The sequence below is a fragment of the Argiope bruennichi genome, chromosome 4 (assembly GCF_947563725.1).
Source record: "Argiope bruennichi chromosome 4, qqArgBrue1.1, whole genome shotgun sequence".
Lineage (NCBI taxonomy): Eukaryota > Metazoa > Arthropoda > Arachnida > Araneae > Araneidae > Argiope > Argiope bruennichi.
Window position 1 is genome coordinate 58,313,747 of NC_079154.1, and position 72,089 is coordinate 58,385,835.

At 26.5% G+C, this 72,089-nt stretch overlaps 5 protein-coding genes and 1 long non-coding RNA gene across 6 annotated transcripts; 1 reads left to right on the forward strand and 5 right to left on the reverse strand.

Moving 5' to 3' along the window:
* Positions 1-3,904: 3,904 nt before the first annotated feature.
* Positions 3,905-10,590, reverse strand: LOC129966068 (putative deoxyribonuclease TATDN2). The gene is made up of 7 exons (XM_056080432.1): positions 10,444-10,590; positions 9,654-9,807; positions 8,738-9,239; positions 8,066-8,235; positions 7,283-7,412; positions 6,278-6,490; positions 3,905-5,831 (listed from the first exon to the last, which is right to left on the reverse strand). Exons 1-7 carry the CDS (start codon positions 10,577-10,579, stop codon positions 5,691-5,693), a joined length of 1,446 nt encoding a protein of 481 aa, XP_055936407.1. The 5' UTR covers positions 10,580-10,590; the 3' UTR covers positions 3,905-5,690.
* Positions 10,591-10,939: 349 nt separating this feature from the next.
* Positions 10,940-13,939, reverse strand: LOC129966861 (uncharacterized). The gene is made up of 3 exons (XR_008784303.1): positions 13,618-13,939; positions 12,644-12,685; positions 10,940-11,013 (listed from the first exon to the last, which is right to left on the reverse strand). It is a non-coding gene; the product is annotated as an uncharacterized LOC129966861 (long non-coding RNA).
* A 13,827-nt stretch (positions 13,940-27,766) lies between these two features.
* Positions 27,767-36,957, reverse strand: LOC129966016 (uncharacterized). Its single transcript, XM_056080349.1, has 9 exons — positions 36,743-36,957; positions 35,780-35,821; positions 33,519-34,088; positions 32,729-32,882; positions 31,815-32,316; positions 31,143-31,312; positions 30,360-30,489; positions 29,356-29,568; positions 27,767-28,912 (listed from the first exon to the last, which is right to left on the reverse strand). The coding sequence occupies exons 1-9, from the start codon at positions 36,789-36,791 to the stop codon at positions 28,772-28,774; spliced, it is 1,971 nt and encodes a 656-aa protein (XP_055936324.1). The 5' UTR covers positions 36,792-36,957; the 3' UTR covers positions 27,767-28,771.
* A 20,022-nt stretch (positions 36,958-56,979) lies between these two features.
* LOC129966274 (cuticle protein 10.9-like) lies at positions 56,980-57,384 on the reverse strand. Its single transcript, XM_056080689.1, has one exon. It carries the CDS (start codon positions 57,382-57,384, stop codon positions 56,980-56,982), a length of 405 nt encoding a protein of 134 aa, XP_055936664.1.
* Positions 57,385-61,824: 4,440 nt separating this feature from the next.
* On the reverse strand, positions 61,825-62,665 carry LOC129967016 (cuticle protein 10.9-like). The gene has a single exon (XM_056081647.1). The coding sequence runs from the start codon at positions 62,545-62,547 to the stop codon at positions 62,116-62,118; it is 432 nt and encodes a 143-aa protein (XP_055937622.1). The 5' UTR covers positions 62,548-62,665; the 3' UTR covers positions 61,825-62,115.
* Positions 62,666-67,667: 5,002 nt separating this feature from the next.
* On the forward strand, positions 67,668-68,619 carry LOC129966783 (cuticle protein 10.9-like). Its single transcript, XM_056081345.1, has one exon. It carries the CDS (start codon positions 67,684-67,686, stop codon positions 68,155-68,157), a length of 474 nt encoding a protein of 157 aa, XP_055937320.1. The 5' UTR covers positions 67,668-67,683; the 3' UTR covers positions 68,158-68,619.
* The last annotated feature ends 3,470 nt before the right edge of the window (positions 68,620-72,089 follow it).

A 72,089-nucleotide genomic window follows, 5' to 3' on the forward strand; every position in this document is an offset into this window, starting at 1 on the left:
ATTATCTCTAAACTTGCAATCCACACTAATACTGCAATATTTGACCGGTTATTTAAGATTTAATTCAACGAACCTTCCTAGATTTTCATTGTTTATGCTGCAGGTGCTACATTAAATTACGAGTCCATTAAATTATTTCTATGTCATCTGCTAAAAGACTTTTAAAATATTGATAACATAGCGAGAAGTCCAAAAGCGGTAATATGAGATTTGAAATGATAAAATATAAATAAATATTTTATTTATGTTTTTACGAGGAAAATCATTTACGAGGGAAATGAATGTATTGAAGCAAGTATTATATGTTGAAAGAACGTCTAAATAAGGCAAGTATTATATGTTGTAATACGGATTGCAACACCATTCAACCCAATATACATATAAGTGAAATGCTGTGGAATAATTACCGACAGGCAGAAATTAATGATTCTATTGACTGTTATTTTTGAAATACATTAAGCTAATGAGTTACTTATATTTATGATTTGAAACTGAGAAAAGTATTAAACAAAGCTGTATGCGTATAAATTAAATTTTAATCCTTACAAATTTTAATCCTTACAACTACAAATGAAAGAAAAAGGACATTTTTTTAAGCTTATTAAAGGAGACTATACTTTTATTTATTTGATTTTAGGAGACTATATTAATTATTTGTTAAAGGAGACTGTAAATTTATTTATTTATAAGTTTTTGTTTTACAAACCACATAAAAGGTTTCAGGAGAAACACAAACAGTTGTAATCAAGAGATACACAAATGCAAAATTAAGAAGTTACTAAACATTAATTTCAAACTGATTAGGATAAAATGTCAAAGTGCTTGTTTCCTTTCACTTTTCGTAAAAATTAAAAATCAGCGCATTTTTAAAATAACACTGAATAAATAAATAAAAGAATCGAATCAATTCCAAAAGAAGAAGAATCATTATTTTTTTCGAAGAAACTGATACTTACAATGCTATTTTGAATGGAATAAGATCCGCCTTTTGTAGAAATTATATGTGCTAAATACGCAGATCATTTTTCTAAGAGAGGACAACGCGGACTTCTATCTTTTTGTCTTCCCTTTCTTCTTCCTTAATCAAAATTATAATCGTATCCTTTTGGCCGTCAAACGATATCCCTTATTTCGATAACGAAGGTTTTATCTCAGTTAACATTTAAAGCCTCAGAGGTGTTTTTTAATTCTCTCCTTTCTGATTTTGCTATAAACGACTACTTTAGAGGAATTATTTTCGGTTCTTATTTCTAAAACTTTTAAAGCTACATTTAGAATTAGCAATTGCGCTATTTAATGTAGAAATGATATTGCCAATATAGACTTCACTTGTCAATATAGACTTATCATAATATTTTCACTTTCACCTAGATCATAAATAGATAAAATTCGGTACAATGATTTAACGTCCATAATGTCAAATTTTGAGCCAAATTCAACTTCGGGTTGGTTGCCTAATTTTTCAGAAACATGTAAACACGATAATTCAAACAGTTTGAATTTTCCATGATACATCAAAGTTTTTAAAGAAATTTCGCCGATACTTCTACGTTTAAAAAAAAAAAAAAAAAAAAAAAAAAACGTGGAATTTCCAATGTTTCTCCTATCCTCAAAATGATGTTGTTTTAATTTATTTTCCGCATTTATTGCACACTATGTTCATAACTGTATTTGAAAAAATTGTTTTCATCTTTTTAACTTAGAATACCTCATAATTTAACAGAAAGATATCAAGGAAAAAAAATTAATTATAGCAAAATAGTTAATTAAAATAAATTCTTTTAAAATTATATTAATGTGTCGATATTTTACATTCATATTAAAATAATTTAGAATATTAATGCTCAAAATTTATGCTTTCATAATCGTAGTGCGATCGATTTGAATTTCGAAAAAATAGATTCTTATTTCATATATATATACATAAAGAGAGAGACAGAGAATGGTTCTATTATATAATATCTTTTTAAATAAAAGCGACGCATTAAAGTTCAAAATTATAACAATAACAGAAGCTGGGTCTTAGTTAGGGTGCTTTATCCCATAGATAGCAAAGACAAAACCATTTTCACTAATTATGTCAATATGTTAATTTAGCCATTATTATTTAACCTAAACTGTTTTGGTTTAACGCCAAACCCAGATTCAATTGCGAATCTTTCTTGAGATGATAAGTGAAATAATTACATGTCATCAAATTATTATTGCAATAGTAAAAATAATGCAGGAAAATTGAGTAAAGTACATTACTTTAGAAAGTAAAGTAAGGCAAAGAATAAACTGGTTAGTAGACACAGAAGAGCTAACACAATTTGAATCAACAATTTAGTTTAGATCACAAGAGTTGTTCTTCAGAACTGTAGGAAATTCTGAAAAAGCACTAACGTGGCTACATATCCGAAATGCCAATCCCTCGGAAGTAGAAATATTCCCCAACCTGGTGCATATGCAGAAATGTGGATAACCTCTGTTTCGACAATCAATGATTGATTTTCATCAAATGACAATGTTTCATTCTACTTAGGAAAAAATACTAGCGAATTGTCATTTTCGACAGCAATTAATGATTTATCAAAAAATTCCAGTTTTAAAATTAATTCCATCCCTCTCCTTCAAGTTACGGAATTCCTTGACGATTCCCGGATTTCCTGTTCAGCTGACAACCCTGTACATATATATATATATTAAATTTTATAACATCTACCGGAAGTATGTTATCTTTAAATATATTATCTGCAGTCCTAAACAATGACTACATCTGTATGTCTAAGGAAACAGTCATACCGACACCAGTAAAAGATTTAACAGTATGTACTAGTGGAGGGCAAATCCTTAATTACAACCAATTATGTTTCACAGCACAGTTGTTACACCTTCTAAACGCATTTTAATGAAGGATTTTTAAAGTTATTTGGGTAGAAACCGATTGGATTTAATTGAGATTCTGTAGCATAAATAGACTTTATAATAGGCAACTTTTCAAAGTTTGGACATTTTGATATCAATTTTAACAAGAGATCTCTGTTACAACATGGAAGAGATGAAGTTAGTATTTTTCAAGAAATGATTTCTGAATCCACACAGACAAAAAGAAATTTTGTAAAGCATTTCAAAATAATATAATTTCATAAAAATAAGACATATTCTTGATTTCGCCTTTAAAAAAATGAATCTATTCACACCAAAAGGTAACAATTATAATACTAAAAATTTATTTATGTCCGGAGTATTCGAATAAATTTCAAGATACACCAGAATAAAGTAATAATGTTATTGATGACATATATTATAATTTAAATCGACAAAAACTCTCTTTAAAACTTTTTTTTTAAATGTAAACATTCACAACCATGACTCGATGGAATGCGATATGCAGGCATACCATGGACACCTAATGTAATATAACTGCTGAAGGTGTTCTAAAGCTTCTCATGTAAGCTAAAACTAAGAGGAAACCAATTTAAATGGATAAAAGCAATTTATTAAAAAGAAACATACTAAATTACAGAAAAAATTAGTTTTATTTGAATACATTTAAAAGTTTGTAAAATATAAATTACAGTTGAGAAAAAAACAAGTTCACTAAAATTCATCACATCGAATACATAAGAAAAGGGCACAATACATTTATATATATATTGCATACACATATATAAATTTTAGCAGAATAAATGCAGTTATGAAAATAAAATTATTCTTCCATACTAATACAATTACAGGTTTATAAAACTTCTTGATCCTGAGAAATATATATCATGCAATAAAAAAATTATTTTTTATATTTAATGGGAAACAATATTGAATCAGAATACATAAAATCAAATTATTATTCATATACATTACATGATGTAAATTTTATAGATATAACATACAAAACAATCAATTGAGAATGATCAACATGAAATGATATATATGAACAAGAACACTTGTAGAGATTTAAATTAAATTTCAATTAAAATGGAAGACCTCAGAAACATCTTCATCATGGGTCTTAGAAGAAAGAAATCATAAGATCACATTCAAAGTAAGTCAATTAAAAAATTTAATTTTACTTTGTAAGTTTAGTGCAAAACTGCCTTTATAAAAGGATCATTATCAATAATTAGCAAGATATTTTCATGGTACACACTGATAACTTATTTTCATACAATTCTACAATTCCAGCATCTTATTTTATTTTAAAAATTAATCTATATGATTAAAATAATGCAATAAGCATTGTTTTGTATCACAGAAAAGGCTATTCTAGACATGGAAACTTTAAAATACTTCCATACGACTCATCTATAATGTAAACTATTTAAAATGATTATAAAAGTTATAAGAAATATGTCTAGGTTGAATTAAGAAAAACGAGTTAATACATAAAATGAACTGCCAAATGCTCTTCCAATTGTATTTTAAACAGTATAAAGCTGAATATTTTAGAAGACAGATTTTTGAAAAGTTATCATTTAAATGCTACTTAAAGCATAAACTATGAAAGCTATAGGAAATATGTCCAGGTTGAGTTAAAAAGTAAAGTCGACAAAATTAATGTTAATATTCAATCACGTTAAGAATAATGTTTTTATTTCATAAAATATGTTTAATATTTTTATTTTATAAAATATTCAAAAAGCAAATTAATAAAAAGGGGATTACTTTTTATTTCAGTGATAAAATTGGTCACAATCTAATAAGAACTAACTTATAAAATAGAATTCAAAAATCAAAGAATAGCCTTACATAAAACTGTATGCAGATTTGGATAATGTAATAAAACAAACCACAGCAGTGGACTTCCTATTTCCCGTAGAGTATATCAATGACATTACAGGAAGGAACAATATGAGGAAAGTAGGGAATCATTTTTAAACATTGTATTTCATTTAAAATTCATCAAACTATTTACATACTTTAGATTATTAGTGCTTTCTTACTGAAATCAATTGTAAATTTAACAATAAATTTAGTGTTAAATAAAAGAATCACAATTTTTTTATTATTAAACTAAATGTTAAAAATATCTTGCCAGAATAATTTGGGTTGCAAATTTAATAGCATATTATAAATTTTTGTTTAATTTGAATTTCAAATTAAAGAACATTTTATTTATAACAAATTTGTACACGCAAGTTGTGTACTACTTAAAAAAATAAAAAGTGACACCACAGGAACACTTGATGGTAGAAAATAAAAAATCATGTATAAAATGTAAAAAATTTAGTGCCAACTAATTTCCAGAACTAATAAAGGCATATTAAACAAAAAACTTTACAGCAATCACAATTATAAATGATTTTGTCATTTCACTCAGAAGTGGACTGTTCAGAGATCCTGTTTTCAGGTATAAACAGAAGATTCTGACATTTCACAGTAGTTCAACTTGCACTCCCAAAAATTACACCCACCATAGTGCTAACTGTAAGCCAAATGCTTGAATAGTCAATTTAGGAGATTCATTGACAAAAAATAAATCTCTTGTGTAATATACACACACAAATTTCTTATTTCATAACAAAATAAATGCTCAGTAGCTTGAAAGTGGTAGAAAATATCAACTGAAGCAAAAAACACTTCTCTGTACGGTTTACAGCAATCCAGTTTGCTCTTGAGGATTCCATCCTGAGAAAAATATCACGAGTAACCTCATGACAGTAGATGATGTAAGCATCCTTAGACTCGATTATCACAGTAGAATGAAGCTTTTATGTTATGTTGTAGACAATTCGTGTGTTGGTAGATGTCCAGTGTAGAACTGTATCCACAGAAATCTTTCTAAGTGCAGCAATGTGAGCTGCAACATGTATGGCCATACCAGGATGGGAAGAATTAGTACCTTTGGGAACCTACGCAAAAGAAATATTAATTAAAAAATAAATAGAGTATTAAAAATTGACTCATAGCAAATCAAAACATTTTGTAAAAGTTATAATAGTTAACCTTCTAGTTATAAATAAATTTGTACCTTAATCCAATAGTTCTTAGATCATTTTAAAGTTGAATAATTTCATGTTATTAAGAAATGAAAATGTTTTTTGAGCTACATTTTTGCTGGGATAAAACTTAAAATTTCTAATGCAAAAACTGCCTAAAAAAATATTAATATAAATTTGCTCATAGCAAATAAATTTAAGGTTTTTAGTTTTGGAGCAAAACATTTTGAAAGACACTGTACACTAAAATGAAATATTCAGCAGTCAGAAATACTGTTTAAAGTATATATTTTAAAGCTATATATTTAGATATATATATGACATTATGTGGAAGGGGAAAAAAAAAAAAAAACACTTACCACTGAAGGTACAAAATAAGGTGCATCTGTTTCTAGTAACAGACGTTCTAAAGGCAACTGCCGAACTACTTCATGAGTTGGAGTAGCAGAAGGGAATGTCACCAAGTTTGTGATTCCAATGAAAACATTAGGAAATTCTTGTATCCACTTTTGAGCCCTTTTCCAGCTACCAGTGAAGCAATGCAAGTGGAAAATCGTGTCTCTAGGTAGTATCTAAAAGAAAAAAAATATATGCATATAAAAATGTGATTCAATATGCCAATGATGCATGAACTACATTTAGGAAATATTTTTATAATCATTTAATAAAGACTCACAGTCCTAAAAAAAATTAAATCCCAAATGCCATTCAGGCATTGAGACAAAAATGCAGCTGCAATTCAACAAACATTATATATAAAACTATAACTGCTTCTCTCTAAAGTCAGTGGGCTTGTCTATTTCAAGTGCCATTAGAAACAACAACTACTAATGCTTCTTAAACTATATTCCGATATTCACTTTTAATGAATGAAAAAATATTCAGTTCAAAATAATTAACAAGGAGGAAGGAAACTTTTCCTCCTCTGTTGTCTAATTACATTCATGAAAATCCAGAAAACGGATATAAGTTAATAAATTTAAACTGAATGCTCTTCATTGTCATAAAAATAGGTAAAAATTCAATAAATCATATTACACAAGAATTATTGCAATCAACGTAATTGAAATTCTTATAACCTTTTAAAATAACGTATGTTGAAATGCCTTGTTGGCGATGTTAAAATACTCAAATCTTTTATAAAATTAACACTATGGAAACAAATCCTTCTTCTTAGTATTAAATTTTTAAATACAAGGATTTCAAACTTGAAATAAAGTTTCAATGTATCTTACAAGATCAAGATACCAATTAAAACATATTTGGTGAAATAATCATTATATTGATAATTAGTAAATAATGAGTTAAATAAAGGTTAAGATTACCTATACATGATGAGAGTTATTTATAACATTTTTACTTACTTCATGCATAATTTTAATAGTATCAGCATCAGCATCCCGACAATGGATTACCAGCCGCAGTTTCCTTTCTTGGGCAATTCTTAATTGCCTTCTAAATGCATGATGTTGTTCTAACTTTGAACACTGATTTCTAAAGAAGGAAAGACAAAAATTACTTATTAATCTTAAAATTCAATTAAACAAACTATAAACAAAACAGATTAACTCTCTCTCTTATTTTATAGGGAGATTTCAGATAAATAAAATTTAAAGGCCTGCTGAATCAAGCCGTAACCCTAGATCAGTCACAAAAATTTAGTAGTAAAATAAGACAAAATATCTACCAAACACAGATGCAGTTTCTTAACAAACTCTGCAACAAATTTTCTTTCGGTGGAAACGAATTAAAAAATTTCTGTAAGCATAATGACAAGAAAATCTAAAGATCTTATATTAGAAATGAAGACAGAGAGGATCTTTAATAGCATGAAGTAATTAAATGCAACTTTATTATCACCAAAATAAAAATCAGTAATGAAGTATGAATATTAATACAGAAAACAAAGGTCTCATATTATTAAATGGTATTCAGATACACTTTTATACGTCTGGCAGAACTAATGAACTTATTTCTTGAACCATTTGTATCATTAATTATAATCAATTTTTAATTATCCATAGAATAGCTATAATAGTCATCATAGCAGCAATTGGTTCTCTCTGCTATGAATGAACAGTGAAATTTTGATATGGAATGTGATGAATTTGTAAAAAAATAAAAAGTGATTTAAACCTCTAACTTACCCCTTTGAATAATCCAATCCAATTTCGCCTAAGGCTTTAACTTTTGGATGGTTCAGAGCATTTAACAAATCTTCTTCTGTTTTGCCATCATAAAATTTTGCTGATTTTGGGTGACAACCAAAAGCTCCCCAAACATTATCTTGCTCAAGATGTTTTTGCCACATTTGTTTCTGTAAAGAAGAAATGTATGTTTAATGTAACCTTTATATAAACACAGTTTTTATTTTAGTTTGAAAGGGAAGAAGGATCCATTAGTATTTTTTCAAACAAGAATATGGTTGTCTAAACAATCTGACATGAAAACAAGAAAAACATTTTTGAATTAAATCATAAATATCCTTTGTAAAAATCATACATGCATACTAATTAGCCTTAAATCTATTAAAATTTAAGAAAAGATTTGAAAATGGACAACGTACATCTCAGTCACCAATAAAAGAATTGTTTTTAAAGAAAAAATTTCCTTTTTCATTAAATCTGAATAGAACTGAAGTACAAACTTATATAACAATTTTTGAAAAATGTTGAGTACTAAAAAAAGCGTTCAAAAGATAACAATCTTTTCAACCTTGTTTCAGATTGTTTTTAAGACAATTTTTTAGATGTATATTAAGATATTTAAAAAGTTAAGCTGATAAAAAAATAAAAATAAACTTTCAATAAAATCCTTACCTTAGCAAATGTCAATGGCTTGCAGAAGACTGCTATACAACCCTTATAGCTTTGCGGATAACTATCTTTATGCTGAGCCATATAATCAGCATATGTACCTTGAAACTTCTCACGAGCCAACAATAAATCAATATGACAATGAGAATCAAAGAAGCCTGTTGTGGATTTCAGAACCATCAAAGAAGCAACATCATAGCTTGCCAACTTAGCTACATTATTTTTATTCTTGTCCATATGATTATTATGAAATGTCTCACAACAGTCTACATTACTACTTCCAGATTTTGAATTTTTTGGCCCTGTTTCTTTTTCTTGATATGACTTCTCATACAAATATTGCTTTGTATTTTTATCAATAACTCCAGTACTTTGATCAGTTTTGAATCCAGATTGTAATTTGCCACGGAATAAAGAATTCACCCCAGAAGATTTTTCATTCTTTGAAAAATTTCTTCCAAGCATTAATTCTAATTTTATTCCATCTTGTTGATGCATGATAGGCCTAGAGAAAAGAAAAGAAAAAAATTATAATTAGACAAATGTCAATGAATGGAAATAGTGACTTCCGTACATCACTCGTAATATTTTAACACACAAAATAGAGGGAAAAGCTAATTGTAAAGCCTTTTATTTTTTTAAAAAAGTCAACTCAAATAATGTAAATAAAATAATAATAGAAATAATCATAATAATTTGAATTTATATAAATTACAAAGAAGAAAAATTATTACTGGTTTGATTGATTTCATATTAAAAATTAAAAAAAAAGTTAAAATATGCATTTAATTCAACTGTCCCATTTTTATTTATGCAGTAGAGAAAACATGTTGCAACAATAATGTTAAAACAGAAATTTATGAATAGATATATACATTTCATTGCGATTAAGATAATATTTAAACATGTAAATATTTACCTATCATGTTTTTCGAATTTACATTTTTCATTAGTAAGAGGAGCATCTTTCAAAGAACTATTTGCAGATGAAAGTGAATTTCTAGATGACAATGGTGAAATATTGAAAGCTCCAAGATCTGATGGATTATACATTGCAACTGGAGATATTTCCCCTGAAAAAGTAAAAACACTTTTAAATTCAAAATAAGCAGCAGACAACAAGTAGTAATTAAAATAAACCACAATAAATATTTTTTTAAAAAAGAGCTATGTTCGCATAACCGCAAGAAAAATAATATGAAGGAAAGCTGGGAGCACACACAAATATTTTAATAATAAACATGACCATTACTGAAAAAAGAAATCTATAAATTCAGAAAATTTGAGATTAAAGTTTATATTAAAACCACACTATATCATTGATTGAAATAACATTCAACTATCTAAATTTATATATGCAATAGATATCTTATAAATACAATTTTTCAACTATATGATTTCGAATACCTAAAGGCAAATCTTTCAGAATTTGCAAAGATAACAAGTACTACAAATGTACCGAAAACTGCTCTGCATAGAAAAATATAAGGAATCTATATGATTTCACAATAAATTTCAGAAATAAGCATTTATGTACTGCCAAGAGAAAAAAAAAAGTCACTTATTATTAACTCTTAATGGTAAACACTGTATTTGAAAATAGATCCATAAAATCAGAAATTTCAATTTTGTTAACCAAACATCCTTTCATTGAACCAATTTTGTAGAAAAACATCAAAATTTAAAACTAAGAAAAACAAATATCTTACCAGATGAATCGGTCATGTTTGGAGGAGAAAGGCTAAGACTGGAGGAATATTGATCAGGAAAATCAGACTTTAGTTGCTGCAATGCCATTAGACGGTTCTTTATAATCCAAGCATCAGTGTCATCACTAGGAACCATATTTAAAGTTTCTTGAATTGAATCCATGTGAGTATTCCTTACCCAGAAATGCAGATCAGATAAAGAGGTTTCAGTAACATGATTGGTTGGTAAATTATACTCATTGTTGTTCTTCATTGGGCAAGGATTTTGAAAATTTGTAGCCATTGCGTCTGCAGGATTGGGAATATGCATACTAGGTAGATGAGATAATGATGCAGCTTGATTTTGAACTGTGTTCAAACTTTCCCGATCAAATGCACTTTTTGTTAAAAATGGGATGGCTTCACTATCAGGACTGCGTGACGAACTACTCTCATTCATATCTATCAGGAGAGGATTTTCACAACTTGCAGCCATAACTTCAGTGGATTTCGGTTTGTGTGTATTAGGTCTATAAGCAGATGCAGTTTTATTCTCAGTTATCTTACATTTTCCCTTGCATGCTACAGGATCTGTAAATTAAAGACTTATTAATATACAAATTTGATCGATAGTATTACTTAAGTATTGTGAAAAAATTACTAAAATAATAACACTACAATAATTAAACATAAATTAATTTGACTTTTTCTACATACTGTACAATTTTATTTCAAGCCCTGACTTTCACAAATCATCTGTTGAAAGAAATTTATACGGATTTGAAAGAATTCGATTTAATCTAAATTTTCTAAATCTGTTAAGTGAACAAGCTCAAATTCTCATCCCATTTTTCTTACAATATATAAAATTTGCACAAAATGCAGAAATGTGTTTAATACTAATTAACACCAATGAAAAAACACATTCTAAGAACAATTCCATTAAATACTGCAAAAGAAAATATATAAAAAGGATTCCAGATTATTTTTCTTAACATACAGGGGAAAAAAAATCAAAAATACAATTTTAATATTTTTCTTGTTTATACATAGATACAAAATTTTTTTTCGCTTCATGACTACTTATAGAAGAAATCATGAAATTATAATTCATATTCATTATAAATTCATTCACTTTACAAATGACATCATTTAAATCGTGCAAATTTAGAAATTATGTGTCAATAAAATTTTTCTTTTCTATTCAATTTACATAACATTAAAAAAAAAAAAACAACTTTAAAAAAAAAAATCTGAACTTCCTCTTGCATATCAGTTTTTTATTCATCACAAAAGTAGTGGGATATCTTTCCATATGTCCATAGAATTAATGAACAATAAAATAAATCTTAATATGTTATAGATGTTTCAATGATAGTATTACATTTAGTTGAAAATTTATTAGCAAATGCTGCACTCGTTAAATGAAATAGTCTTGAATTTTGCTAGCCAAACAATTATCATATATGTTTAATCTTAATAATATCCATTGCACATATTAATTTTAATAATAACTCTTCTGGCTAAGTATTTTAACAATCCAATTGATCACAGATCGAAACAATAAATAGAAACAAATACAGCAGTAGATTGAAATGAATCATGCATTAAATTTAAAATAGCAAAAATTCTAAAAACTTTTAATCAATCACAGAACTAATAAAATTTGACAAAATTTATATAAGTTTCTCATTATCATCTTGATACAGATGCTTTTGTGAAATACGTTTGCTTTTTGTCCAATAGTCTATTTCATAGAAAGGTATGAGATAGATGCACCCTCCCCCCCATTATTATTATTATCAGAGACGAATCATATCAATCAAGAGTATGCCAACTTAATTAGCTAGGAATCGATGGCTATGTTTCTTTGATTAAATCTACATATATATATATATATATATACATTTTTTTAAGCATCATCTAAACATATCATGATTAGATTTTATTAAGGAAGACAATTGGAATTTTTCAGAAATGATAACTGCCAGAATTATGAGGGATTTAAAGAGGGCAAAGTTCTAAATTTGATATGATATTTTCCCCTTTCACGGTTTTGAAAAGGATTGACTCATGTTTTTAAATCTATCCTATATCAAAAATTGTATCGGTGATATCATTTTAACAAGTCTAAGAATACACAACCTAACTCAATATAAAAAAAGAATAGTAAACAAATAATGAAGATTTACCAGAAAAAAAGAATGTTTTAAAATCTTACCATTTTGGGACAAAGACGAAGAGCGAAGTGCAGATTGGAGGGCTAGAAGACAAATATACAAGTCAAAATTAGTTTTAAAATTTAGATAAAGCACATTTAAATAAAATTTTAATACATAATATAACAAGACAACTCAAGCAGATAAAATCTTAACTGTATAATAGATTAGATTAAAAAAATTGTAATTGAAAATATGTCAAAAAATTTGATCATTTTAAGGACAAACAAATCGCAACAATATTGCAGAATGCCTAAAGGTTTATGAAAAGAGTAAAATAATTCATCTTAATGGATTTTCATTTTTTTTTTAATCTTTCAAAAATTGAGAACTTTAAAATAATTTTAAAGACAGTAGGTAAAAATTTGAAATAAATAAGATAAAAGAAAAATTAATCATCATAAAAATATTATACCCATGCCTCGACATAATATTTCACTTTGAAAAGTAAAAACTAACCTTTTTGAAACTAGCACAGTTAAACATAATAGAATATAAAACTTCCCTGAATGATCAGCATCAAATAACATATGTTTTTTATTTTACTAAAAATTCAATACACAATAATTCTAATCTACTAATAAATTTTAATCTAATAATAAAATAAATTTTATAAATCTGATAATAAATTTTAATGTTACAAGACATAAAAAAATAATAATCCAATATTTCATTTCCATTATCACATTAAAAAAACTTCAATTCTATTTATAAAGAGTTTATAAATTATTAAATTCCTATTTTGCAAAAAAAAAAAAAAAAAAAAAAAAAAAAGCAATTGCTACACAGAAAGCAAGCAATTCAAGTCTTCCTTTTTTTAATTTGCGTTAATGTCGTAAGTACAACACTAAATTGGAATTTGATCAAAATACCAACACTTCATAAACAACAAAAAATGAAATAAATAAGATTATTTATTAATGCTTATTCATTAATCTACTATGGCAGTATTTTAATAAAATGATTTATTATTTACCTTTGTTGAAAATCCTCCGTTGTCCGACTGATTCAAGTGCCTGCTTCATTTTTATTGCAATCCAGACGAAAGCGATTTCAAAACAAGCGGGTGAGAAAATACTAACACAAGAATAAAACAACCAACACTATGTGAAAACAGCGTAAGAGTGTGCCAAGCGTCTTCCAAGCGTGGTAAGTCATTGCTTTTCTCTCGCCAAATTGGCTCAGGAATCAACCAATAAGCTTTGACAGAAGAATTTCCAGTCACCACTAATTGATGAATATTCAGAGAGGGTTGCAAAAGACAGCCGCCAGGTTACCATGTTAGGCTGTTTATTACATTAACGTTTCGTTAAAAATATATCAAATTAAAAAAAAAAGCTAATATTTTGAATTTAAACAAAAATAATTTGCAAATTGACAGTAAATCCGCTATTGATTTTAAATGTTTTATTATAAACTTGAAATTTAATACAAACAAAATATGTTCATATTTTGAAGAAATTAAAAAACTATTTGCTATTTTAATATACAGCAGGTTAAACTTCTTGTTTGTATATTATTAAATTCTTTACATAAATTTCAAATTATATCCTTCGAAGAATTCACATTCTTTGCTTCCCTATCAAACAAAATTCTAGAAAAATTGATGTTCAAAGATTTTCCATTGATTTTTTTGAAGTCCAAATATTTTCGAAAAATTTTCTTGTAACTATTAGGGTTATAGGAAGGGGGAAAGAACAGTGGCATGTTTTCTAACATATACATTCTAATAATTTAAATAAAAGTCTTGACAATTTCCACACAACTTATCTTAAAGTCGTTTTAAACAGCTGCCAAGTTTCTAATTGGAAGTTTTAATTACCCAACATGTGCCAGTCCTAAAATCTTCATTTAATATTAAAAACTTAAATGTAAAAAGCGACTTAAAAATAAGACTGAATTTGTTTAAATTTGAGGTATATTGAATAACAAAGGTATAGAGAATTGTTTTTCTATAACCAAGTAACAACTCTAACAATGCATATCATCAAAGGAATCATTGTCATAAAAATAATCAGCATACTATGAAATTAACAATGATACATTCATTTATGATACAAGCATTAAAATTGTGTTGTCTAATAAATTAGTGTTGTTAGCCATAAAACTGTGCGTGTGTAAATTCGTTTAATCCACGTGTTCTTGGATTCGTGGCCACGTGTTCTAAGCAAAACCAATTATTTATATTTCTGTTTTAACTGAAAAAAATGTTTTATTCGCGTATTTATTTTTAGATTCTATTTCAAACAATTTCTCTAATTATGCATAATTCACTAAGTTTTCCGAAATGAATTTTTTTTGGTTTTGTTTCTATATTTAAAAAAATCCATCCTTGCCTATTCTTTCCAATCTATGAAGAGCAATAAAAAACACTATTTAAAATTAACTTCATATTTTAGAATACTTTTATTCATGTTCAGTCATGTGAATATCTTGTAATAAGTGTAGTTTTGAATAAGCATCATGTAAAAGAAATTAATTTCAGCTGAATTATGATAAAAATTGAACATACTTATATAGAAATTTACCAAAATGCCAAATAGGTAAATCAAATTCTTTTTGTTTACTTAGAAGTTTGTTATATCAAGTTTGGACACAATAAAGTTTCCCAAAATTTCACTATTTAAATTTCTAAAAATTATATTGGCAGAGCATATAAATAATTGAAAGTTGTGTCTAATACAAGACCAGAAAATTGAGCCAAAACATTTTATTTTTCTGGCTTAGTGCAAAAATATTTTTAAATGTTATAAAAAGAATTCTAATTACAGTTTTAATAATATAGTATCTTGAATAAGTGATTTCATTTGCATTTTCATAATTACTGAATTTCATCATTTTTCTCCCCGATATTACTTAGTAGAGATTTCGAATACGTATCTGATTATTTAATGAATGGACAACTAGTTCTGTTAAATTGATTACGTTTTAAAATTTCTTAAATTAATAGTTTGTGGTTGTTTTTATTGTTGATTTGATTCAATCTATGCTTTAATAAATTCATTCAAAGATGCATTTGTATCCAATCAGACTATAAGTAACAGTATTTTGTTCAAGTATGCTTTTCCACCATCAACTAACAAACTACAAGAATCTGTTAATTATTAAATAGGAACCAAAATATTAACTACTTTAAGTAGTAATATTTAAATGTAATTATCAATTTATGCATTTGTGGAAATTTAAACACTATATCCATGTTTTCAAAATAATAATAATAATAATAATAATAATTTTGTTATAGCCATTTAATTTTTCAAAAATTTCTTTCTTGGTATAGGATTGTCAAACTGCTTGTTATTTTGATAATGAAAATGTGGTAAAAACAGTTGCAAGATTTTATTCAAAACTAAGTTTTATTTTTCAAGTTTTTGAACACTTATAAATTTTTGATGATATTAAGGAAAAAAATATTTTTTTGAATTGGATTTTATTTTTACAGTATGACAAGTGAAAAAAAAAAAAAAAGATTACTATGATTTGAAGAGATTGTCTGAGATTTGAAACTATACAGCGTAGCTGGTAACTACAATTTCAAAAATAATACAATCTCAATCAATAATAATAATAATAAATTTTTTTCCAAGAAATTTCTTTTGTCTTCCATCTACGTTTTTTATAAGATTTAATAAATCACATCAAACAGTTTATACTTAACTCCTCTATTACTTACTATTTAGAGAAACAATAGATAATGGAATAATCTATGAACTTCTATTTTATTTTCCTTGGAAATAGTGAGAGTTAGCTACGAGAAATTTCCCATCTAAATTATGTCACATATGGAAGATTAAAGAATATTTTAAGGAAAGACATGCCCACACTTTATTACAAAGAATGGATCCACTGAATGTTTACTATGAGTATTTATATAATTTAATACTTTTAAAACTTAAAGTGAATCAATTCCTAACAAATATATATAGGATCAGTTTTCCTTAAATTTTTTAGGATAAAGTCTCGTTATCTAATAATAATAATGGATCTATAAGTCCAAAACACGATTTATTTATTTAATATTTTTCAAAAAGGTTTGCTGACAAATGTGCGAGGAGATAACATAATTAAAATTTAATACTGGTACATTTCTATTCAATAGAGAGGTCAGCTGACCGGGAATCCTCAGAAAATTCCGAGAGGTTGGAAAAAAAATCAGGGAAATTTATTATAAACCAGGAAATTTTTTGATAAATTTTATTAAACATAATTCGCTGGTATTTTTTCTTAGGCAGAATGAAACATAGATTTTCGCAACTAATGAAAATCAAATTTTTACTGATAGTCTAAAATAGACTATGGAGGAGAAAGATTAACTACCATATCTAATTTATTGGATACATGTTTAAATATATAACATTTTCGCCTAAAGTTTTTGTTGGCTTGTTTTCGGAACGTCAACTTATCGAAGTAATTAGCGAAAAGGGTTTTGCGCACTATGGAAAAAGACAGCCTAACTAAAAGCCAAGATCCTGTTACTGTTATGATTTTAAGTTTTAATGGGGCTCTTATATTTAAAATAATACATATGGAACCCCTTTCTTTCTTTGAACGTCAAATCGATCTCACCATGTGTTATGAGAGAGAAAATATGAATTTTGGGTATTAATATTCAAAACTGGTTGTAAAATATTGACGCATTATTATAATTCCAAAATAATGTATTTTAATCAAATAAGTATTTTATATTAATTACTTTTTCCTCTCTTTTCGGGGACCTTTTTGTTGAATTATGAAATATAGGACGTTATTGCTATTAATTTCATAAACAAGTTTTGTGTGTATTTTTAAACATTATTTATAGGGATTCACTAAATTCTTCATATGGATGTCATTGCTAATATTTTCTTTTCACATTTTCTTTAAAATTTTATGTTTATCTAAAATTCCCCATACATTCAACAATTTACTTTATAAATTAAAAATAATAAAAAACACGAGATATTCATTTGTTTTAATACATGATATGTACAAATATCTCTTGTTATTTTTCCAAAAATTTATTGATCAAGAAAGAAGCGTTTTTCTTATATGGTTTGATGTATATGAAACTGTTTGACACAAAAACTTATAAAATTAATCCATACTATCGTTTTTTTAAATTTATACTTCTAAAAACTTGTTCATTTTATGCAATAAAAAAAAAGATATATTTTTCGAGCTAAACATTGATCTAGTGAGCGAGCGATTTTTTATTATTATTACAGTTATTGCACAAAATATCACCCAATTTTTGTTCTGATTGTTATGTTGACAAACAGTATCAATAAGGGAGACCCCACTAGAAGAAAACAAAACATTTCATTTTTAAGCACTCCCCATTGTGTATAAATTTTTGGACTGCATTTTTCGTGAGTAAATATAACAAACATTTCTGAGATATGACTGGCTGTCTAAAAGCTCGGTTAGATGGGCATATTCCAATATTCGGCTACTTTTGGTTAATATATTTGCAAAAAATAAAGGGGGAGGCGGGTTTTACATAATTGAAGCTTATCCGAAATTCAATAAATGAAAATTATCATTTTTTTCTGAGAATTAAGTTTTATTTTAAATTCATTTTAGTTAAAAGAGTAGAACATTTTTTCAAATGCAGCTAAGAACATACTGTACAAAAATTAGAGAATAAAATAAAACGACATCGTTTTGTTGATATTAGAAGTATCCCCAATAATGTCAGGAAAATTTAAACAGCAGCAATGCTGGCCACCCTGAGTCCTTGAATATAACTAATGAGTCCTTGAATATAACAGAAATTATATGATTATATAATTTATAGCAAATGTGGCTTAGAATTATTACAATAAAAGCATACACACTTTAAATAGGATAAAAATAAGCACAGTAATAACTTTGCAATATTGTAATTTTATGAAACACTGGAAGCGAATCATTACTTCTGAATAAACCCCCAGAATGAAGAATTCTGAAATAATTCATTGATGGTTTTATTAGTAACTTGTGTGAAGCAGTATTGTTATATAAATTTTAGAATGATATTCGTAAACCATTTTTTCTGCTTCAAGTAACACTAGAAGTCTAATTTTGAAAAATTGAATTCCTTTCAAAGTTTATCTTTAGGAAGCTATTGTACTTAAAAGGCTTTCTTATTTCTGGATTTTAAAAATTTTTCATTCAGGGTCCTGTCTTTATCACTTTTCATTCAAGTTTTTTTTTCAGATATGTGCAATCTGATCACATTAACGCAGCCATTAGAAAATATCAAAAAAACCTTGCATGTGTTGCACGTGGAGCAGTCAGACAAAGAGAACTAATTAATCATTTATGTTCAAATTAATATGGATTGTTTCGGTAATATCATTAAATGAATAAATGGGTTATATATATATGTATTCACTCTACTTTCAAAACAACACTTCAGATTTTTTTTTTTTTTTTTTTTTTTTTGCTTCTTAAACAATTTTCATATGCTTCTATAGTTCTTGGAACAATTTTAAATGTTTTGTATGTCGCTGTTGATCAAACAGATATGGCCAACTATAAGTTTCTGAAAGCGAGACTCTATACAAACAACTGAGTAAAACATTTTCAAAAAAAAAAAAACAAACATATATTTTAAAAATACATAGAATTCTTTTTTCAAGGGAAGGATTCTTTGAAATAGCACTCTAAAAAATTGCAAAATGAAAATTGCTGAACTACAACATATTACAAAAGTAATCATGGAAACATATTTAATATTAAAATGGTTTGATGGAAATCACATTATTTTCAAAGGTCAATTTTTACTGTAACATATAATAGAATTCAGAATAATCTCATGTTATTTCAATTAAGATAAACATTTATTCAATGAATTTCTGAATTTGTAGCTTCAAAAGAGATTAATCAACAATCAAATACCTAATACGAAAGCTGTGAAATAATTTTTAGTTCATTGGAAGATTTTATCTATCCACTGAAATATTTCACTAACTATGTTTGTGTAGGAAGTAGCAACAAATATTTTTTTTTATAATCTTAAAAGAGAAATTGATTATTGAAAAATGTCAGAAGTGATTAATTATCTTTAATTTGTTTTCAAAAAGATGTCAATGCTACAGGGTTCTTAGTAAACCTGTATATTTTCTTAATAATTTAGACTAAATAAGAAAAAGTAAACAAGTACATCCAATCATTAAGAACAACAACATTATGAAAATACAAAAAAAAGTCCCTTTATTCAAAAAAAGTTCTCTTATAAATTAAGTTCTATAAAATACTGTGAAACTAAAGGATATAGAGAAAATGCAAAACAAAGCAAAATGACATTTGAGGAAAAAAATAAACTTGAGTAATGTTAAATTAATCCTGAGTTCAAAATTAATCATGAGTTAAACAATGCAATATATATACATAAAAGCTATAAAGAAAAATGTTCTTTCAGCTAAGGAAAAATAAAAATAAAAAATCTAGCAGGAAGTTTCTAATTGCATGAATGTCATATGAAAAAAGTGAAATAACATATTTCTTCTTCACCTTCATTTGAAAATTGTAATTTTTAACTCTTACTCGCTCTAAATTTAAAATTGGCAGTTTATGACAGAAAATATGGCAGTTGAATTCACCCACATTAATAAAAAAAATAATAACAAATTTATAATACAGCCTTTGAGGTACATTGAGACATCATTACAGCTATATGTGTGCCAAATTGCATGATCATAAATGTGATTGATTTGTCTAAGTAATACAGACACATACATTTTCTTTTATAAGTATAGATATATTGCAAAATAATAATAAGAAGAATTTTACAGACATGATAGACACTAGAGGAAAAAATTTTACACATAGAGTTATTGAATAGTAATTTATTTACAATTACATAAACTCAATTCTGAGTTGAGCAATGCTATCAAAATATATTTCGAAAACTTAAACACTTTTTACAAATACAGAATCCTTATATTCATTTCTAAATAATTATATATTTAATCCTTTAACATTAATTAAATAAATAATTTCTACCAAAATAAATCAATATACATTTAAATAACACATATTATGAAAAACATATATATTTTCATATGAATATGAATATAAACAAATTACAAAATAAACTTAAACTTAATAAATAAAAGAAAAATAAATCTTGAATACACGAAGAAAGGAGTGTGAAAAAAATTATCAGCTTGTGTCACACTACGATGCTCGCAAAATACTTTGCAAGAATAGAAATATACACTTTTTATTAATATAGAATTCTTGTATTCAATCCTAAATACAGAATAACTATCATTTAAGTTTAATCACAAAAGCAGCAGAAAAATATGAAATTCCATTAGATGAACAATTATTCTTTTTTAAAATTTAAATAAAAATAATTATTATTAAACTTTTATAAAAATAAAACTCTTACAATTTATAGTCTAACAATAAGAAGAGATGGTTAAAACAACACATTACAAAAAAGAAACAAAGAAAAAAGTACAGAATAACTTATGTTTCATACTTGAAATATATAAAAATTTTAAATTCAAATCAAATTATAAAATCAAATTGTGCATTTGAAAGAATAATTTATCTCTTATAAAACACACGACACGAGATTATAATATTTGAGAACGAGTGATTCTGTCCAAATCATGTATGAGAAGGCTATCATTTGTAATAGAATTGCTGGAAAAATTAAGCATCAGTTAAATTAATTTCATCATAAATTCATTTAAAATTCTTAGTAAAATTATGATGCATTTAACTGTAATGCTTCACCTTCTTGAGCATTAAAAAAATTATAAATCTACCAAAACAAAATAAAGATTAAATGAAAGTGCAAATGTAGTGAATTTTCTTTCTTTCTTTTTTGACATTGCTGTTATGTTTTAAAATTTGTTTGTGATAATGAAAAGTAAATTTTAAAGCATTATTAAAAACAAAAGTATATAATACAACAGTTAAGAATTCGAATTCCATGTTTGTAGTTGAACCTTTCAATATACAAAACTGCTGCTAATTATATTTGCTATTGATTACATCTTGAAATTTTAGGCACACACACAATTAAATCTGCCTTTAAAAATATCTTTATTGGCAATATGTATAAAGTTAACAGATATAAAAATTTAAATGTGAAAATTTATAAGATTTCAAAAGGATACAGTAGGAAGTAGTGCCTTTATTAAAAGTTAGTTTTACTTTGAAACAGATTACTTTTACCATTGAAAATAGATAAAACAGTAATTTTTTCATGCTCATTCTGAAAGGAAGGCTTTTAAATATTTCCACACTTCATATAGTCTAAGAAAAATAAAAGATTTTTCTCATATAAAATTGAAAATTAATTGCTATTCTATCATGTGGAAACTATAGTTAATTATAAAAAGAAACTAAAACAGAAATGTGTTGTCTAAAAAGCATATAAAATATGGATTAAATATCAGCACATCACTAAAGTATTTCCGGGTTATTCAATTAAGATAATTATTTTCTTTCATTAAAAAGACATATATGAAAATATTTCATTCTAGCTTGTTTTTCAAGAAAAAAACTTATTAGCTAAACTTTACAGGAAAAAATTTATAAATTTCAATGTGTATAAAATTTGATCAGGCCTATAAAATTTTTCCAATATATTTCCTTTATAATCCAGAGCAAAGTTTCAGATTTGTAAAATAAAACAAACAGAGGACAACGACTCATTAAACAATTGATGCAAACTATTTAATGGTATCTAATTAAATATAATAGAAATGAGAATATTCTTTATATGAAATTAGGAAATGTTTTCTTTAAAAAATAATAACATTGAAATTGAATTAAAGATTTCTCAAAAATATATAAATTTAATATAAGCCACAATTTTATAAATTTCCATAATTGAGGAAATTCCCGAAAAGAAGTAAGCCATTACCTGCTAAGGTAAAAATGTACGCGTTATAATAGTTCACAATTATAAAATCGGTATCGTTAGTTCTAAAACAGTAACCTATACAAAATAAATTATCACAGCGAAGATTTGTATATAAATTGACATTGTTCGAAATTGCGGGCACATAAAATGTTGTTTATTCACGTGCTTTTCTATTTCTTCATCTAGAAAATTAATGCAAACAAAAAACAAACTAAATGGGTAGTGCATACCAGAGAACACTAAGAGAATATTCGAAAGAAAATATATATATATATATTTCTTAGAAGCACAACAAGATTTAAATTTTTGTATTTATCTGAATTAAACCGAGAAATTAAGAATTAAAAATAAATATTGTCATGGTTATGTTATATTATGGCTAAATATCGTTCATGCAGAACAAAAGGATTAAAAATTCCGCTACATCATAACAAAATGGAGTTGAGTTATCAGATGGATACATTGTAAGAAATCGGCTGGCTTCACCACTAATCATCTTTTAGATAAATTGATAAACTTGATTGATAATGATTTGTTCTAAAGGATATTTTGGGACGGGTCTTCTTATTCCAAATCATTTAATTTTATTGTGAAAAAATATTTCAGAATTAAATTATCTCTAAACTTGCAATCCACACTAATACTGCAAAATTTGACCGGTTATTTAAGAGTTAATTCAACGAACCTTCCTAGATTTTCATTGTTTATGCTGCAGGTGCTACATTAAATTACGAGTCCATTAAATTATTTCTATGTCATCTGCTCAAAGACTTTTAAAAGATTGATAACATAGCGAGAAGTCCAAAAGCGGTAATATGAGATTTGAAATGATAAAATATAAATAAATATTTTATTTATGTTTTTACGAGGAAAATCATTTACGAGGGAAATGAATGTATTGAAGCAAGTATTATATGTTGAAAGAACGTCTAAATAAGGCAAGTATTATATGTTGTAATACGGATTGCAACACCATTCAACCCAATATACATATAAGTGACATGCGGTGGAATAATTACCGACAGGCAGAAATTAATGATTCTATTGACTGTTATTTTTGAAATACATTATGCTAATGAGTTACTTATATTTATGATTTGAAACTGAGAAAAGTATTAAACAAAGCTGTATGCGTATAAATTAAATTTTAATCCTTACAACTACAAATGAAAGAAAAAGGACATTTTTTTAAGCTTATTAAAGGAGACTATACTTTTATTTATTTGATTTTAGGAGACTATATTAATTATTTGTTAAAGGAGACTGTAAATTTATTTATTTATAAGTTTTTGTTTTACAAACCACATAAAAGGTTTCAGGAGAAACACAAACAGTTGTAATCAAGAGATACACAAATGCAAAATTAAGAAGTTACTAAACATTAATTTCAAACTGATTAGGATAAAATGTCAAAGTGCTTGTTTCCTTTCACTTTTCGTAAAAATTAAAAATCAGCGCATTTTTAAAATAACACTGAATAAATAAATAAAAGAATCGAATCAATTCCAAAAGAAGAAGAATCATTATATTTCTCGAAGAAACTGATACTTACAATGCTATTTTGAATGGAATAAGATCTGCCTTTTGTAGAAATTATATGTGCTAAATACGCAGATCATTTTTCTAAGAGAGGACAACGCGGACTTCTATCTTTTTGTCTTCTCTTTCTTCTTCCTTAATCAAAATTATAATCGTATCCTTTTGGCCGTCAAACTATATCCCTTATTTCGATAACGAATGTTTTATCTCAGTTAACATTTAAAGCCTCAGGGGTGTTTTTTAATTCTCTCCTTTCTGATTTTGCTATAAACGACTACTTTAGAGGAATTATTTTCGGTTCTTATTTCTGGAACTTTTAAAGCTACATTTAGAATTAGCAATTGCGCTTTTTAATGTAGAAATGATATTGCCAATATAGACTTCACTTGTCAATATAGACTTATCATAATATTTTCGCTTTCACCTAGATCATAAATAGATAAAATTCGGTACAAAGATTTAACGTCCATAATGTCAAATTTTGAGCCAAATTCAACTTCGGGTTGGCTGCCTAATTTTTCAGAAACATGTAAACACGATAATTCAAACAGTTTGAATTTTCCATGATACATCTAAGTTTTTAAAGAAATTTCGCCGATACTTCTACGTTTAAAAAAAAAAAAAAAAAACACCGTGGAATTTCCAATGTTTCTCCTATCCTCAAAATGATGTTGTTCTAATTTATTTTCCGCATTTATTGCACACTATGTTCATAACTGTATTTGAAAAAATTGTTTTCCTCTTTTTAACTTAGAATACCTCATAATTTAACAGAAAGATATCAAGGAAAAAAAATTAATTATAGCAAAATATAAAATAAAATGAATTCTTTTAAAATTATATTAATGTGTCGATATTTTACATTCATATTAAAATAATTTAGAATATTAATGCTCAAAATTTATGCTTTCATAATAGTAGTGCGATCGATTTGAATTTCGAAAAAATAGATTCTTATTTCATATATATATACATAAAGAGAGAGACAGAGAATGGTTCTATTATATAATATCTTTTTAAATAAAAGCGACGCATTAAAGTTCAAAATTATAACAATAACAGAAGCTGGGTTTTAGTTAGGGTGCTTTTTCCCATAGATAGCAAAGACAAAACCATTTTCACTTATTATGTCAATATGTTAATTTACCCATTATTATTTAACCTAAACTGTTTTGGTTTAACGCCAAACCCAGATTCAATTGCGAATCTTTCTTGAGATGATAAGTGAAGGAATTACATGTCATCAAATTATTATTGCAATAGTAAAAATAATGCAGGAAAATTGAGTAAAGTACATTACTTTAGAAAGTAAAGTAAGGCAAAGAATAAACTGGTTAGTAGACACAGAAGAGCTAACACAATTTGAATCAACAATTTAGTTTAGATCACAAGAGTTGTTCTTCAGAACTGTAGGAAATTCTGAAAAAGCACTAACGTGGCTACATATCCGAAATGCCACTCCCTCAGAAGTAGAAATATTCCCCAACCTGGTACATATGCAGAAATGTGGATAACCTCTGTTTCGACAATCAATGATTGATTTTCATCAAATGACAATGTTTCATTCTACTTAGGAAAAAATACTAGCGAATTGTCATTTTCGCCAGCAATTAATGATTTATCAAAAAATTCCAGTTTTAAAATTAATTCCATCCCTCTCCCTCAAATTACGGAATTCCTTGACGATTCCCGGATTTCCTGTTCAGCTGACAACCCTGTACATATATATATATTAAATTTTATAACATCTACCGGAAGTATGTTATCTTTAAATATATTATCTGCAGTCCTAAACAATGACTACATCTGTATGTCTAAGGAAACAGTCATACCGACACCAGTAAAAGATTTAACAGTATGTACTAGTGGAGGGCAAAACCTTAATTACAACCAATTATGTTTCACAGCACAGTTGTTACACCTTCTAAACGCATTTTAATGAAGGATTTTTAAAGTTATTTGGGTAGAAACCGATTGGATTTAATTGAGATTCTGTAGCATAAATAGACTTTATAATAGGCAACTTTTCAAAGTTTGGACATTTTGATATCAATTTTAATAAGAAATCTCTGTTACAACATGGAAGAGATGAAGTTAGTATTTTTCAAGAAATGATTTCTGAATCCACACAGACAAAAAGAAATTTTGTAAAGCATTTCAAAATAATATAACTTCATAAAAATAGACATATTCTTGATTTCGCCTTTAAAAAAATGAATCTATTCACACCAAAAGGTAACAATTATAATACTTAAAAATTTATTTATGTCCGGAGTATTCGAATAAATTTCAAGATACACCAGAATAAAGTAATAATGTTATTGATGACATATATTATAATTTAAATCAACAAAAACTCTCTTTAAAACTTTTTTTTTTAAATGTAAACATTCACAACCATGACTCGATGGAATGCGATATGCAGGCATACCATGGACACCTAATGTAATATAACTGCTGAAGGTGTTCTAAAGCTTCTCATGTAAGCTAAAACTAAGAGGAAACCAATTTAAATGGATAAAAGCAATTTATTAAAAAGAAACATACTAAATTACAGAAAAAATTAGTTTTATTTGAATACATTTAAAAGTTTGTAAAGTATAAATTACAGTTGAGAAAAAAACAAGTTCACTAAAATTCATCACATCGAATACATAAGAAAAGGGCACAATACATTTATATATATATATTGCATACACATATATAAATTTTAGCAGAATAAATGCAGTTATGAAAATAAAATTATTCTTCCATACTAATACAATTACAGGTTTATAAAACTTCTTGATCCTGAGAAATATATATCATGCAATAAAAAAATTATTTTTTATATTTAATGGGAAACAATATTGAATCAGAATACATAAAATCAAATTATTATTCATATACATTACATGATGTAAATTTTATAGATATAACATACAAAACAATCAATTGAGAATGATCAACATGAAATGATATATATGAACAAGAACACTTGTAGAGATTTAAATTAAATTTCAATTAAAATGGAAGACCTCAGAAACATCTTCATCATGGGTCTTAGAAGAAAGAAATCATAAGATCACATTCAAAGTAAGTCAATTAAAAAATTTAATTTTACTTTGTAAGTTTCGTGCAAAACTGCCTTTATAAAAGGATCATTATCAATAATTAGCAAGATATTTTCATGGTACACACTGATAACTTATTTTCATACAATTCTACAATTCCAGCATCTTATTTTATTTTAAAAATTAATTTATATGATTAAAATAATGCAATAAGCATTGTTTTGTATCACAGAAAAGGCTATTCTAGACATGGAAACTTTAAAATACTTCCATACGACTCATCTATAATGTAAACTATTTAAAATGATTATAAAAGTTATAAGAAATATGTCTAGGTTGAATTAAGAAAAACGAGTTAATACATAAAATGAACTGCCAAATGCTCTTCCAATTGTATTTTAAACAGTATAAAGCTGAATATTTTAGAAGACAGATTTTTGAAAAGTTATCATTTAAATGCTACTTAAAGCATAAACTATGAAAGCTATAGGAAATATGTCCAGGTTGAGTTAAAAAGTAAAGTCGACAAAATTAATGTTAATATTCAATCACGTTAAGGATAATGTTTTTATTTCATAAAATATGTTTAATATTTTTATTTTATAAAATATTCAAAAAGCAAATTAATAAAAAGGTGATTACTTTTAATTTTAGTGATAAAATTGGTCACAATCTAATAAGCACTAACTTATAAAATAGAATTCAAAAATCAAAGAATAGCCTGACATAAAACTGTATGCAGATTTGGATAATTTAATAAAACAAACCACAGCAGTGGACTTCCTATTTCCCGTAGAGTATATCAATGACATTACAGGAAGAAACAATATGAGGAAAGTAGGGAATCATTTTTAAACATTGTATTTCATTTAAAATTCATCAAACTATTTACATACTTTAGATTATTAGTGCTTTCTTACTGAAATCAATTGTAAATTTAACAATAAATTTAGTGTTAAATAAAAGAATCACAATTTTTTTATTATTAAACTAAATGTTAAAAATATCTTGCCAGAATAATTTGGGTTGCAAATTTAATAGCATATTATAAATTTTTGTTTAATTTGAATTTCAAATTAAAGAACATTTTATTTATAACAAATTTGTACACGCAAGTTGTGTACTACTTAAAAAAATAAAAAGTGACACCACAGGAACACTTGATGGTAGAAAATAAAAAATCATGTATAAAATGTAAAAAATTTAGTGCCAACTAATTTCCAGAACTAATAAAGGCATATTAAACAAAAAACTTTACAGCAATCACAATTATAAATGATTTTGTCATTTCACTCAGAAGTGGACTGTTCAGAGATCCTGTTTTCAGGTATAAACAGAAGATTCTGACATTTCACAGTAGTTCAACTTGCACTCCCAAAAATTACACCCACCATAGTGCTAACTGTAAGCCAAATGCTTGAATAGTCAATTTAGGAGATTCATTGACAAAAAATAAATCTCTTGTGTAATATACACACACAAATTTCTTATTTCATAACAAAATAAATGCTCAGTAGCTTGAAAGTGGTAGAAAATATCAACTGAAGCAAAAAACACTTCTCTGTACGGTTTACAGCAATCCAGTTTGCTCTTGAGGATTCCATCCTGAGAAAAATATCACGAGTAACCTCATGACAGTAGATGATGTAAGCATCCTTAGACTCGATTATCACAGTAGAATGAAGCTTTTATGTTATGTTGTAGACAATTCGTGTGTTGGTAGATGTCCAGTGTAGAACTGTATCCACAGAAATCTTTCTAAGTGCAGCAATGTGAGCTGCAACATGTATGGCCATACCAGGATGGGAAGAATTAGTACCTTTGGGAATCTACGCAAAAGAAATATTAATTAAAAAATAAATAGAGTATTAAAAATTGACTCATAGCAAATCAAAACATTTTGTAAAAGTTATAATAGTTAACCTTCTAGTTATAAATAAATTTGTACCTTAATCCAATAGTTCTTAGATCATTTTAAAGTTGAATAATTTCATGTTATTAAGAAATGAAAATGTTTTTTGAGCTACATTTTTGCTGGGATAAAACTTAAAATTTCTAATGCAAAAACTGCCTAAAAAAATATTAATATAAATTTGCTCATAGCAAATAAATTTAAGGTTTTTAGTTTTGGAGCAAAACATTTTGAAAGACACTGTACACTAAAATGAAATATTCAGCAGTCAGAAATACTGTTTAAAGTATATATTTTAAAGCTATATATTTAGATATATATATGACATTATGTGGAAGGGAAAAAAAAAAAAACACTTACCACTGAAGGTACAAAATAAGGTGCATCTGTTTCTAGTAACAGACGTTCTAAAGGCAACTGCCGAACTACTTCATGAGTTGGAGTAGCAGAAGGGAATGTCACCAAGTTTGTGATTCCAATGAAAACATTAGGAAATTCTTGTATCCACTTTTGAGCCATTTTCCAGCTACCAGTGAAGCAATGCAAGTGGAAAATCGTGTCTCTAGGTAGTATCTAAAAGAAAAAAAATATATGCATATAAAAATGTGATTCAATATGCCAATGATGCATGAACTACATTTAGGAAATATTTTTATAATCATTTAATAAAGACTCACAGTCCTAAAAAAATTAAATCCCAAATGCCATTCAGGCATTGAGACAAAAATGCAGCTGCAATTCAACAAACATTATATATAAAACTATAACTGCTTCTCTCGAAAGTCAGTGGGCTTGTCTATTTCAAGTGCCATTAGAAACAACAACAACTAATGCTTCTTAAACTATATTCCGATATTCACTTTTAATGAATGAAAAAATATTCAGTTCAAAATAATTAACAAGGAGGAAGGAAACTTTTCCTCCTCTGTTGTCTAATTACATTCATGAAAATCCAGAAAACGGATATAAGTTAATAAATTTAAACTGAATGCTCTTCATTGTCATAAAAATAGGTAAAAATTCAATAAATCATATTACACAAGAATTATTGCAATCAACGTAATTGAAATTCTTATAACCTTTTAAAATAACATATGTTGAAATGCCTTGTTGGCGATGTTAAAATACTCAAATCTTTTATAAAATTAACACTATGGAAACAAATCCTTCTTCTTAGTATTAAATTTTTAAATACAAGGATTTCAAACTTGAAATAAAGTTTTAATGTATCTTACAAGATCAAGATACCAATTAAAACATATTTGGTGAAATAATCATTATATTGATAATTAGTAAATAATGAGTTAAATAAAGGTTAAGATTACCTATACATGATGAGAGTTATTTATAACATTTTTACTTACTTCATGCATAATTTTAATAGTATCAGCATCAGCATCCCGACAATGGATTACCAGCCGCAGTTTCCTTTCTTGGGCAATTCTTAATTGCCTTCTAAATGCATGATGTTGTTCTAACTTTGAACACTGATTTCTAAAGAAGGAAAGACAAAAATTACTTATTAATCTTAAAATTCAATTAAACAAACTATAAACAAAACAGATTAACTCTCTCTCTTATTTTATAGGGAGATTTCAGATAAATAAAATTTAAAGGCCTGCTGAATCAAGCCGTAACCCTAGATCAGTCACAAAAATTTAGTAGTAAAATAAGACAAAATATCTACCAAACACAGATGCAGTTTCTTAACAAACTCTGCAACAAATTTTCTTTCGGTGGAAACGAATTAAAAAATTTCTGTAAGCATAATGACAAGAAAATCTTAAGATCTTATATTAGAAATGAAGACAGAGAGGATCTTTAATAGCATGAAGTAATTAAATGCAACTTTATTATCACCAAAATAAAAATCAGTAATGAAGTATGAGTATTAATACAGAAAACAAAGGTCTCATATTATTAAATGGTATTCAGATACACTTTTATACGTCTGGCAGAACTAATGAACTTATTTCTTGAACCATTTGTGTCATTAATTATAATCAATTTTTAATTATCCATAGAATAGCTATAATAGTCATCATAGCAGCAATTGGTTCTCTCTGCTATGAATGAACAGTGAAATTTTGATATGGAATGTGATGAATTTGTAAAAAAATAAAAAGTGTTTTAAACCTCTAACTTACCCCTTTGAATAATCCAATCCAATTTCGCCTAAGGCTTTAACTTTTGGATGGTTCAGAGCATTTAACAAATCTTCTTCTGTTTTGCCATCATAAAATTTCGCTGATTTTGGGTGACAACCAAAAGCTCCCCAAACATTATCTTGCTCAAGATGTTTTTGCCACATTTGTTTCTGTAAAGAAGAAATGTATGTTTAATGTAACCTTTATATAAACACAGTTTTTATTTTAGTTTGAAAGGGAAGAAGGATCCATTAGTATTTTTTCAAACAAGAATATGGTTGTCTAAACAATCTGACATGAAAACAAGAAAAACATTTTTGAATTAAATCATAAATATCCTTTGTAAAAATCATACATGCATACTAATTAGCCTTAAATCTATTAAAATTTAAGAAATGATTTGAAAATGGACAACGTACATCTCAGTCACCAATAAAAGAATTGCTTTTAAAGAAAAAATTTCCTTTTTCATTAAATCTGAATAGAACTGAAGTACAAACTTATATAACAATTTTTGAAAAATGTTGAGTACTAAAAAAAGCGTTCAAAAGATAACAATCTTTTCAACCTTGTTTCAGATTGTTTTTAAGACAATTTTTTAGATGTATATTAAGATATTTAAAACGTTAAGCTGATAAAAAAATAAAAATAAACTTTCAATAAAATCCTTACCTTAGCAAATGTCAATGGCTTGCAGAAGACTGCTATACAACCCTTATAGCTTTGCGGATAACTATCTTTATGCTGAGCCATATAATCAGCATATGTACCTTGAAACTTCTCACGAGCCAACAATAAATCAATATGACAATGAGAATCAAAGAAGCCTGTTGTGGATTTCAGAACCATCAAAGAAGCAACATCATAGCTTGCCAACTTAGCTACATTATTTTTATTCTTGTCCATATGATTATTATGAAATATCTCACAACAGTCTACATTACTACTTCCAGATTTTGAATTTTTTGGCCCTGTTTCTTTTTCTTGATATGACTTCTCATACAAATATTGCTTTGTATTTTTATCAATAACTCCAGTACTTTGATCAGTTTTGAATCCAGATTGTAATTTGCCACGGAATAAAGAATTCTCCCCAGAAGATTTTTCATTCTTTGAAAAATTTCTTCCAAGCATTAATTCTAATTTTATTCCATCTTGTTGATGCATGATAGGCCTAGAGAAAAGAAAAAAAAATTATAATTAGACAAATGTCAATGAATGGAAATAATGACTTCCGTACATCACTCGTAATATTTTAACACACAAAATAGAGGGAAAAGCTAATTGTAAAGCCTTTTATTTTTTAAAAAAAGTCAACTCAAATAATGTAAATAAAATAATAATAGAAATAATCATAATAATTTGAATTTATATAAATTACAAAGAAGAAAAATTATTACTGGTTTGATTGATTTCATATTAAAAATTAAAAAAAAAAGTTAAAATATGCATTTAATTCAACTGTCCCATTTTTATTTATGCAATAGAGAAAACATGTTGCAACAATAATGTTAAAACAGAAATTTTTGAATAGATATATACATTTCATTACGATTAAGATAATATTTAAACATGTAAATATTTACCTATCATGTTTTTCGAATTTACATTTTTCATTAGTAAGAGGAGCATCTTTCAAAGAACTATTTGCAGATGAAAGTGAATTTCTAGATGACAATGGTGAAATATTGAAAGCTCCAAGATCTGATGGATTATACATTGCAACTGGAGATATTTCCCCTGAAAAAGTAAAAACACTTTTAAATTCAAAATAAGCAGCAGACAACAAGTAGTAATTAAAATAAACCACAATAAATATTTTTTTTAAAAAAGAGCTATGTTCGCATAACCGCAAGAAAAATAATATGAAGGAAAGCTGGGAGCACACACAAATATTTTAATAATAAACATGACCATTACTGAAAAAAGAAATCTATAAATTCAGAAAATTTGAGATTAAAGTTTATATTAAAACCACACTATATCATTGATTGAAATAACATTCAACTATCTAAATTTATATATGCAATAGATATCTTATAAATACAATTTTTCAACTATATGATTTCGAATACCTAAAGGCAAATCTTTCAGAATTTGCAAAGATAACAAGTACTACAAATGTACCGAAAACTACTCTGCATAGAAAAATATAAGGAATCTATATGATTTCACAATAAATTTCAGAAATAAGCATTTATGTACTGCCAAGAAAAAAAAAAAGTCACTTATTATTAAATCTTAATGGTAAACACTGTATTTGAAAATAGATCCATAAAATCAGAAATTTCAATTTTGTTAACCAAACGTCCTTCCATTGAACCAATTTTGTAGAAAAACATCGAAATTTAAAACTAAGAAAAACAAATATCTTACCAGATGAATCGGTCATGTTTGGAGGAGAAAGGCTAAGACTGGAGGAATATTGATCAGGAAAATCAGACTTTAGTTGCTGCAATGCCATTAGACGGTTCTTTATAATCCAAGCATCAGTGTTATCACTAGGAACCATATTTAAAGTTTCTTGAATTGAAGCCATGTGAGTATTCCTTACCCAGAAATGCAGATCAGATAAAGAGGTTTCAGTAACATGATTGGTTGGTAAATTATACTCATTGTTGGTCTTCATTAGGCAAGGGTTTTGAAAATTTGCAGCCATTGCGTGTGCAGGATTGGGAATATGCATACTAGGTGGATGAGATAATGATGCAGCTTGATTTTGAACTGTGTTCAAACTTTCCCGATCAAATGCACTTTTTTTTAAAAATGGGATGGCTTCACTATCAGGACTGGGTGACGAACTACTCTCATTCATATCTATCTGGAGAGGATTTTCACAACTTGCAGCCATAACTTCAGTGGATTTCGGCTTGTGTGTATTAGGTCTATAAGCAGATGCAGTTTTATCCTCAGTTATCTTACATTTTCCCTTGCATGCTACAGGATCTGTAAATTAAAGAGTTATTAATATACAAATTTGATCGATAGTATTACTTAAGTATTGTGAAAAAATTACTAAAATAATAACACTACAATAATTAAACATAAATTAATTTGACTTTTTCTTTATACTGTATAATTTTATTTCAAGCCCTGACTTTCACAAATCATCTGTTGAAAGAAATATATACGGATTTGAAAGAATTCGATTTAATCTAAATTTTCTAAATCTGTTAAGTGAACAAGTTCAAATTCTCATCCCATTTTTCTTACAATATATAAAATTTGCACAAAATGCAGAAATGTGTTTAATACTAATTAACACCAATGAAAAAACACATTCTAAGAACAATTCCATTAAATACTGCAAAAGAAAATATATAAAAAGTATTCCAGATTATTTTTCTTAACATGCAGGGGAAAAAAAATCAAAAATACAATTTTAATATTTTTCTTGTTTATACATAGATACAAAAATTTTTTTCGCTTCATGACTACTTATAGAAGAAATCATGAAATTATAATTCATATTCATTATAAATTCATTCACTTTACAAATGACATGATTTAAATCGTGCAAATTTAGAAATTATGTGTCAATAAAATTTTTCTTTTCTATTCAATTTACATAACATTAAAAAAAAAAAAAACTTTAAAAAAAAAAATCTGAACTTCCTCTTGCATCTCAGTTTCTTATTCATCACAAAAGTAGTGGGAATTCTTTCCATATGTCCATAGAATTCATGAACAATAAAATAAATCTTAATATGTTATAGATGTTTCAATGATAGTATTACATTTAGTTGAAAATTTATTAGCAAATGCTGCACTCGTTAAATGAAATAGTCTTGAATTTTGCTAGCCAAACAATTATCATATATGTTTAATCTTAATAATATCCATTGCACATATTAATTTTAATAATAACTCTTCTGGCTAAGTATTTTAACAATCCAATTGATCACAGATCGAAACAATAAATAGAAACAAATACAGCAGTAGATTGAAATGAATCATGCATTAAATTTAAAATAGCAAAAATTCTAAAAACTTTTAATCAATCACAGAACTAATAAAATTTGACAAAATTTATATAAGTTTCTCATTATCATCTTGATACAGATGCTTTTGTGAAATACGTTTGCTTTTTGTCCAATAGTCTATTTCATAGAAAGGTATGAGATAGATGCACCCTCCCCCCCATTATTATTATTATTATCAGAGACGAATCATATCAATCAAGAGTATGCCAACTTAATTAGCTAGGAATCGATGGCTATGTTTCTTTGATTAAATCTACATATATATATATATATATATATATATATATATATATATATATATATATATATATATATATATATATACATTTTTTTAAGCATCATCCAATCATATCATGATTAGATTTTATTAAGGATGACAATTGGAATTTTTCAGAAATGATAACTGCCAGAATTATGAGGGATTTAAAGAGGGCAAAGTCCTAAATTTGATATGATATTTTCCCCTTTCACGGTTTTGAAAAGGATTGACTCATGTTTTTAAATCTATCCTATATCAAAAATTGTATCGGTGATATCATTTTACAACAAAAATTAACACAAGTTTAAGAATACAAAACCTAACTCAATATAAAAAAAGAATAGTAAACAAATAATGAAGATTTACCAGAAAAAAAGAATGTTTTAAAATCTTACCATTTTGGGACAAAGACGAAGAGCGAAGTGCAGATTGGAGGGCTAGAAGACAAATATACAAGTCAAAATTAGTTTTAAAATTTAGATAAAGCACATTTAAATAAAATTTTAATACATAATATAACAAGACAACTCAAGCAGATAAAATCTTAACTGTATAATATATTAGATTAAAAAAATTGTAATTGAAAATATGTCAAAAAATTTGATCATTTTAAGGACAAACAAATCGCAACAATATTGCAGAATGCCTAAAGGTTTATGAAAAGAGTAAAATAATTCATCTTAATGGATTTTCATTTTTTTTTTTTAATCTTTCAAAAATTGAGAACTTCAAAATAATTTTAAAGACAGTAGGTAAAAATTTGAAATAAATAAGATAAAAGAAAAATTAATCATCATAAAAATATTATACCCATGCCTCGACATAATATTTCACTTTGAAAAGTAAAAACTAACCTTTTTGAAACTAGCACAGTTAAACATAATAGAATATAAAACTTCCCTGAATGATCAGCATCAAATAACATATTTTTTTTATTTTACTCAAAATTCAATACACAATAATTCTAATCTACTAATAAATTTTAATCTAATAATAAAATAAATTTTATAAATCTGATAATAAATTTTAATGTTACAAGACATAAAAAAATAATAATCCGATATTTCATTTCCATTATCACATTAAAAAAACTTCAATTCTATTTATAAAGAGTTTATAAATTATTAAATTCCTATTTTGAAAAAAAAAAAAAAAAGCAATTGCTACACAGAAAGCAAGCAATTCAAGTCTTCCTTTTTTTAATTTGTGTTAATGTCGTAAGTACAACACTAAATTGGAATTTGATCAAAATACCAACACTTCATAAACAACAAAAAATGAAATAAATAAGATTATTTATTAATGCTTATTCATTAATCTACTATGGCAGTATTTTAATAAAATGATTTATTATTTACCTTTGTTGAAAATCCTCCGTTGTCCGACTGATTCAAGTGCCTGCTTCATTTTTATTGCAATCCAGACGAAAGCGATTTCAAAACAAGCGGGTGAGAAAATACTAACACAAGAATAAAACAACCAACACTATGTGAAAACAGCGTAAGAGTGTGCCAAGCGTCTTCCAAGCGTGGTAAGTCATTGCTTTTCTCTCGCCAAATTGGCTCAGGAATCAACCAATAAGCTTCGACAGAAGAATTTCCAGTCACCACTAATTGATGAATATTCAGAGAGGGTTGCAAAAGACAGCCGCCAGGTTACCATGTTAGGCTGTTTATTACATTAACGTTTCGTTAGAAATATATCAAATTAAAAAAAAAAAAAAAGCTAATATTTTGAATTTAAACAAAAATAATTTGCAAATTGACAGTAAATCCGCTATTGATTTTAAATGTTTTATTATAAACTTGAAATTTAATACAAACAAAATGTGTTCATATTTTGAAGAAATTAAAAAACAATTTGCTATTTTAATATACAGCAGGTTAAACTTCTTGTTTGTATATTATTAATTTCTTTACATAAATTTCAAATTATATCCTTCGAAGAATTCACATTCTTTGCTTCCCTATCAAACAAAATTCTAGAAAAATTGATGTTCAAAGATTTTCCATTGATTTTTTTGAAGTCCAAATATTTTCGAAAAATTTTCTTGTAACTATTAGGGTTATAGGAAGGGGGAAAGAACAGTGGCATGTTTTCTAACATATACATTCTAATAATTTAAATAAAAGTATTGAAAATTTCCACACAACTTATCTTAAAGTCATTTTAAACAGCTGCCAAGTTTCTAATTGGAAGTTTTAATTACCCAACATGTGCCAGTCCTAAAATCTTCATTTAATATTAAAAACTTAAATGTAAAAAGCGACTTAAAAATAAGACTGAATTTGTTTAAATTTGGGGTATATTGAATAACAAAGGTATAGAGAATTGTTTTTCTATAACCAAGTAACAACTCTAACAATGCATATCATCAAAGGAATCATTGTCATAAAAATAATCAGCATACTATGAAATTAACAATGATACATTCATTTATGATACAAGCATTAAAATTGTGTTGTCTAATAAATTAGTGTTGTTAGCCATAAAACTGTGCGTGTGTAAATTCGTTTAATCCACGTGTTCTTGGATTCGTGGCCACGTGTTCTAAGCAAAACCAATTATTTATATTTCTGTTTTAACTGAAAAAAATGTTTTATTCGTGTATTTATTTTTAGATTCTATTTCAAACAATTTCTCTAATTATGCATAATTCACTAAGTTTTCCGAAATGAATTTTTTTTGTTTTGTTTCTATATTTAAAAAAATCCATCCTTGCCTATTCTTTCCAATCTATGAAGAGCAATAAAAAACACTATTTAAAATTAACTTCATATTTTAGAATACTTTTATTCATGTTCAGTCATGTGAATATCTTGTAATAAGTGTAGTTTTGAATAAGCATCATGTAAAAGAAATTAATTTCAGCTGAATTATGATAAAAATTGAACATACTTATATAGAAATTTACCAAAATGCCAAATAGGTAAATCAAATTCTTCTTGTTTACTTAGAAGTTTGTTATATCAAGTTTGGACACAATAAAGTTTCCCAAAATTTCGCTATTTAAATTTCTAAAAATTATATTGGAGAGCATATAAATAATTGAAAGTTGTGTCTAATACAAGACCAGAAAATTGAGCCAAAACATTTTATTTTTCTGGCTTAGTGCAAAAATATTTTTAAATGTTATAAAAAGAATTCTAATTACAGTTTTAATAATATAGTATCTTGAATAAGTGATTTCATTTGCATTTTCATAATTACTGAATTTTATCATTTTTCTCCCCGATATTACTTAGTAGAGATTACGAATACGTATCTGATTATTTAATGAATGGACAACTAGTTCTGTTAAATTGATTACGTTTTAAAATTTCTTAAATTAATAGTTTGTGGTTGTTTTTATTGTTGATTTGATTCAATCTATGCTTTAATAAATTCATTCAAAGATGCATTTGTATCCAATCAGACTATAAGTAACAGTATTTTGTTCAAGTATGCTTTTCCACCATCAACTAACAAACTACAAGAATCTGTTAATTATTAAATAGGAACCAAAATATTAACTACTTTAAGTAGTAATATTTAAATGTAATTATCAATTTATGCATTTGTGGAAATTTAAACACTATGTCCATGTTTTCAAAAAAATAATAATAATAATTTTGTTATAGCCATTTAATTTTTCAAAAATTTCTTTCCTGGTATAGGATTGTCAAACTGCTTGTTATTTTGATAATGAAAATGTGGTAAAAACAGTTGCAAGATTTTATTCAAAACTAAGTTTTATTTTTCAAGTTTTTGAACACTTATAAATTTTTGATGATATTAAGGAAAAAAATATTTTTTTGAATTGGATTTTATTTTTACAGTATGACAAGTGAAAAAAAAAAAAGATTACTATGATTTGAAGAGATTGTCTGAGATTTGAAACTATACAGCGTGGCTGGTAACTACAATTTCAAAAATAATACAATCTCAATCAATAATAATAATAATAAATTTTTTTCCAAGAAATTTCTTTTGTTATCCATCTACGTTTTTTATAAGATTTAATAAATCACATCAAACAGTTTATACTTAACTCCTCTATTACTTACTATTTAGAGAAACAATAGATAATGGAATAATCTATGAACTTCTATTTTATTTTCCTTGGAAATAGTGAGAGTTAGCTACGAGAAATTTCCCATCTAAATTATGTCACATATGGAAGATTAAAGAATATTTTAAGGAAAGACATGCCCACACTTTATTACAAAGAATGGATCCACTGAATGTTTACTATGAGTATTTATATAATTTAATACTTTTAAAACTTAAAGTGAATCAATTCATAACAAATATATATAGGATCAGTTTTCCTTAAATTTTTTAGGATTAAGTCTCGTTATCTAATAATAATAATGGATCTATAAGTCCAAAACACGATTTATTTATTTAATACTAGCCGCCTTTGGCGACCAGCCGGTTCGCCAATCTTAATGTTCGTTTAAATTTTAATAATTAAATAGGTTTAACCGGAGTTTAACCCCCTTCTTCGCCAAGTTGCGATAACGCACCAAAGCTGGCAATCTTTATTATGCACTATAATTGAACATCTGCTTCTTTGCTTTTGAACATTTCGCAAGGCCGTTGTTTGCGATTTTTAAAAATTTCGCCAAGCAGGGGATAAAACTCCGGTCGTACCATTAAACATTTTACGCAATTCCAACTTTAATAGATTCTTCAGCAAAATATTTTAAAACTTCAAATTTTGATAGTCATATAATTCACTCATAATATTATAAAGGCCTTCAGTTATAGCGTGATATATATCTCTCTAATTTTCTGTTACCCCTCGTAGAAATTATGCTTTAAATTACAGTGTAAATGATTAATCTGCAATTAATATAATATTTTTTACTGAAACAAAGCATTTTTTTTAATAATATGATTACTGATAATAGAGTCACTGAGCGTTTAAACTTTATGGTCACTAAAGAATATCTTTCTTAATTTATGTAATATCTCAAGAATTTGTCAACAAAAATTTCTCAGATTCATCATGAACAGATCGATTCATTAACAATGTTTAATTTTAAATGCATCAAACACTAAGAAAATAAAATGAATCGTTTAAAATAATCGGTCGAAAACAGGTTTAAAAAAATCTACTTAAAAAACGATGTACTTAAAACTATAAGCATATACAAAAAATATATAACTAACATAAATACATTTTACTTACAAAAGCATGCAACTAACCTAAAAATAATTTAAATCGTCCGTTGGTTGTCATGCCAACAATCAGAACAATGCGCATGCGTGGATTTTCTTCGCCAGTTACGTCAACGCAAATGCGTAAATTTTTCTACGCCAGTTGGGGTAACGCTATGCAGATTAGACATTTTTAATTTCCTTTATTCTGTGTTATTTTAATTCAAAAGTACTTCAGAATGAATGTGAAACATGGATTAATTAACAATGTTTAATTTTAAATGCATAAAACATTAAGAAAATAAACAGAATCGTTTGAAATAATCCGTCGAAAAATGTTAACCCTAGCCTAATTACTGTTGGGAGAAAAAAACAACTGATGCCTTACTTATTTGGCGATGGGGAAAATGGAAGATTTTTTTGGCGGAAAAGTTGGCGTTGGGAAAAATGGAAGATTTTTTTGGCGGGAAAGTTAGTTTTTAATTAATAATTGACTACCCCTAACATTTAGGGGGATGAAAAATAGATGTTGGCCGATTCTCATAGATACCGGATATGCACAAAAAATTTCATCAAAATCGGTCAAGCCGTTTCGGAGGAGTATGGCAACGAAAACTGTGACACGAGAATTTTATATATTAGATTTTTCAAAAAGGTTTGCTGACAAATGTGCGAGGAGATAACATAATTAAAATTTAATACTGGTACATTTCTATTCAATAGAGAGGTCAGCTGACCGGGAATCCTCAGAAAATTCCGAGAGGTTGGAAAAAAAATCAGGGAAATTTATTATAAACCAGGAAATTTTTTGATAAATTTTATTAAACATAATTCGCTGTTATTTCTTCTTAGGCAGAATGAAACACAGATTTTCGCAACTAATGAAAATCAAATTTTTACTGATAGTCTAAAATAGACTATGGTGCAGAAAGATTAACTACCATATCTAATTTATTGGATACATGTTTAAATATATAACATTTTCGCCTAAAGTTTTTGTTGGCTTGTTTTCGGAACGTCAACTTATCGACGTAATTAGCGAAAAGGGTTTTGCGCACTATGGAAAAAGACAGCCTAACTAAAAGCCAAGATCCTGTTACTGTTATGATTTTAAGTTTTAATGGGTCTCTTATATTTAAAATAATACATATGGAACCCCTTTCTTTCTTTGAACGTCAAATCGATCTCACCATGTGTTACGAGAGAGAAAATATGAATTTTGGGTATTAATATTCAAAACTGGTTGTAAAATATTGACCCATTATTATAATTCCAAAAAAATGTATTTTACATTAATTATTTTTTTCCTCTCTTTTAGGGGACCTTTTTGTTGAATTATGAAATATAGGACGTCATTGCTATTAATTTCATAAGCAAATTTTGTGTGTATTTTTAAACATTATTTATAGGGATTCACTAAATTCTTCATATGGATGTCATTGCTAATATTTTCTTTTCCCATTTTCTTTAAAATTTTATGTTTATCTAAAATTCCCCATACATTCAACAATTTACTTTATAAATTAAAAATAATAAAAAACACGAGATATTCATTTGTTTTAATACATGATATGTACAAATATCTCTTGTTATTTTTCCAAAAATTTATTGATCAAGAAAGAAGCGTTTTTCTTATATGGTTTGATGTATATGAAACTGTTTGACACAAAAACTTATAAAATTCATCCATACTATCGTTTTTTTAAATTTATACTTCTAAAAACTTGTTCATTTTATGCAATAAAAAAAAAGATATATTTTTCGAGCTAAACATTGATCTAGTGAGCGAGCGATTTTTTATTATTATTACAGTTATTGCACAAAATATCACCCAATTTTTGTTCTGATTGTTATGTTGACAAACAGTATGAATAAGGGAGACCCCACTGAAAGAAAACAAAACATTTCATTTTTAAGCACTCCCCATTGTGTATAAATTTTTGGAATGCATTTTCGTGAGTAAATATAACAAACATTTCTGAGATATGACTGGCTGTCTAAAAGCTCGGTTAGATGGGCATATTCCAATATTCGGCTACTTTTGGATAATATATTTGCAAAAAAAAAAAGGGGGAGGCGGGTTTTACATAATTGAAGCTTATCCGAAATTCAATAAATGAAAATTATCATTTTTTTCTGAGAATTAAGTTTTATTTTAAATTAATTTTAGTTAAAAGAGTAGAACATTTTTTCAAATGCAGCTAAGAACATACTGTACAAAAATTAGAGAATAAAATAAAACGACATCGTTTTGTTGATATTAGAAGTATCCCCAATAATGTCAGGAAAATTTAAACAGCAGCAATGCTGGCCACTCTAAGTCCTTGAATATAACTAATGAGTCCTTGAATATAACTAATGAGTCCTTGAATATAACAGAAATTATATGATTATATAATTTATAGCAAATGTGGCTTAGAATTATTACAATAAAAGCATACACACTTTAAATAGGATAAAAATAAGCACAGTAATAACTTTGCAATATTGTAATTTTATGAAACACTGGAAGCGAATCATTACTTCTGAATAAACCCCCAGAATGAAGAATTCTGAAATAATTCATTGATGCTTTTATTAGTAACTTGTGTGAAGCAGTATTGTTATATAAATTTTAGAATGATATTCGTAAACCATTTTTTCTGCTTCAAGTAACACTAGAAGTCTAATTTTGAAAAATTGAATTCCTTTCAAAGTTTATCTTTAGGAAGCTATTGTACTTAAAAGGCTTTCTTATTTCTGGATTTTAAAAATTTTTCATTCAGGGTCCTTTCTTTATCACTTTTCATTCAAGTTTTTTTTTCAGATATGTGCAATCTGATCACATTAACGCAGCCATTAGAAAATATCAAAAAAACCTTGCATGTGTTGCACGTGGAGCAGTCAGACAAAGAGAACTGATTAATCATTTATGATCAAATTAATATGGATTGTTTCGGTAATATCATTAAATGAATAAATGGGTTATATATATATATGTATTCACTCTACTTTCAAAACAACACTTCAGATTTTTTTTTTTTTTTGCTTCTTAAACAATTTTCATATGCTTCTATAGTTCTTGGAACAATTTTAAATGTTTTGTATGTCGCTGTTGATCAAACAGATATGGCCAACTATAAGTTTCTGAAAGCGAGACTCTATACAAACAACTGAGTAAAACATTTTCAAAAAAAACAAACAAACATATATTTTAAAAATACATAGAATTCTTTTTTCAAGGGAAGGATTCTTTGAAATAGCACTCTAAAAAATTGCAAAATGAAAATTGCTGAACTACAACATATTACAAAAGTAATCATGGAAACATATTTAATATTAAAATGGTTTGATGGAAATCACATTATTTTCAAAGGTCAATTTTTACTGTAACATATAATAGAATTCAGAATAATCTCATGTTATTTCAATTAAGATAAACATTTATTCAATGTATTTCTGAATTTGTAGCTTCAAAAGAGATTAATCAACAATCAAATATCTAATATGAAAGCTGAGAAATAATTTTTAGTTCATTGAAAGATTTTATCTATCCACTGAAATATTCCACTAATTATTTTTGTGTAGGAAGTAGGAACAAATATTTTTTTTTTATAATCTTAAAAAAGAAATTGATTATTGAAAAATGTCAGAAGTGATTAATTATCTTTAATTTGTTTTCAAAAAGATGTCAATGCTACAGGGTTCTAAGTAAACCTGTATATTTTCTTAATAATTTAGACTAAATAAGAAAAAGTAAACAAATACATCCAATCATTAAGAACAACAACATTATGAAAATACAAAAAAAAGTCCCTTTATTCCAAAAAAGTTCTCTTATAAATTAAGTTCTATAAAATACTGTGAAACTAAAGGATATAGAGAAAATGCAAACAAAGCAAAATGACATTTGAGGAAAAAAATAAACTTGAGTAATGTTAAATTAATCCTGAGTTCAAAATTAATCCTGAGTTAAAACAATGCAATATATATACTTAAAAGCTATAAAGAAAAATTTTCTTTCAGCTAAGGAAAAATAAAAATAAAAAATCTAGCAGGAAGTTTCTAATTGCATGAATGTCATATGAAAAAAGTGAAATAACATATTTCTTCTTCACCTTCATTTGAAAATTGTAATTTTTAACTCTTACTCGCTCTAAATTTAAAATTGGCAGTTTATGACAGAAAATATGGCAGTTGTTTTCACCCACATTAATAAAAAAAAATAATAATAAATTTATAATACAGCCTTTGAGGTGCATTGAGACATCATTACAGCTATATGTGTGCCAAATTGCATGATCATAAATGTGATTGATTTGTCTAAGTAATACATGCACATACATTTTCTTTTATAAGTATAGATATATTGCAAAATAATAATAAGAAGAATTTTACAGACATGATAGACACTAGAGGAAAAAATTTTACACATAGAGTTATTGAATAGTAATTTATTTACAATTACATAAACTCAATTCTGAGTTGAGCAATGCTATCAAAATATATTTCGAGAACTTAAACACTTTTTACTAATACAGAATCCTTATATTCATTCCTAAATAATTATATATATAATCCTTTAACATTAATTAAATAAATAATTTCTACCAAAATAAATCAATATACATTTAAATAACACATATTATGAAAAACATATATATTTTCATATGAATATGAATATAAACAAATTACAAAATAAACTTAAACTTAATAAATAAAAGAAAAATAAATCTTGAATACACGAAGAAAGGAGTGTGAAAAAAATTATCAGCTTGTGTCACACTACGATGCTCGCAAAATACTTTGCAAGAATAGAAATATACACTTTTTATTAATATAGAATTCTTGTATTCAATCCTAAATACAGAATAACTATCATTTAAGTTTAATCACAAAAGCAGCAGAAATTCCATTAGATGAACAATTATTCTTTTTTAAAATTTAAATAAAAATAATTATTATTAAACTTTTATAAAAATAAAACTCTTACAATTTATAGTCTAACAATAAGAAGAGATGGTTAAAACCACAAATTAGAAAAAAGAAACAAAGAAAAAAGTACAGAATAACTTATGTTTCATACTTGAAATATATAAAAATTTTAAATTCAAATCAAATTATAAAATCAACTTGTGCATTTGAAAGAATAATTTATCTCTTATAAAACACACGACACGAGATTATAATATTTGAGAACGAGTGATTCTGTCCAAATCATGTATGAGAAGGCTATCATTTGTTATAGAATTGCTGGAAAAATTAAGCATCAGTTAAATTAATTTCATCATGCATTCATTTAAAATTCTTAGTAAAATTATGATGCATTTAACTGTAATGCTTCACCTTCTTGAGCATTAAAAAAATTATAAATCTACCATAACAAAATAAAGATTAAATGAAAATGCAAATGTAGTGAATTTTCTTTCTTTCTTTTTTGACATTGTTGTTATGTTTTAAAATTTGTTTGTGATAATAAAAAGTAAATTTTAAAGCATTATTAAAAACAAAAGTATATAATACAACAGTTAAGAATTCGAATTTCATGTTTGTAGTTGAACCTTTCAATATACAAAACTGCTACTAATTATATTTGCTATTTGTTACATCTTGAAGTTTTAGGCACACACACAATTAAATCTGCCTTTAAAAATATCTTTATTGGCAATATGTATAAAGTTAACAGATATAAAAATTTAAATGTGAAAATTTATAAGATTTCAAAAGGATACAGTAGGAAGTAGTGCCTTTATTAAAAGTTAGTTTTACTTTGAAACAGATTACTTATACCATTGAAAATAGATAAAACAGTAATTTCTTCATGCTCATTCTGAAAGGAAGGCTTTTAAATATTTCCACACTTCATATAGTTTAAGAAAAATAAAAGATTTTTCTCATATAAAATTGAAAATTAATTGCTATTCTATCATGAGGAAATCATTGTTAATTATAAAAAGAAACTGAAACAGACATGTGTTGTCTAAAAAGCATATAAAATATGGATTAAATATCAGCACATCACTAAAGTATTTCCGGGTTATTCAATTAAGATAATTATTTTCTTTCATTAAATATACATATATGAAAATATTTCACTCTAGCTTGTTTTTCAAGAAAAAAACTTATTAGCTAAACTTTACAGGAAAAAATTTATAAATTTCAATGTGTATAAAATTTGATCAGGCCTATAAAATTTTTTAAATATATTTCCTTTATAATCCAGAGCAAAGTTTCAGATTTGTAAAATAAAACAGAGGACAATGACTCATTAAACAATTGATGCAAACTATTTAATGGTATCTAATTAAATATTATAGAAAAGAGAATATTCTTTATATGAAATTAGGAAATGTTTTCTTTAAAAAATAATAACATTGAAATTGAATTAAATATTAAAGATTTCTCAAAAATATATAAATTTAATATAATATAAATTTCCATAATTGAGGAAATTCCCGAAAAGAAGTAAGCCATTACCTGCTAAGGTAAAAATGTACGCGTTATAATAGTTCACAATTATAAAATCGGTATCGTTAGTTCTAAAACAGTAACCTATACAAAATAAATTATCACAGCGAAGATTTGTATATAAATTGACATTGTTCGAAATTGCGGGCACATAAAATGTTGTTTATTCACGTGCTTTTCTATTTCTTCATCTAGAAAATTAATGCAAACAAAAAACAAATGAAATGGGTAGTGCATACCAGAGAACACTAAGAGAATATTCGAAAGAAAATATATATATATATTTCTTAGAAGCACAACAAGATTAGATCCATTTAAATTTTTGTATTTATCTGAATTAAACCGAGAAATTAAGAATTAAAAATAAATATTGTCATGGTTATGTTATATTATGGCTAAATATCGTTCATGCAGAACAAAAGGATTAAAAATTCCGCTTCATCAAAACAAAAGGGAGTTGAGTTATGAGATGGATACATTGTAAGAAATCGGCTGGCTTCACCACAAATTATCTTTTAGATAAATTGATAAACTTGATTCATAATGATTTGTTCTAAACGATATTTTGGGACGGGTCTTCTTGTTCCAAATCATTTAATTTTGTTGTGAAACCATATTTCAGAATTATCTCTAACTTGCAATCCACACTAATACTACAATATTTGAGCGGTTATTTATAGGGATGACGAATATTTTCAGAGCGGTTATTACGTAACCAATATCAAAAAGTCACAAATACAACTGATCAATATTTTTCAAAGAGGGGTGTGATTCAAATCCTTGATACGATCTTACTTATGATATTTCGATTACAGGTTTTGGATCACGATAGAAAGTAACAATCAATACGATATCACTGGAATTTGCCGGAGCGGTGACTTCACTGCAAAGTAACAATCGATACGATCTGTCCAATGGAAGCTCTCGATAGAAATCTGTGATTGGATTGAAAAGTGAACGGACCGGTTATTGGAATTATCGTATCGTATCATTGAATTGCATATCACTGAAATTTATCGGAGCGGCGATTTCACTGGAAAGTGCGAGGCTTCACTGGAAAGTGCGAAGTCACCGCTCCATTCTGCGGGAGTGACCGATATTCGTATTTGATGATGCACTATTCCATAGAGATCATTTTTAATTGCTCGTGACATGATTGACTTTGATTACATGTACTCTGTTTATTGCTGGCGCCATCTATTTGTAGAATATAGGACTAAAGTAAATATTTTAAAGAAATGACATATATTTTTAACTCATGTTTTCCAGAAAATGGTTCACTCTAATAAATAAATTAAATAAATAGTTTTGAGAAAAAAAAATTTAAGAAGTAAGCCGAAACAGATAAATTAATTCAATCACACGTTACTTAAATTAGTAAATTAAGTATTAATTACAATTAATAAATTTTATATTTAATATTAAGTAATAATTTTTAATTAATAATATGATTGAAATAACAGATATTTGGAACGCATATTTAAAAATAACAATAGCAATATTATTCGTTATTCAAAAAAAAAAAAAAACGTGGATTATGCATCTCTGGTTATTTAAGAGTTAATTCAACGAACCTTCCTGGATTTTGATTGTTTATGCTGCAGGTGCCATTTTAAATCATGAGTCCATTAAATTATTTCTATGTCATCTGCTCAAAGACTTTTAAAAGATTGATAACAAAGCGAGAAGTCCAAAAGCGTCATATGAGATTTGAAAAGATAAAATATAAATAAATATTTTATTTATGTTTTTACGAGAAAAAGTATTTACGGGGGAAATGAATGTATTGAAGGCAACCCCCAAAGAACGTCTAAATGAGGCAAGTATTATATGTTGAAATACGGATTGCAACACCGTTCAACGCAATATATAAGTGAAATGCGGTGGAATAATTACCGACTGGAAAAATTTAATGATATTTTGACTGTTTTTTTTTGAAATAAATTATGCTAATGGTTACTTATGTTTATGATTCGAAACTGAGAAAAGTATTAAACAAAGCTTTCAGTTTATCGATTAAATTTTAATCGGTATAAAAAAAGCCATATTTTTTATGTCAAATATTTGTCTTTAAGAATGTTAAGATCTTAAACCGCAATAAAAATGATATGGTGTAGGATAATTGGTGCATTAACACAAGCATTACTGATTTTTTTTTTTCGTTTTATAAAAAATTACAAATGAAAAAAAAAAGATTTTTTTAAAAAAATAATATTTGAAGCTTATTAAAGGAGACTATATTTTTATTTATTTGATTGTAGGAGACTATATTATTTATTTGTTAAAGGAGGCTATAAATTTATTTATTTATAAGTGTGACTTAGTGCCTTTTGTTTTAGAAACCACAGAAAAGGTTTAGGGGAAAAACAAATAGTTGTATCTAGAGATTGCAATACCGGTATACCGGGATACTGAATACCGGTATTTTGAGCCATTTGTACAATTTTGTAATATCGGTATTCACAAGTTTAAATACCGGTTTTTCGGTATTTACTAAAAAATTTTTAAATTGTCTCTACTATATGTTCATTAATCGCGAACATAGCAAAATAGTATACGTTTTTGTTTTTATGTCTCCCTAACGGACGAAATTAATTAGCTAATTAATGACTTAATTAATTGCTTAAATCTAAATTAGCGAAACATGGATTATCCCTGAAAGAAAATATTGTATCCATAACGACTGATGGAGAAGCAATTATGAATAAAGTTGGAAAGTTGATTGGTGCAAATCAGCAGTTGTGCTATTCACATGGAATTCAATTAGGACTATTAGATGTATTATACCAAAGAAATAAAGAACAGAAGAATCCAAATACTGTGGATATAAAAACTTCGGATTCCAATTTTGAAGAGACTAAGAGTGAGAGTAATATTGACAATGAGGATAATGACAATGTAATTTTTGAAGAAGATATTGCTAATGAGGATGAAATATTAACCTATCAAGAATTGCTTCCTATAATTTATAAAGTTTGAAAATTTGTTAAGATATTCAAACATTCCCCAATAAAAAAGGATATGTTACTAAAATATATACTAACTGAAAATAAAACAGAATATATGTTAATATTAGATTCTAAAACATGTTGGAACAGTTTACTTCTAATGATGGAACGATTTTTGAAACTGATAAATCCAATCCAAAAAGCAATAATCGACTTAAACCTGAAAATTAATTTTTCAGGTAGTGAATTCGACTTAACATCCACAACTATATCAGCTCTACTTCCAATAACTATTGAGGCATTATGTCGGAGAGATTCTAATTTATTAACAGCTAATGCAACAATAAATTTCATGTTGCAGTCACTGAAAGAAACAGCACACATCACTATCTGAAGAATTATATATTTCATTGAAAAATCGCACAGAAGAAAGGCATACCGAAATAGAAAATGTCTTATGGTATTTACATAATTATAATGATTTTAAAATTGAAAATGAAAAAGAAGAAAAGAAAATATCTAATTCAAATCTGATTAAGTTTAGAGTAAGTTTTCTAATTTAAGTTTAGAGTAAATTTCTAAATTAACATTTTTTACCCACAAAACTATTCACATTTAGAATAATTCGGTTCAATTATCGAAGATTATGATGTCACTACTGTCGATGGTGAAAAGGAATTGTCTCTTGAACAAAAATTAGAATTAACGATAAATAAAAAAATTTCAACAAACCAAAATACAATACAGAAATCAGTTATATCCAAAACCATCCGACGAGAAATCTATTTATTTGAAGATAAATACGTGGAAAAAGTATATCTCGCATTGCAAACAGTACCACCAAGTAGCGTAGATGCCGAAAGAGCGTTTTCGACAGATGGTAATTTTTACACAAAATTACTTTTCAGGCTTAATGACAGTACAATTGATGAATTATGGTTTTTAAGATCACATTTCAAAAATTTGTAATAGTACCACAGACTGAATGTGATATTTACCCCTTTTTTTGTGATTTAAATAAATAAGATGTTCCTTTACTTTTTTGTGATTATACACTGTTATAATTTATAAGTTACAAATTATTTTTTGTGATATTTACACTCTCTAACAAAACTGGCAAAGAAAACAAAGAAACACCTGCGTTTTCTTTCTTTTTCTAAAATTTCTAATACCGGTAATAAGATTTAAAAAATACCGAATACCGGTATTTAAATTTTAGTTCCGGTATTGCAATCCCTATTTGTAACCCATAGATATACAAATGCAATATTATGAAGTTACTAAACATTTATTTCAAACTGATTAGGATAAAACATCAAAGTGCTTGGAATTTTTTACACTGTCCGAAAAATTAAAAATCAGCGCATTTTGAAAATAACACTGAATTTATTATAAGTTCGTCAAATATTTAATTAAAAAAAGTCCTGATTGCTAATTAATATATAATACTGTAGAAAATCAGTTTGATTTTATGTAATATATCCAAATAAAAAATGGCTACGGTTATATCCATAGACTGATAACAGAACATTTTAAAAACAATTGATGTCTAACATGATATCAATACGATTGCTATTGATATTGAAGCGTTGATCCCTGGAAACTAAGGATTGCAATACCGGTATTTTGAGCCATTTGTACAATTTTGTAATACCGGTATTCACAAGTTTAAATACCGTTTTTTCGGTATTTATTAGAAATTTTTCAAATTGTCTCCACTGTATGTTCAGGGATCGCCAACATAGCAAAATAGTATAAGTCTTTGATTTATGTCTCCCTAAAGGGCGAAATTAATTAGAATGTGAATAAAAAGTTGCATCGTACAGTCAAGAGAAGAGATAAAATACTGTTTGACAACGGATTGTAAAACCCTCCGCGCTTTTGCGCATGCGTTAGGATGGGTTTTATTCGACAAAATAAGGGTGAGAGGAAAGATGAAAGGAGGAGCTAATTACATTTAACAATCAAGATTCTCAGTTTTATGAGACGTAAACATTACAGATAATTAGTAATACAGAAGGAAAAAGTACTAAAGAACAGTATAATATTTCAGAGCAATTTTTATTTAATATAAGAGACATAAACATTAAATTATGAAGAATAAATGAAATTGTTTTACGGTATTTACATAATTATAATGATTTTAAAAATGAAAATGAAAAAGAAGAAAAGAGACTACCCAATTCAAATCTGATCAAGTTTACAGTAAATTTTTAAAAATTTTTTCACCCTCAAACCTATCCACATTCAGAAGAATTCGCACAATTATCGAAGATTATGATGACACTAATGTCGATAGTGAAAAGGAATTGTCTCTTGAAAAAAAAATTAGAGTTAGCAATAAATATAAAACTTTCAACAAACCAAAATATAATACAGAAATCAACTATGTTCCAAGCCATCTGACGAGAAATCGATTTATTTGAAGATGAGGGATTTAGAGATAAATACTTGGAAAAAGTATATCACGCATTGCTAACAGTACCACCAACTAGCGTAGATGCCGAAAGAGCGTTTCGACAGCTGGTAATTTTTGTACAAAATTACGTTCCGGGCTTAATGACAGTACAATTGATGCATTATGTTTTTTAAGATCAATTTTCAAAAATTTGTGATAGTACCACAGATTGAATAGTGATATTTACACCTTTTTGTGATTTAAATAAATAAGATGTTCCTTTACTTTTTGTGATTCTTTATATACTGTTATAATTTATAAGTTACAAATTATTTTTTGTGATATTTACACTCTCTAATAAAACTGACAAATATAAAATAAGAGACACCTGTGTTTTCTTTCTTTTTCTAAAATTTTTACTACCGGTATTAAAACTGGTTTCCCGGAATATTAAGATCTAAAAAATACCGAATACCGGTATTGAACTTTTGGTCCGATATTGCAATCCCTACTGGAAACCTTTTCTCCTCACACAAAGGGAAAGAATGTTTTCAGTGTAGAAACTCTTGAGGATCTAATTTTCTACGGTGTGTTTCTTGTTGATCATTGAATTGTTAAGAAGACATGTGAGTCGCATGGGAGACGAATTATTTCAAATCGAGACATTCATTACGTGAAGTTAAATGAACATAACATAATAAGTACTAAGCTAAAAATTTGTCTATTGTGTATATGTGGTGTCGCCATCTGTTGTAACTTTAACGAAATAAGTTACATTTTGTTATTTATTTCTTGAATTAGATAACAAATATTAAATAAATAACAAATACAGTGTATTTGTTATTTATTTTTCAATACAGTGTTATTTATTTTTCAATACAGTGTTATTTATTTTTCAATACAGTGTTATTTATTTTTGAATACAGTCTTATAAAATTATTTAATATCCTAAATAATAAAGGATAATCATAATATGAAACATAAACTCCATTTTTTTTTTTAATATTAGAGACATTAATTTTTGTATTAGGAATCTAATTTGTTTAATGAAGTCTATTTTGGGATGGGAGTCATTATTTTAAACCATGATCAAACAATAATGACGATATATAAGTTGACACTTTTTTTTCCAAATTTCTGTATATATATATATATATATGTATATATATATATATATATATATATATATATATATATAATAAACAGCCAGTAGTTGTTTACTTTAAATGGGGGCCATTTGCATAGCACCGAAGCTATTTGTACCATAGCTATTTCATAGCACTGAAATTATTTGTAAAATCAAACGAAAATAATATTTTTCTATTTTAATAAGTTGGTAAATTTAGTTGGAGAATAATGGAATCTTTTATGTTTAAAATGACAAGAATATTTTACAAAATATGATTGAAAAGACCACAGAACCATATAAAAATTAACAAAAAAACTTTTTGTGAAGAAAACTAATTAGCTTAAACAACATAGAACATATTTCTCCACGTCATTTAAAGCATTTTTCCAACTGGAACTATATATCTATTTCTTTAAGTTTAGAAGTCAGCTATTAAGCCATGATAAAAGTAGATACCCTGTATATCAAATTCATAAGTTTTTTTAAAATAACATATATCTGTCAATAACATAATTGCTTTATACTTAAGAATCTCTTTTTTGTAATAATGTGTATGTGCTGGCTCGCTATAGCATAAACTGTTTGACTAAGAGCTATGAAACCTGGCACATATTTACTTTGTAGGTAAGAATGTATATCTCATGGGGATTTTTTTGGAATTTAAATTTAAATTTAAACTAATTAAAAGTAGAAACTTTGACGTTTTTTTCAGATAACTTTCAAAAATATTATAGCACAAAATTAATTTTTATATCAATTATCTTAAAAAATTATCATCTCAATCATATCATTTTTTTGCCTTTGCCTTTTCTATTTTTAATTAATTTTGAAAAATATCTTAATCATATTTTTAGACAATATATTTAATAGAAAATAAAAGTATTATTTAACTTGCTTGAGTTTATTAGGTGTGCATGAGGAAACTAAGCTTTTATCATTGCGTTATAACAGCCTTGATGAAAGCTCAAATAAAAAATTAATCAATAACGACAATAAGAGAATATTATCAACTCTTTTGCTCAAATGAAAAGATAAATCAACTCTTACTACAAACTAATCTAAAAAGTGTAATTTCCAGCATGTGTTTGTATGAAATAAAATAAAAATGAAGCATGATAATTTTAAGGAAAAAAAAAAGTGCAAGAAAATGTTTGCTATGAACTTTTAAAATAGCTTCATTATTGATTCAACAATACTGCCTTATTTAAGCAAAAATGGCTTAATATATAAAACTCTAATCGGGAAAACAGCTGATTTTTAAACTTTTCGTTATATGCATATACATCAATCAGAAAAATTGCCTGAATGATGTAAATAATTATATTTTATGTAATTTCAGATAATAAATATTTTGATGAAATACAGAATTTTAAATTTTTTTATAGATCTTGGATCCTACTCATATGTGTCTCATTTAATGAGATAATCATGAGACATTAATATTTAAAATAAAAAAGAAAGATCCACTTTGTTACGATTAAAATAGAGTCAGCTTCGAAAAATGTGCGATTCTAGACTATTTCATTTACCGTCCCCTCCACCCAATTAAAACCAGGAATTTTTCCAAGGCTGATTAATCTAAAATTAAGATATTGTTGATTATTTTAAAATATTAATATTCAGAGCTTTTCAGATGGTCAGATTTGGTCAAAGAACATTGAAACACTTTTTTGATTTAAAAGTTAGAGTGTCGAGAATATTTTGTTTAATATGATTCATAAAACAGAAGGATTGTATAAAATTTCAACTTCATAACTTTTTCAGAAATGCATTTATTTATTCAAACATATTAAAATATTAATATTTGTGTCATTCAGATTCTATTGAAATTAAAACTGCAAACTAAATTTTATGATAAATCAGAAGTTTTTAGAAAATAATCTTTTGAGATATTGTATAAATTATGAAAAGTATTCAGTAGTGTGCATAAAATTTCATTTTTTTAATCCTCTTTTCTGTATTCATATTTAAAAAAACATTTTTGGTTTTAGCAGGAACATTTTTGCATCAATTAAAGTTTAATAATTTCAATTTCAAATTATAGTTAAACTTTTAAGGGAGATGATAGAAAATAAAGGAATGCATATTACAGTGAACAAACCGGTGTTATTCTTAACAATAGTATTTCATATGATTGTTTAGAATAACTATGCCATCAGAAAGATATTATCTGAATAAACTTTTATGAATTACTTGACATTTGACTTTTTTTATTCTTAAGACACTGTAGTCACATTTGGACATACTAATTTTACTGAATGAAAGAATTTTAAAAAGTGAAAAAGTAAATGTTATTATTTAGAAATTGCTGATAGCCTAATTTCTTAAAATATTTCTGGTATCTTTTATTTATTTCAAACAATTTACACAGTAAAATTATTTTATATTGTTTTTACAATTTTTGCACTTTTTTAGAATTTAAACCATGTTATCTCATAGAAAAAAATCTGTTGATAAATCTAAAATTACTTGAAGACCAATCTTATACTAACTGTAACAAATATTATTTAATTTTTCAGATAAATAAATTTTAAACATTCACAAAGTTATTGATTTCAGTGTATTCTATTCTAAAATGAATACGAGATATTGATTTATTTATTAATTGATATCAATAAGGTATTAATTAAGAAAGAGTAAAACAGAAATTAAGAGAAATGAAACAGAAATTACATATTTTATGTAGTTTATATTTTATTACTATCTTTCTAATAGAAATAACTCGGAATGAATTTCGAGAATAGAAAAATGAATGTGTTATCAGGATGTTGATTTTTTTTGTGAAATTTGTGAAGTTAAAAAATTGATTTTTGAAAGTATATTAATGAGATGAGAATATGATTGCAAAATCCTGATTCCAGTGTCAATATTTGTTTTTAACAAGCATTAATTTTAGCATTCAGTTTTGTAACAATAATTCTCTATAAGACATTTTAAATATTCGATGAAGATTATCAACTTCTATTTGCAATATTTATAGATACAATACAATAATAACAAAAAAATATATCTCAATAGCAAAAATATTTTATTCATATAAGTCATTTTTTTTTTAAGATTTTCATAAATATTTCAAATTTAGAATTTGTTTTTGATCTGAAATATATTTAAAAAATATTATCTTTTTCAAGTTGATTTAAGATTCAAAATGATTATAAATGTATTAATGTTTCACTTATTTTAATATTAAATTTTCACTTCACTTAACATTTCAATGTTCACAGATCCAGATTTTAAAATTTCTGGATATGCAACCAAGCATTCAAGGTAAAATAAACATTTTAAAAATATCAGACGATTTAATTTCTTAATATAACTTTATTATATAAAAGAAATCCAGAATTTGTTTTAAAATGGTGGCAACACTGACCACCATTTCATGTTATATTGGTTAAATGTCTTTCATGTTATATCGATGAAATTTATGCATTCAGGAAAAATTAACTTCTAAGAATATAAAGAGTAAATTGTATATAAAACTCTATATTATGTATTGGAACAGAGCACATGCTTCTTTTCGTCAGCATGTTATTTCAAGTGTGCAAAAGGAATGATTCGCACAGGTCTCAGTCCTTGAAGAACTGCTGCTGGTGGTGGACTCTGGACAATGTAAGGTGCATCAGCTGCGATGTGATTGGACAATCCAGGCTCATTGCTCTTAATAATGGGTTTGAAACCATCAGCATCTGCAGTATATTCCACATTTCTGTAGACTCCGATATTGTCTTGGTATCCATAGCTGCCTTTAACAGAACCTGCGCCATCAGCAGATTCATGATGATATTGGCTCATTCCCAATCCATCTCCAAATTCATAGCCATACTTGTATTGTGGTAATTGTACCACAGGTTGACTCAATTGTACGTATTGCGCATAAGCCCCATTTAAAAGAAGCGCAGTACACAAAATGACAGCTGAAGTTAGGAAAGACATGATTATTTATGCTAGGATGTGAAGCAATTGATGTTTAGAGAACTTCTCTTGGTCATATTTATACATGGTAGTTTTTGTATGATTTTTGTTGTTGAAGTTTGTCAATTTGCATATATATGTGTTGATTTTCAAATATGAAGGTGTTATAGCTTTCTATGGTTCGGTAGAATTGCTTAAAAGACATGGATGATGAATTCCTTGTGTGTTTAGGCCTTTTTGAAATGCTTCAAGCATTTCAAATGTATTCATCTCTAGTCAAATTGCATTTACTGACCTGAAACTTTATTTTTGTCTTGCTATGCATAAATTTTCCATATTTTAAACTTCGAATGCATTTTCTCAATCTGTAGTGAGGAATTTATAATATTTTAGAACTTTTTCCCTTTCCTTCTAAAGGACTTTTTCCTTCTAAATATCTTAAAAAATGTCATTATCTAATTTTATAAAATACAAAAAATGTAGCAAACGAAGTTCGTTATTTTTATAGTTAAATTTCAATGAAATAAGGAATAAAATGCAGAAATTAAACAGTAAAATTTGGCAAAAAATTAATTTATAATTAAATATTTAGACACAAATGAGATTTTGAATGTTTCAATGAATAAACCAGTATTATGAGTTTAAGCCTTCTAAGAATCATTTTTTATTTTTAGTGTAAACTTTAACATTACATGCAAATAATTAATTTTTTTTAATAAAACGAATGTCTCAGAAAATGTTATTTTAAAAAATAGTTAACAGTAACGGTTAATATTTTTTCCTTTTGTTTATGTACTATTATTTAATAAAATTTGCATAAAAATAATTGAAAAGCATTTTTTTTTCATTTAAGCCTTAAGTGATGCAATAAAAGACTTTTCAGATTAATTGACAAATATTTAAAAGTGCATATGTGATATTTTCTTATATGATATCTTCTCCAAGAAACGATAAATATTGCCTCACTTAAGAAACCTGCGTGCAATAAATAAGTTGAAAATGGAAAGTTAATAAGTTAGTTTTAGAAAGTTAAATAAGTTGAAATTTTAATCCTAAAATGGATTAGAATTATTTTGTAAATAAAATATTTTATTTTAATAAACGACATTAAGTATATCTAATATCAGCAACTAAATTAAATTTGAAAATGAAAGAAGCAATGCTACGGAAAGACCTCGAAAATGTGGGAATCAAATTGCATCCTTATTATTTATATACATGTGTATTTAGACTTATTGACACAATTTGGCTTGTATCTTATATTTTAGGTTTTGTATTCGTTATGTCTTTTATTATCATGTAAGGTCGAAGGAAGTTAATTCAGAATTAATGCATCTAAGTTTTGTAAGGACAATTTCTTAAAGAAAAATTCAATAAATTCATAATTTTTCTTGAGTAAGTTTCAGCAAAAATTTCTTTCTTTATTTTTTCTCTGATTCAATTAGTAATTCTGACACAATCAAATAAACACAAAGCTTTATGTGCTTATGTTAATAAACATTTGTATTTGAATAAGAATATACTTTTGTATTTGATTTGAATCAATTTTTAATTTTCAGCTTATTACTTTTCACTTACTCAAAATCGTAAAAAAGTAGTATTTCATTTGTTTTAAGATATTTTTTTTCTTAAGTATCTCTATTAAATCAAAGAATATTTTTAATTTTAAAAATACTTTCTGCTCTATCTGAACTGATACCAAACTGATTTGTGCCAAATGAAATACAAATCGTTCTTGTTTCAAATGACAATCCCATTTCTGAAGAATATGCAGAAAAATATTTTAAGCCAAGAATATTTTCTTAAATATTATTTCTTGTAAATTAAAATGAGCCCTTTAAATGCCAGTTATAAAACAAAGTTATGGTCGTAATAAATTTCAAAACGAACTATAACCAAAGTTTAAAATTTATTATTGCTAATGTGTCATAGACTACCCATTTTGAAAGGGAAAGAATAAATGATATTTCCTTTTTGAAGACTTTTTTAACTTTAAGAATAAGATGTTTTCTTGTTTACTCTTGTAGTTTCTATAAACTCCCTTTGTTCTTGTCCAGGTCCGGATTATTGAATAATCAAAGTAGGTGATTGCCTAGAGGATCCATAATTTTAGGGAGATTCCAACCTTCAAAATTTTCTTTTGTAATATTCTAAAATTTGTTTAATTTTTTGTTTTCATTTAATTATTAAGTCCATGCAACGGAACTCATTAAAATTAGGATGAAGTATCGCTTAAATTATTTTTGATATATTACTGTTAATATTCTTAATTAATTATTATAAGCAAGTTTAATGTTATGTTATTTTGGGATTCAAAAGATGTAACCCCCATAATTCTTAAAAAATGCCCGATCCTTTTATAAAATATTTAGCTTGTAGTAAAAAAAGTTTTGTCATTTTTTTTTTACAGTTTTGTTTAATTTTTCTTTTTAATTTCAATATAAATTATTGTTTTATAATTTTGAAGAAACGAAGTATTTTTTAATATACTTTTATTTATATGCGCTAGTTTCATATTTACAGAGATGGACCTTTGTAGTCGTTGACTGCTTCCTTTTTTTCACTAAATATATTTTTTCACAATTATTATTATTTTCACTCACTTAATATTTTAGATTTATGGAATTTTATCCATTTGTGTGTTCTTGATAGCATTACTTTAATATTTTCAGTATTTAATTATTAGTTAGCTGATTGATTTTATTAAATTCTGGGATATAATTGGTTAGAAAATTCTATAATATTTATATTGAATTGCAAACTTACTAAAAAGTAGAAAACCATTAAAGTAAACAAATTTCCACTTTTTAACAAAAATGTAAAATGTTATTTTTATGCACTTCTTTTTCTTGAAATTTGTTAATTAAACAATCTGAAGTTCAGATTTACCTTGCAATTTTTTTCAATTGTTTTCCTTCTTTACTTTTTAGTTTAATTCGTTATTATGATTTATTTTTCTGAATTACTATTTTGATAAATTCATCTTCCATTTTATTTTTTTATTGTTTCGTGTTAATAAAACTTCAACACAATTTCACATAACTTTTCTATTTGCAAAATTTTAATCCTGATATTTCTCAGAAATATTTAAATATTGTAAATAATTATGTAATGAAACAATAATTTAATAACAATCTAAATTTAAACATGTGTAACATCTGCACGTCGGAAACTTTAAAAAGTTTCTTAACTTATAAATTTTATATTTCACACAATGTATTTAATAAAGGCCTTGATTAACAAAATTTACTTAATATATGTTAACGCAAATAATGAAGAAATAAAATTTAATTTTAGCATATGCGTTTATTAGAATAAAGTTGAAATTATGTAAACGTTAAGTTAAAACTGTTTCTAAATTTTTAACGAAGTAAACAAAAGTATTTGAGTGAAAACACATAATCTCAAATGCAATCATATATAATACAAATTAAGAAAATTTTCTTTAACCAATCGATTTAAAAAATAACGAAAATATTATACCATTAAATTAGTGGTGTCTTATAGCTTTTATTTCAATTATATTAAATGTAATTTAAAAAGCTGCTAATCAAAATACTTTTTTAACAGCTTATTATTATTTAAAAACTATGAAATTTCTAATAATTTCTACGATATATAGCTAATAAAATGAATGAAACGATAAATAAATATAAATTTATTGCTGTAGAAAAAATAGAGCGTGAGGAAGAACACTGAAATGACAATGGAAAATGAAATACTGAATATATTATGTAGATATTTCTGAAAAATTTAAAAATAATTGTGCATTTTATAGTTTTCAAGGAACATGTTATTGAACAAAAATATTAAATAGATTACATTTTAAAAATGCTAATAAAAATAAATTTCAACAATTGAATTAAAGAAATATTATATTTCAACTCTATTTTTAAAGTATCAATTCCTTATGCAGTTTCTCCGTTTGGAAGAAATTTAAAGAAGTAAGAGTCCAGATATAATCATATTATCTAAAACATATGGTAAATCACAATATCAAATGGGAAACTATCAGTGTTATTAAATCATAGTTGTAAAATGAAAAATGAATCACTTTTAAGACTGACTTCTACAACTCAATTTTTTAAATGAAATCATCACAACTTTAAAATATGACCATATTTCTCGAAATAATATTAAGCTTGAACATTGAAGTTACCAATTAACATGAAGTTCACTTTTTAAAAAGAATTTGTTCCACATGCATATTTTCTATTGATATTTCTATTTAAAAATATCAATTTCTTTTTAAATAATAATCATACAATTCCAAGTAAAACAAAATATCATTAATTATAAAAATTACTCATACAATTCCATGTAAAACAAAATATAAATAATTATAAAAATATCATTTTCTTAAATTGCAAATCAGAATAAATAGAAATCACTATAAAAAAAAAATGTATGTAATGGAGTTTATTCATAATTATACAACACAGTATCGTCAAATGTTGATTATTTAAGAACCGACCACAGTTTGAAAAGTAATCAGTTCAAAAGTAAGTTGATGTTTTGGTGAAGGAAAATTGATGATATCTTTCTGTTAGTTATGAGAGTCCAAAAGACTTTCTACCTCATTTTATTCAAAACACAAAAATCAAACTTCCCCATAAGTTCTGAGTTGATCGTTTAATCTTTTGGAGATTTCACTCAGGTGAATTGCAGCATTATTCTAATTGATGAGGGCAGCCAGAACAATCTGATGTATCAACAAGTTGTAATTCTTCATTTTTCATAATTAAAGAACTTTCACTTAGTTGGTGGCTTCACTCTCACAGCAATCGGTGGAGCTAAAATAGGACTTGGTGAGTCAGCCAAGTAAATTACATCTCCAGAATTTTGAGCTGCAAATCCTGGTTCGTTGGAGCGAATCACTACCCGATACCCACTGGCGTCAGCTGTATAATTCACAGTTCTAAAGATCCCAAAAGAGTCCCTGTAACCGTAAGTACCTTTCACAACCCCAGATCCATCAGCAACCTCGTGGCGATGTTGAGTCGTTCCCAAACCATCATCAGATTGGTATCCGAAAATATAAGCATTCGCTGGATTCACCAAAACCACTGGTTCAGTATCGATAGGAACTTGTGAGGACTCAGTAGGTAAAACTGCAGAATTAACCAAGAAAATGGATGACAATCCGCAGAAAAGAATAGCTGTCACGATTTCGAAGGACACCATTCTTAACTGAAGTGTGAATAATCTGTTAAGGCGTCTTGCCAGAGTCAGCAATGAGTTTATATATCGGAAAGGTGGAATTTTGACTTACTTTCGAAGAGTTACTGGATATTGTGATAACAGTTATGATGGATCCAGGTGTCATTTATGTCCGAAAGTTGGTCACCTCGAAATCTCAAATCGTGAGGGAGAAAAAGTAAGGAATAATGGAATGGGTGTATTGTGAGTGTTTCTGAGAAAATTTCGGAACATAAAATTGTGACTAAATTGCTCCAGGAACTAGAATAGATCTCATGATCTAAAAAGTGCAGGAATGTGTTTCAGTGACCGAAAGATGAAAGTGTTTTTTGATTGTTGTGGAAATTACCCACTTTATTGTCTTTGACTTCTTGAATTGTTCTGCTCCGCTGACAAAGTGTTCTTACGTCAGTACTGATAATAAATCAGGGAATAGTTCTTTGATGCTATTGATATTGTGAGGCCATAGTAAAATCTCATGAGATAATTGGAGATGACAGTTCATGTATTTATCTTATTATCAAACCGCTTTTAGCGTCATAAATAAAAAAAAAGGTAATTTAACACGTTAACTGTTGAGCTGAATTTCTTACAATAAAATTTACATGGATCCGCAGCTCACCTGTGACGATCAAGGCAGTCAAGGTGTTAAACTCATTCGGATATTTCAGTGTGAAAATATTCTGAAGATAGACCTTACTGTTTTGAGATGAAAGTATATAGTCTTCATCTAAATGTTCAGATAAAAAACAAAATCAGTCTTCTTTAATATAAGCGATGGTAAAAAGTCACACTTTTAAATAATTGAAGAATCAATGGAAACGGCTTAAATTTTATTGTAAAAATGAAATCTAAAATTGAAAATTATGCTAAAAATAAATTAAAAAAATTTGCCAAATTCAAGAATAAAATTGCACGGCAGATAATCTAATATTATTAAAAAAGAGAGTTTTTTGTAATTTATCTTTGTGAAATAATATTTTCCAAAGTTTATGCGGAAACAAACTAAAATTTCGCTTAATTTTTTAATTAAAATTTCAAAAATATATTTCAGAGATGAACATTCTCAACCTTAAAGGTATTTTTTGCTAAATTTTATAATTTTGTGTCTAAAACTCTGGTATGCTTAGCACTAACAGACATATGTACATGCATACACAACATTGTTAGTAAAAGAAATATTATAGCAATACCTATTTATAGCATTTGTTTCTTTGCAAAACTAGTTGGGCCTATTTACAAGTACTAAGTATAATAAATATTGTTTAAAGTTGATTTTCGTCTTAAAATTTTTATTGCAATTTCTGATAATGTTTTTGCGATATTTTCAGAAATCAAATGTATTTAGATTTTTAAATGTAATTTAAATTGTATTTGGTTTTGGCTCTTAACTACAAAACTACTTCTGATTTTAGAAAATTTAATCCATGGAATTATTTAATTTTTTTTCAAGACTATTAAACAGAATTGTTATTCATCTGTACTAACAATAAAAAGGGTTCTATGTGTGTCTGTATTTTTGTATTCTACAGGCCAGACCATTTTACCTATAGCTACCAAATTTAGAGCATATATATATTTTTATATATTGGAGGATGGGAAAGTGTTTTTGTGAAATTAACTTTGTGAAATTAATTTTCTGAAAATTAAGCTGAATATTCGCATTTATTTCATAATAACTTTCAAAAAATATTATTGCTCTAAAATAAATTTTGCCCAACCTTAAAATAAAATTTTTTTTGAATAATACTAATTTAATAATTCTACAATTTTTTTCTCCTAAATTTTGGAATTAAAAAATATTTTCCCCTGATTTTCGACAATAAATTACATTGTTGCCTTGAAATTTTCATTGCTTCATGAAATATTTAATTTCATAATTTTCTTTCATAGTTGAAAGCTAAAGGAAAAGGATTCAGTCTAAGACCTATGTAGTTTACAAAATAGGTAAAAAAGTGAAATAACTTTACCGTGAAATTTAGATATACCGGATTTTTAACTTTCTTTAACTATGATGTCGTAAGGTTGGCCACCATTAAAATGGTTCCTGTATACAATGAACAGAACATATGTAAGGCAATCAAAATAACACTGCTTTAATGTTTGATAGTTTGATGGAATCATAGACATGAAATTGTACCTAAGTGGTTTGATTGAAATTATATATAAGCAATACACCTGGTGAGCCACCTGGTTGACAAAAGCAATTATTTAATATTGCTAGGATTATCGCAAACCTTCTTTTAAGATTTTGAGAGCATCTTTTAGAGGTCAATAATATATTACAAAATACTTTTGAGTGGAGTCTTTTGAAATTCTTGACTGACATACATTTTTGATTCCAGAAAACTTTTTCATTGATTTCTAAAGAAAGGAGATTAATATTCATGTGATAAATACAGGAAATAATTTCATTTTTCAAACCATTAAACATTAAACCACACACAAAGATATGAAGTTTTATGTACATTGTACTTCTTCAGGAAATCAGTTATAAATTTCGAATTTTGATAATTATTTTAGAAGCCTTATATGTTGTGCTATACGCCTCGTTCTTTCATTTTATCTGTAATTTGAAATTTGATTTTAAATATAAAGGGATGAAATTTCAACTATTCTAGTTACTTGATTACTAAATACTAAATAATTTGCTTACTATGTTTGTTTTAAAGTACAAGGAAAGAGATAAGAATCATCCAAATTATATTTCAGAAGATTTCCCTGATTATGTAATATATCAAAAGATTATTCAATGAAAATTTTTCTTAATAATAATAATAATAATAAAAAAATTGGGATATTGTAATAAGAAAACGAAAAAATTAAACTTTAATTGTAATTGCCACAGTATTCAAATCTTTTTTTTTTATTAAAAACTTGTGCTAACTGAAATCCGGAAAAATTAATTGAATCTTCTGATTTTGATCACAACAAAATGAAAGGAAAAAACCAAGCTGAAATATTACGATCAAAAATGAAAAAGATTTGGGTTTTATTTATAACACTTAGAGACTGTTGTAAAATGTACTTAAAACATCCTTAAAACTTAGTTGGATTTCAATTAAAAAATTTTACAGCAGCTAAAATGGTATAATTCGCAACACATTTTTTGAATTTTAAAACAGTATATAAATTATATTTTGTAATAAAATTTTCTGGAGTTATCGTGGAAAAAAGATTTAACTACGCTTAGTTTTAAATTAATTAAACTCAAATCAAAATTTCAAAAGAAAAATTTTTTCCTTGTTTCACGTTTCATTTCCAAAGTATATATAGGCCAAATTTTATAGTTCTAGGTCAAACGACCTGGTATGTAGAGCACCAACACTCGTGCACACACATGGTTATGCTCGCCGATACCTTCCGTTTTATTCAAGATAAGAACCTTTTACATGAAAATTCTACATGTAATTAAATAAATGTGAAAAAATCAGTTGTTAAAATGCTTTTAAATATTTATATTTGATCTGTCGAACCATTCAAATAATTATATTCAGAATATAAAACAGAATACTTTCAAAACAAGGCATTAATTTAATGGAACTATTTATAAACAATCCAAAATACTTTAGGTAAAAAAAAAAAAAAAAAAAAAAAAAAAAAAATTAAGGTATTCTTCTTCTTCTTCTTCTTTTTTTTTTTTTTTGCTAATAAAACGTTAAAAGCTTTTTAAGCTGCCGGTTTTCTTGTGTAATAATTTAATAAGTATTTTAGAGTTTCGCTATTTGAGAGCTTTTAATTTGAATTATTCTCAGGTTCCTCGAATTTACTATTAGCATAATGTTTAAATATCGTCAGCAATCTGAAGCCCAAGGAAAACACTGTAAAAAATTATTGTTTATTTTTAAATAATTTCCATTTGTAAAGCAGTTTGTATTTTATGCTCTCAATGATTATTAAGTTGATAATTGTTTGAGATGCTAAATTCACTAGGAAAAACTTTTTGCTATTTACTGTGCTCAATTTAAAAAGAAATAAAAAGATGTTCGAGCTCGGGAAAAAAAGTATTTTAGTATTTAAGATGTGAAATATTTTGCTTATTTTGAAATTTTATTCCTGCATTCAGAGTGCTGAATATTTTAATTTATTTAAGTTAACTTATTTATTGAAATTAATTTATTCTTTATTTTGATTATTATAATTATAAAACTATATATTCTTTATTAAAAGTATTAAATTATAAAATCATATTTTTAATCTTCTTTTTCTTATAAAAATGTTTTTTCTTGCTGTATTGTTTTTAAGTGCTTTTGTTGATTTAGAATTTTTAGATAAATGAAATTATATTATGGTCCCAACAGTTTTACGTAAACGTTACATATGAGTTCTTATAAATTCTAATTTTGTAACACTGCAGATAAATAATTTTTAGTGCAGACAAAATAAAATAAAATTTTTAACATTACTTTAATCTAGAGATTGAATAAATTAAATATGATTATAATTATATATAAGTAATTATAATTCATTATCCTTTCTAATTCTTCTTATCATACTTTCTCATAAGAATAATAATCAATTTATGACTTGTTGAGTAAATTTTATTTCAATAATCTATTGACTTGAATTCTTTATTTAACATTGAATATGAAAATAAACAAATATTTCTCTGAAATTGGAAAATCCTAGATTAAATAAGTTCAGAAATTAATTACGGACGTATTATTTATCTTACAAGGACACGAGTCACTTACATGAAAAAGTCCGCATTCACTTAATATTTATTTTAATGCATTTGAAAGCATCTCGAAGATTTACGAGTTCTATTCATGCTTGAGCATATCATGACAATCGAAAGGCCACATTTGCAACATAATAAAACCAACTTTGCACGCTCCGGCTTGTAATAAATTATGTTGTATCACACCCGGTGGTATCAGTTATAAAGGTCAATTCACCCAATATCAGACTGGACTCATTCTGCCATTACTCCAAAAGAAAACAAACATTTGGCATTCCTAAATAGGTCTTTGCTCGAATTGCGTGTTCCAAAGATTTTTATTCCAGACGAAGCATAATAGCAAAAGGGCTAAGCATCCCATATCACGCATAATCCGATATATAAACTGAAGTGCTTCAGCAAAGTTCACTCAGTCCACTGCAGCCATCCTTTCCGAAAAGATGTTCTCGATCATATGTTTACTATCCTTGGTGGTGGCAATGGTTCAATCAGTTCCCGTTCCTCAAAATCAGCAACTCCAGGACAAGGAACGCAGGATTCCTTCAATTCAGTCTCTTTCCAGAGCCGGTTCTGACCGATTTGAACAAGATGTGGCTTACACTTCCAAACCTTACCAGTTCGGGTATGAACTGGAGGATGGTTTCGGTATGAGCCAGTACCGCAGCGAAGCTTCCGATGGTACCGGTGTTGTTAAAGGCAGCTATGGATACATGGATCCAACTGGTATTTACAGAAAAGTGGAATACACAGCCGATAGCAATGGATACAGGGCCGTAATCCGCAGTAATGAGCCTGGAACAGCCAATCAAAATGTCGCCGATGCTTTGTTTATCGTCGAGCCGCCCCCACCTGAAGTGATGCAACAAGATATCATTCACAACGATATTTCCCCACGAAACGGGAAAGCGAAGTAAATTTTTCTAGACAATGACTCTTTTTGATCTTCAGGAACTGTCCGAAATCTCTTGTAAATTTACTTTATATGAAATTTACGTGTGACTCGCAGTTTGAAACATTGGATCGGTTATAAACTTTACTTACATTTCTATCTGTGAATCGATCCATTTCAATGCATTCAAGGAAAAAAAATGATGCGATTTGAAACATATTTTGTGTATGTGCTTATTAAGTTAAAATACCTTATAATGATCAAAAGCTGTTTTGCAAAACATATATAAACATTCTCAGGGATATTTAATTCTTTTATTGAAATCTTTAAATTATTAATGTGATTGAGAACTAATTAAATAAGTATTATTAATCAAGATGCATGCATTTTTATGAATTTAAAGAAGCTTGAATTGATCAAATTGTTTTTGAAACATGTTAAATTGTTGATGTTTGTATGTCGTGAGAAGTTGCTCAGTGCTTTTTAGAAGTGCCAATAAAAATCTAGTGTGCATATAATTGTGTATTTTTTTTTTTTGAAAAAAAAAATGCAGTATGTTTTTTGAAATTTTTTTTTATTATTGCTGTAAATATTGAAATATGAAAAATATAAGTAGATATAGCTTTAATCTAAGTTAATGTTATTGATCCTCACAAAATGATTTTGCTTCTAATCTATGAAAAATTACGAAATTTAACAAATAATTTTTCATTTATTTTTCTTATTAGGAATTTTCTAAATATTATAGGATATTTTGAGATTCTTTTCTATTATTATTTACTAGAAATGGGGGTTCACTCTAAGAATTAACTTATATAATGCTAAATTTAATGTTGTTTCAATAACCTCTCTAGTTAACCAAAGTGGAAAATTTTTTCTTGCTTTAAATAACTAGACCTCTCTTTTCCTTATTATATTGTTCTCACTAAGTTACATTTAGTAAGTATTGTTTGTAAATCCCCAATTCAAATAATGAATATCAGAATTTAGTTAGTAATTAAAAAAAATATGAAGTAAAATTTCAGACTGACTAACTAACTAGTAATTATTTTGCAATGTGAAGTGATTAAACTCATATGACTTCGCAGTTACACGGCAAATCAACCGTGTAACTGCGTTGTTACACAGTTTATGTTGTTTAATATTTAAATTTACATTGCTTTATGATTTCCGAGTAAATCGAGTAATATGAGCATAAGTTTCAAAATTAAATTAGCATTGTGCATATGAGCATGTTAGAACTCAATGGAGGATTACATCAGAGAATATATAAAGTAATTAAATGTAATATTTCTTCCAACAATTAACATAGCTTGGCAGAAGTTTAAAGTGTTGCCAAAACACGAAGAATATTTCATAACAATAACGATAGTATTTTAATAGGGTGACAGATTGTTGAAATTGGATTATCTGCAAGAGAATCTCTTACGAAATATTTAACAATTAGTTTTATATAATTTTAAATAATGTATTGAATAATAAGCCAGTTTTAATTTTTGCTATTTGTAAGAGAAGACTGTTTGAAACAGTTAGATTTTCATTTTAAGTCATAAGTTCTTTTAATTTTTTAAAAACTGGCTTTCAGATTTTTATGATTGATTTCTTATGCAGAGTGTCAATTCAAATTATTGTCTAATAACCCATTCTAAGTAATTAGAGATGAATTTATAGTTTCAGTAGGAAAATATTTTAAATGACATAAAGAATTATATTTTGCGTTATTCTTATATATTTAACCACTTTTGTTATTAATATTTAGTAAATTATTTTTGAAACATTAAGACTTAATAAAACGCACTCTTTTGTGGTAAAAAAATGACCGAGTCAGGAAATTTTGAATTTTATCATTTTAGCCCAATTAGTCACTGCATAAAAGTAGCTGTGTCTGTTGATTAGATAATTTTCCATGAAGGAGCTATTGAAAATGGTCTAAAATCATCTTCGAATCAAATAACATCTTATATAAAAACCTAAATATTTCAAGCTGTAAAGTGATTGACTGTATTGTAATTCAGCAGGGAAGAGAAACTGCTAAGATCAAAAATTGTTAAGAATCAGTTGAATTAATAGCTAAAAATTCATAAACATTTTCACTAGCAAGAATTATTGCATAAAATCTTTTGCCAAGACAAAGAAAATAAAAGTTTATTTCTGAGATTAATTACATACATACAAAATAAATTGGATAAATATAATCCTGCCTTCTATAACAGAAAAATTTTTTTAGAATCAACCAAAAATTAAATCTAAAATGACAAATTCTTATTGAAATTCAGTAGATATCTTCAGTATAACACGTTTTTTCAAATAATTATTTCTATTCTGTTTCCTTTATATTAATGAAATTCAAGGCTAGTGGCATATTCGTATTCTGTTACAAATTATGAAAATATAATTTTGATTTACACAGATGTATTTAAAGAAAGAGGTATATTTTTGATATTTTGTATGATAATTTTTAAACAACATATATACATTTGCTATGTCGTTGTACTCTGTGGAAATTCAGATAGTAAACATCACAAATGAATATATATCAATTTATAATTGAATTATTATATTATTTTTCAGTTGAATCTAAGAAACGAATTAAGAAAAAAAGATTTGAATAGTTTCTTTGATCATCATTTAGAAGAAAATAACTGAAAAATTGGAAGTGTCTTTCAAATGCAACTTTTATAATAAAATTTAAATAGTTTTCACATAAGGTCACTAGATGGCAGCACTAAAATAACCTTGCACCCTGTTCTCGTACATCCTCAAATTTACTCTTCCAATAAGCTCGTCTTTTGCGTTGACGTAATAATAATTCATATATTTGTTTAATAAATATAAAGATGTTGTAGCTTTTGAAACTAGAGAAAATGTGCACATATATTTCATATTCAGTGATAAAATATAGAGAAATTAATTGTACATGTAATGAAATATAAAATAAAATGTGAAGTTTAAAATCTTAAAAATACTGCAGATTTTCGCATAACGTGCTCCATTATAATGAATGAATTCGTTGAAAAAATTACAAATATGATTCATATGCTGAATGAATTCGTATAATGAGAAGTAAAAACTGCTACTAGCATTCATTCACAGAAATAAACAATACTGTATTATTTGAAGGATAAATTTAAAATTTTTACACAGTTTTTCATTTTTTGATTCACTGAGCTAGATGTTTTTAGTTTGAATGAGTTTTTTTATATCTGTTTTTAATATTCGATACTTCCACACTCTGATTTCGGGCTAACAGTACCGATACGTTTGAATTAAAGGTGTAAGTTCAGAGTGATATTTAAATTTAAAAAAGGACGTAAATTAAACCTGATTTATTTGACACGAAGTCTGAAATTTTATAAATAATAGAATATATATACAATAATTTATATGTTTCATATATATACTCTGTTAATTACAGAGTTATCATCTGTTGCATTAAATTGCTAAATGCACTCTCGATAATTTTGGGTTTCCTGTTTAAAAACAACCCTTTAAATTTTAATTTTTAAGCATTAATGATGTGTTTATATTTGCAATAATTCGAGAGTAATTTATTTTAATATAAGAATTTTTGCTTTCTCGTTTACTATTTATATAAAAATACGTATTGTGATCGTCAAAAAATTCGATATCAAAAATTTGATAAATCTCCATGTTTTAGAACCTCCTTGAATCCAAAAAACACATTTTTGGAATTATGTATTGTTAATTATGAGTTATGTACGTGTTATATATAATTATGTATTGATGTAATTTTGAGTTATGTATGTTTGTGAACATGTTAACTCAAAAACGCTTGAAGCTAAATTTTTGAGATTTGGTATATGATTTCTATTCTAAATTTATAGATTTCCAGCAATTTTTGAAAGAAATCTATTCTCAAGAAGTCTGTTTGTCCGGCTATACGAAAATAAGCAAACACGATAACAACAAAACGAATAGAGCTGAAGGAATAATATT

Bases quoted from the DNA above. Each gene is read 5' to 3' on its own strand.
- LOC129966783 (XM_056081345.1), top strand. From the start codon at position 67,684: ATGTTCTCGATCATATGTTTACTATCCTTGGTGGTGGCAATGGTTCAA.
- LOC129966274 (XM_056080689.1), bottom strand. From the start codon at position 57,384: ATGTCTTTCCTAACTTCAGCTGTCATTTTGTGTACTGCGCTTCTTTTA.
- LOC129966068 (XM_056080432.1), bottom strand. From the start codon at position 10,579: ATGGTTCCTAGTGATGACACTGATGCTTGGATTATAAAGAACCGTCTA. The intron at 9,240-9,653 runs GTAAATATTTAC...TCTTTTCTCTAG, and splicing joins AAATTCGAAAAACATGATAG to GCCTATCATGCATCAACAAG. The intron at 7,413-8,065 runs GTAAGTTAGAGG...TTCCTTCTTTAG, and splicing joins GGATTGGATTATTCAAAGGG to AAATCAGTGTTCAAAGTTAG.
- LOC129967016 (XM_056081647.1), bottom strand. From the start codon at position 62,547: ATGGTGTCCTTCGAAATCGTGACAGCTATTCTTTTCTGCGGATTGTCA.
- LOC129966016 (XM_056080349.1), bottom strand. From the start codon at position 36,791: ATGAAGCAGGCACTTGAATCAGTCGGACAACGGAGGATTTTCAACAAA. The intron at 31,313-31,814 runs GTAAGGATTTTA...TCTTCTTTACAG, and splicing joins AGCCATTGACATTTGCTAAG to AAACAAATGTGGCAAAAACA. The intron at 28,913-29,355 runs GTAAGTGTTTTT...TCTTTTGCGTAG, and splicing joins CTTATTTTGTACCTTCAGTG to ATTCCCAAAGGTACTAATTC.